Source organism: Mixophyes fleayi, chromosome 10, assembly GCF_038048845.1.
Source record: "Mixophyes fleayi isolate aMixFle1 chromosome 10, aMixFle1.hap1, whole genome shotgun sequence".
NCBI classification, from domain to species: Eukaryota; Metazoa; Chordata; class Amphibia; order Anura; family Limnodynastidae; genus Mixophyes; species Mixophyes fleayi.
Window position 1 is genome coordinate 41,758,218 of NC_134411.1, and position 72,089 is coordinate 41,830,306.

General features: G+C 41.3%; 3 protein-coding genes, 1 long non-coding RNA gene and 2 other non-coding genes across 11 annotated transcripts; 3 read left to right on the forward strand and 3 right to left on the reverse strand.

Moving 5' to 3' along the window:
- Window positions 1–3,077: 3,077 nt before the first annotated feature.
- C10H11orf98 (chromosome 10 C11orf98 homolog) lies at window positions 3,078–10,584 on the reverse strand. Its single transcript, XM_075188588.1, has 4 exons — window positions 10,481–10,584; window positions 8,296–8,420; window positions 4,178–4,275; window positions 3,078–3,827 (listed from the first exon to the last, which is right to left on the reverse strand). Exons 1-4 carry the CDS (start codon window positions 10,514–10,516, stop codon window positions 3,667–3,669), a joined length of 420 nt encoding a protein of 139 aa, XP_075044689.1. The 5' UTR covers window positions 10,517–10,584; the 3' UTR covers window positions 3,078–3,666.
- Window positions 10,585–10,677: 93 nt separating this feature from the next.
- On the forward strand, window positions 10,678–19,100 carry CSKMT (citrate synthase lysine methyltransferase). 3 transcript variants are annotated; one of them, XM_075188586.1, is made up of 4 exons: window positions 10,678–10,960; window positions 11,182–11,304; window positions 16,127–16,241; window positions 18,056–19,100. In XM_075188586.1, the coding sequence occupies exons 3-4, from the start codon at window positions 16,151–16,153 to the stop codon at window positions 18,706–18,708; spliced, it is 744 nt and encodes a 247-aa protein (XP_075044687.1). In that variant the 5' UTR covers window positions 10,678–10,960; window positions 11,182–11,304; window positions 16,127–16,150; the 3' UTR covers window positions 18,709–19,100. The 3 variants fall into 3 exon arrangements, with proteins under 3 accessions (XP_075044687.1, XP_075044686.1, XP_075044688.1); XM_075188585.1 differs by having other exon boundaries at window positions 10,678–11,304; XM_075188587.1 differs by having other exon boundaries at window positions 10,678–11,261.
- On the forward strand, window positions 10,819–10,951 carry LOC142104704 (small nucleolar RNA SNORA57). The gene has a single exon (XR_012679647.1). It is a non-coding gene; the product is annotated as a small nucleolar RNA SNORA57 (small nucleolar RNA).
- On the reverse strand, window positions 18,394–32,443 carry LOC142104101 (uncharacterized). Of its 3 annotated transcripts, XR_012679512.1 has the most exons (6): window positions 32,025–32,443; window positions 31,430–31,568; window positions 23,492–23,549; window positions 21,745–22,889; window positions 20,773–20,814; window positions 18,394–18,879 (listed from the first exon to the last, which is right to left on the reverse strand). It is a non-coding gene; the product is annotated as an uncharacterized LOC142104101 (long non-coding RNA). The 3 variants fall into 3 exon arrangements; XR_012679510.1 differs by lacking the exons at window positions 18,394–18,879; window positions 20,773–20,814 and having other exon boundaries at window positions 21,271–22,889; XR_012679511.1 differs by lacking the exons at window positions 18,394–18,879; window positions 20,773–20,814; window positions 23,492–23,549 and having other exon boundaries at window positions 21,271–22,889; window positions 32,025–32,438.
- LOC142104705 (small nucleolar RNA SNORA57) lies at window positions 32,325–32,457 on the forward strand. Its single transcript, XR_012679648.1, has one exon. It is a non-coding gene; the product is annotated as a small nucleolar RNA SNORA57 (small nucleolar RNA).
- Window positions 32,458–65,853: 33,396 nt separating this feature from the next.
- LOC142103465 (speedy protein 1-B-like) lies at window positions 65,854–71,817 on the reverse strand. Of its 2 annotated transcripts, none has more exons than XM_075187512.1 (7): window positions 71,686–71,817; window positions 70,640–70,767; window positions 70,213–70,271; window positions 69,713–69,798; window positions 68,238–68,409; window positions 67,975–68,155; window positions 65,854–66,257 (listed from the first exon to the last, which is right to left on the reverse strand). In XM_075187512.1, exons 1-7 carry the CDS (start codon window positions 71,694–71,696, stop codon window positions 66,208–66,210), a joined length of 687 nt encoding a protein of 228 aa, XP_075043613.1. In that variant the 5' UTR covers window positions 71,697–71,817; the 3' UTR covers window positions 65,854–66,207. The 2 variants fall into 2 exon arrangements, with proteins under 2 accessions (XP_075043613.1, XP_075043612.1); XM_075187511.1 differs by having other exon boundaries at window positions 67,882–68,155.
- Between the last annotated feature and the right edge of the window lie 272 nt (window positions 71,818–72,089).

Sequence of the window (72,089 nt, forward strand, 5' to 3'; positions counted from 1 at the left end):
TTAGCGTTAATACTGTAATTACTCGCGGAATTTCAGCTCGTGAGCGGCGAGCTGAAATTCCGCGAGTAAACTACCGTATTAACGCTTTTCGAGCGCAATATTACCGTATAAACAGTAATATTTTTTGAGCGCTCGTTTTTTAGCGTTAACGCCAACAATTGAATACCCCCCTAAGAGTACAAAAACACAGTGTATGTAGAGTACACATTAAGAACATTCTGATTTATATTTACAATAAAAAAAAAGAAATTTTATTTTTTACAAATATTTTTATTAAGGATTATAGTGTTAGAGTTGTTTATATATATATATATATATATATATATATATATATATATAAAAAAATGTGCATGTGTTCTGATAGGACTTTAGATTGCACATATGCATATCTGTAGAGCGTACTTCTACCCAGATTCAAATGGAAACGTATATTGAGATTTATTTGCATTGAACACGGTTGGAACTACACTCAGATTTCGTTCTTATATTTTAAACACATGTCGATTGCAGGTTGTGTCCAAGAATGAATGAGGTCCTTTGTGTTTAACTGTAGGTTATTTAAAGTAATCATCTTCACGCTAAGTACCAATCCCATCCCAAACTTAAATTAGCCATTTAAAGCATAAATCAATAATTTATTTAATGGTTAACTATGGAAAATTTTTGACACAATCCACTAACTTAATACAAGTAAATCTAATAACGCTTATAGGTGTCCAGAAATTTAAATGGAGAGTTTGTATTACACATAATCAGCCTAAGTTGATGAGTATTTAGGCCCAAAACAAACAGCAATCCTCACCAATATCTGATCAGCACCCTGGAAAGAATTTGAAGACAGCTCCATTATTAATGACGGTGCAGCCTGTAGTGATCAATAGATACTAATTTAAAGTCTGCCAGTGCTACCTTCACTGTCTGGTAAATGCAGTATATGGAAGGGCAGCACGGTGGCTAAGTGGTTAGTACTTCTGCCTTACAGCACTAGGGTCATGAGTTCAATTCCCGACTATGACCTTATCTGTGAGGAGTTTGTATGTTCTCCCCGTGTGTGTTTCCTCCGGGTACTCCGGTTTCCTCCCACACTCCAAAAACATACTAGTAGGTTAATCTGCTGTTAAAAAAATTGACCCGTGTGTGTGTGTGTGTATATATATATATATATATATATATATATATATATATATATATATATATATATATATATATATATATATATATATATTAGGGAATTTAGACTGTAAGCTAAAATGGGGCAAGGACTGATGTGAATGAGTTCTCTGTATAGCGCTGCGGAATTAGTAGCGCTATATAAATACCTGATGATGATGATGGATAGCACTAGCAGCTCAAAAAACATCTGTGAATGTACACACCTTAAATTAGTATTAGTGAAATGTTGCCAAAGGCCTGAAACACCCATTTATTGCCGAAATTAGAAAAGAAAAACTATAAATAAGCACATTTATTTTTCTTGTGGCAAAGAGATAATAAACAATAGTCCCCTGAAAAATGATCAAAAGTCCTGTATGGTTAGGTCGTGTTCAATGAGATAAATATTTATGTGCATTACACACCAAAAGCTTTGTGTTAGCATTTAAAATGTTTATCACAAAAGAGAATATTTTTATATTACTCTTTATTTTAGAGTATTTTGTATAATTTTCTGGAGTTTTCACAGTTCCTTTCTAATTTTAGTTTTTTTTTTATTGATCTTTCAACTTATGCAATTCTGCTGCCTTTCTTCTAGAAGTAGATTCACGGAGGAGACGTCTATGAGTCTATAGGGTATATTTACTAAACGGTGGGTTTGAAAAAGTGAAGATGTTGCTGATTCTAGTTATTCTTTACTTAGTACCTTCTACAAAATGACAGCTAGAATCTAATTGGTTGATATAGGCAACATCCCCACTTTTTCAAACCCGCAGCTTAGTAAATCTAGCCCAAAGTTTCCATTTCATGGACAGTAGGCTAAAACTCCCCTAAAAAAATATTCCTTTCCACAACTTAAAATATTTGATAAAGTCTGCTTTGAAAATAGGTGCATGGATCTGTTCACAGATATTTCATTCAGCGGAGAAGCACAATTCTAGGTGCACTCCAAGCAGCATTATAAAAAGCTTCACCCACACAAAATGGTTAATTTAAACCAGAAATTAGGCTTTTATCCTATTATCAGTGTATTAGGAGAGAAACTACAATGTTCCATTTAATGAAAGTGGTTTGAATTTGACAAGAGGTTGAACTTTGTGGTTATGTTTACACTTTTGTGTATTGTGCCTCTTTACATTTTCCCATCTCTCTGCACCCATCTAATTTGCAGGTGTCTCCCGAGACTAGAGAGTAGACATGCACCTAATAAGGCGCTGGAAGGATCATCCAGAATCTATTTGGCACCAGCACCCGATTCATCAAGGCACGCATACTGAGCGCAATGTGCATTTGTTTTAAAAGACATGTAAATCGGTACACCCAAATTCAACAAGGAGCGGTTGTAAAGATAAGTGCCGTGATGAATACGGGGGTAGATTTGCTTTGCTCTACTAGAGCAGACACTGCAGGATACGTCCAATATATATGTCCAATATCAAATCACAAAAGAATGCACAGAAAAAACAACTATTCAATTCATGTCACCTGTTAATAATATATGCATTAATGATAAAAGACTTAAGTATTCTTTTTTTTCTCCATGAGATACATTAGTATGTTTTGAATGTCTACTATACATAAAATATTACATATTAAAGATTGTACGTCGTTTACATTCCTTGATGAATCAGGCCAAAGTTGTTTTGTAAATGGCACCCGGAGTTTAACACCCAAACCACAGTGATCAGTTTATGGTTGAGGTTAATGCAAAATACAAACACAGTACACAAAAATAGTGTCACACGTGTACTAGTAACCCATTTACATTTCCACAAGACTCCTGTGCCTAAACAAATACAAGGCAGTGTCATGGCAGGATCAGTATAGTGTAATGACCTGCAGTATCGTCAAAGAAGGTGATCTAAATACATCTGGCTGAATTTGTTTTAGCTCGTTGGAACATTCATGTCACAGAGTCTCCGTCATACAGGATCACAAATCTTTTAATACAATCCATACATACTGTTAACTGGGAGGATGTTTCTTTACAAAGGAATAATAAGCAGACAAAATAAAACATTATATGGACATGTAATAAACACGTCACAGCATGTAAAATAGAGCTCATTGTGCACAAAATTTCACGTGTTTTAAAACACACATTTGGCATTAAACACAATATTAACAGTCCATTTATATGACAAGTAAGAGCATACTGAGATATTCGGTACCGACATGGCACCTCTTGGTGCGCTGACTATGCAATATTTCAATTAGCCAGATCAAATGAACCTTCTATGCAACTAGTAGGTATCTACAAGTATCCTGTAGCTAGTTCATGGGTGGTGTAAAGGAAACACAAAATCACATTCTTGTACATACAGACTTGTATGGCCAAAGTCATATATGGAAGAGGCGGCTTGTGAAAAGCATATACAGGAGAGTGAGTAAGACACTTTCAGTAATAGGAGACTTGACCGCATCAGATTCATACCAATAATCTGCTCCTTGCTTTCATTTGTACTACTACAATTCTCCAAAAGATGGGGGAGAACAGAGATCACTCTTCCAGCATCAATTCGATTCCTTGACCAGAGAGTCACCCTTGTTGCTGGTCTCTGGTGTCACCTCTTCCATTTCAACGTCCCTTTGAGTCTTCTTGGATTTTATTTTTTTGGTGCTGCTCTCAACTTCCATAGCAGCAAAAGATTTTTGAGGTCGTGATGTAGATGCCACTAAGAAAGAAAGAAATATTTTAAGAGATGGCTCAAGCAACCAATAGCACCACAACTGTTTATCTACGTATCCTTTGTTGGGGCATGCAAGTCAACCACTGCTGGAGAGAAGCCAGTTGCCCATCTGTGAGATAACAACTGGACAACATTAGGATGCGGAAAAAGTTAAACTAACTTGACTTAACAATGGTTTGTTACTTATGTGATGAACATAAAGAGTAGAGTGCCAAAGAGTTATAGATAAATAAGACAATGGAAAGCTGCACTCTTCCTAGCAGAGAAGATTAAACACCTGTCAGACAGAATGGATTATAAAGGTTCTCAAACATCATGTTATAACACAACAGTACCATCCATTTTCTCCTTTTCTTTTTGGAGATGCTGAAGCTGCTTCACCAGTTTTCTCTTCTTTTTCCCGGAAAGTGTAATATTTGCTCGTGCACTGGAGCTAAAAATAAAGACAGAAAAATGAGAAGGTTTAGCTACAAAAGGGGCATTACATTAAAGAACAAAAAGCAACCACAAAGGAGAGGGAAAAAATACCAAAACATATTTTGAAAATGTGTTTTGTACAACTTATTATGGAGTAAAACAAAGCCAATTGAGTTTCTTAGGTAAATGTTTTTCAATAGTTATAATACTTCTGGGACCTGAGTCATTAAGGAGAGTAAAGTATAAAAAGGAAGTAACTTTGCACCTTGGCACGTTCAATACTTTTCCCCTGTGTCATTTCACATTATTACACAAAACTTAATTTATGGACATCTATGGTTTTATTTCTTTGCATATGTGGATTGCAAGGGTTGTTGCTGATATTTGGTGTAAATTGTGTGTGTGTGTGTGTGTGTGTGTATGTGTACTTGCATTCATATGCTTCTGGGGACATTGACCAGTTTACACACCAACACTGCAGGGACCTGAGTCGTAGTGGGGACAAAGTTTGAGGTCCCCAAAAAGCTTTTTTAAAGGCTAATCAATGCAGAGGATCTTGCTGATATGCTTAGCATAAAAATGTCCCTGTGAGTCATCTTTGTCAGAACAAAAGTGTGCGTGTGTCCGATGGGGACTGGAGAAAGTGTGTGTGCGCATTCCAGAGCTATAGGCCAGTATTCCGCTTCCTGCTCCTGCTCTGCAGTTGGACGGAAGTGACTGCATCCTTCCTGCGCTTTCTACACCAAGCTCGTGAAGACACCGTCAAAGCCGTCTGCTGCTGAAGGCAAAGGGGGGACATTGAGGACTGATAGAGCCCACCGTTAGCTATGACTCTTGCCCAGAGAGCAGTGGAGTAGAGTATGCCCCGACACTTCGGAGGAGAATGGTACAGACACCAGCAGAGATGCCCCGTTGCCCACCAGCGCAGCAGAGTGCAAGTACCCAGAGATGAGTTCTATGGACGACCATTCTCAATGACGCAGTGCCTGTCAAAGCACTATCCAGAAACAGTGATGGCTCCAGGGCATATAACAAAAAGACTGTGAGATGCCACTCTTAAAAATTAACCGGCACATGGAGCATGTTCACTGCAATGAAACTGAAGTAACCTGGGCCCTGAAATTCCCCAAGCACTCGAAAGAAAGGTGCATGCAATTGGCACAGCTTCGCAATAGGGGCAACTTTGTACACAATGCTGAGGCAATGAGGGCAGGCCATGACGTTCTGGTCGGGGGCAAACTTCCAGACAAAGAGATGGATGCTGAAGGCTTCATGCACTGTGTAGCCTGCCAGGGCTTGTTTGCAAGGAAATCCTGTGGCGACACATGAAGAGATGTAAGCTAAACCGAAGTGGCAAGAAGCGCACACCTGGCAAGAACATAGTCCAGTCACTGTGTGCCTTTGCTCAGCCTGTTCCACCTGACATCAGTGATGGCTTTTGGAAGCTCTTGAGTGACATGAACCAAGATAAAGTCTTACTCGAAGTCAAAAATGATCGATGCATCATTCAGATGAGACAGGATCTGTTCAACCGGGTCGGATCAGATGTTGGCAGGCACGAGTACATCCGTCAGAAGCTTAGAGAAATGGGCAGGCTACTGCTACAGGCTAGAAGAGCTACTCCTTTGGAGAGGAGGGAAGACTTTACCGCCCCATCAAACTTTCTGCACGCAGTGGACGCTTTGAAGTTGGTAGCTGGCTATGACGAGGAGAAAGGTACATTTAAGACACCCTCGCTGGCACTGGTCGGGCACGGCATGCAAAAGATAGCGAGCATTGTGGAGTGCCGAGCCATGATGGAGGGCTGCACTGCTACAGTTGAACACACACGAAATTTCAGGAAGGTATATGAGGCGAGATGGAACAAGTTGATCTCATCGGCTGTCTTAAAAACTCTTAAGGAGTCCAAGTGGAACATGCCTCAGCTCTTACCTTTCACGGAAGATGTGAAAAAGATACACTTGCACCTCGATGAGAAGCAGCAAGCTTACTGAAGTGGGCTATCCACCGAGCCTACGGTTAACCACTGGGCACTACTTGCAAAAGTCACCCTGACACAGGTGATCTTGTTCAATCGAAGAAGGGAAGGGGAAGTTTCAAATAAGCTGCCGACTACCTTCTCCTTAAGATATACCTCGGATTCCCACGAAGATGTGTCCCTAGCGCTTTCCAAGGTTGAGAGGAAGCTCTGCCGGCACTTCACTCGCATTGAAATTCCGGGAAAACGATGGAGAAAAGTCCAAATTCTGCTGACACCAGCCATGCAAGCTGCAATGGAACTTCTAGCAGAAAAGCGTGACACATGTGGAGTGGATTGCCAAAATGTCTACATGTTCGCCAGACCAGCTGCCTTGTCGCACTTTAGAGGCTCCAATTGGATATGACTGTTTGCCCAAGAGTGTGGGGCCAAGCATCCCCATACGCTGTCTCCCACGAAGCTTTGAAAGCACATTGCCACTCTCTCGAAGGTCCTCAACCTAAATGACACAGAACTGGATCAGTTGGCAGACTTCCATGGGCCCAACATCATGGTGCACCGGCAGTATTACCGCCTCCCAGAAGGTACCCTCTAACTCACCAAGATCAGCAAACTGTTAATGGCTCTTGAGAGTGGCAGACTGTCCGAATTCAAAGGCAAGAATTTGGACGAGATGCACATTGGTCTGGACGGCAAGTGGAAAATCTGGTGTCCGATTTATGATTTTGACTTTTATCTCGGTCATTTACATATGTTTATTTTCAGTAAGGTCCAGCTACAGAGCGCCATGTCAGATGATGAGCAATCCCTCGTGGCAGAGGGCACACAGTTCTGCTAAGCAGAAGAACTTTGCCTTCTCTGTATTTTGCGGAGCCATAATGGACCACTCTACTTCCTTTCAGGTTGCAAAGAAGTGCGGAGGAAATCCTGGGACAGAGAGGAGGTCCAGGATGTGGAGGTTTATACAGACATGCCGGATGCCCGGAAAGCGAGACTGTGTTGCGTGGCTCATGGCTGCACCATCCATACTCAAAGATCGGAACTGGTCGGGGGTGAAATTCTACATGAAGAACTGTATAACAGCTTTAAAGAGGGATCAAACTTGTTGAAATTATGCAAAGTGGTTGAACAGGGCTGTAGCCTCCATGGCGAATTGTCGGTATAAGCTGGCATGCGATGTCCTCAGACGGCCAGAATACACAAAACTTTCCTCACCATTCTTATTATTTATTCATTTATGTATGCGGGAATGCGGAAGTCCTCAGTCAGTCAAAATACATGACACTTTCCCCATCTTGCAGTCCGTGTCAGTACTTTATGCAAAGTCAAAGTGCAAATCTCATGTGGTAACTCTGGTGACAAACTGCTCCTACACATACCCCTATGATTGTTCTGTCGACAGGGGTGTCCCTATACACCATGTTCCAGACATGGGTCCTCCCGATGCAATAAAAACAAGCGTGGGTGTATATTTATAAAATATATATATATATATATATATATATATATATATATATATATATATATTACACACACACACACACACACACACACACACGTACATACACACATATGTACATATACACACACACAAAGCAGTTATGCAAATTGTTTCAACATGCAGCATGGTGGCACAGTGGTTAGCATAGCTGTCACACATCGCTGGGACCATGGGCTCGATTCCAACTATAGTGTCATCTATGTAGAGTATGTATTTTCTCCCCGTGTTTACATGCGTTTTAGATTATCTAGCTGATGAAAATAATCCAGGTGTGTGTGATCTCTGTTTGATAGGATACAATATAGATTGTAAACTCTACCGGATTTATTTCTGACCTCATAGTGATCTATAATGGTCAAATGTATAAGATACAGTTCAGTAGTAACTTCAAAAGATCCGCCTCGAATAGGACATTCACACGTGGTAATGGTGTATTTACTCATGCAGAAAGCTCAACATACCCATCTCCCCTTCCATGCAAGCAATATTAACTTTCCCTGTGCAAGATATTGGGAGAAAACCAGATCGCTGTACTTCAAACTGATTATCAAACTTACGTTCTCTTCTTCAAGTGATGAATAGTTATTAATTCTTTGTCCACAACGGCGCCAATAATTTTGTGTTTCTTCCGTTTCTCTCGACTAATCACACGGCGGCGTTTAAAGAGATTTTTTTTCAAGTCCTGTGAAAAAAACATATTTAATATTACAACAATGAGAAATGAATAACATTAATAATCCAATGCAAACAAAACAAGGGGTCTGTAACTATAAATTTTTTTGACTCAGCTTTGTGAAACATACTTGTTTTTAATACATAATATGCTTATTTTTAAATACTTTATCAGTTTCTTCTTAGGTAATAATAAATTGGATATTTGGGGCTTGCACAAAATAATATTAAAACAGAACAATTAGTTTAAGATTCAATAGTGAAAGATATACATATTTCTCTCTCACACACAGATTATATAAATTCTATTTGCAATCTAAATTGAAAAAGGCATCTTATAATCTTATAAAAATATTACATTTTTCTAAGATTCTGTCTGTGGTTACACTAATGCCATCAATGAGTCCAACCACAAAAAAATAAAAGCTATCCACCAATCATTACAGGAAGCTTTCAAATGTCCTCTACAGCATGCAGACAGAAAGTGAGGGACTGCAGAAGGGTTAAGTAGGTGAATGCGTCACCACTAGAGATCTGGCCTCTGATTTTTATTACCAACATATTAGAGTAGGAGGAATATGTACATTATAAATCCAGCAGAGATCTGGGTCTGCTTTCTGCCGTAACCTGTTTCATCTCTATGAGATAATCCATATTAACCGAGTGTGTAGTCATAGACTAAACTATTAGATTCTGTGTATACAGACTGAATAAAAGAAGTGATACGCATCCAATGATCACGCTGAATCACAGCCAAGTCGAATACCAACCTCATCATTTTTTTAGGCCAATTACTAGCATATAACACGAGAATACTCTTTGTATTGTAAATCAGTCACCGGTGCTCTGTCCTCCAAAATCCCATTCACATTACTTACCTTTACCTACAAAGTCCTCAACACCACCACCCCTTCACACATCTCAAATTTCATATCAAAATACTCTCCCTCCCACCCTCTAACATCTACCTCCGCAATGCAACTTGTCTTGTCTATGGTAACCACCTCTCAAGCCTACAAAACTTCTCCCGTGCTGATCCCCATTTACGGAATTCACTACCACGCCCAATCAGTCTTTCTCACAGCCTTCAAATCTTTAGACACTCTCTGACAATCCAGCTCTTTGTTAGAGCTTACCTTACCCCGATCCGATGATACTACTCACACTAATGCACTTTCACAACTGTCCTAATCTCCACGCTGAGCCACATTTCCTCATCTTGTTTTAGCTGTGCATCTTCCACTTACAATGTAAGCTGTCTAATGACCAGGGTCCTCCTTACCCTTGGCTTTCATGTCTGCATTTATTTTGTCTACCTTGTTTGTCCCTGTTTTATGTATGTCCTGTTTTCCCTACTGTACAGCACTGCGGCACCTTACAAATCTATGATAAAAATTGTATAAAGGTCATTAGAATGATCTCTCTGTATTGTATAGAAGTCACTAGAATGATCTTTCTCTATTGCTAACGAGAACAGACTCATTTTTCCATTGCACCGTGCTGGTAGAAAAGTTTGGGCCACATGCCTGTGTTTGACCCCCAGGTGAAATGTTATCAGTCAGCCCCTGAAGATGGTGTGTAGTACAACATTTTTCAGGGCTATATATCACAAAAAAAATGCATCTTTGCCAATTGGTAAACCAATTAGCAATTGTGTATTGTAGCTTTATTTAGGACTCATCGAAAATGGAAAATTCCTACAACTCCTTTGCAGAGACTGAGAGGCCTCTAAAGTGTATAATTGTGTTTATTTATTTACTACTTCGCATAACTTCCACCTGGAACCTTTTCATCAGTGGATAATATGATCACTTGCTCCCACTTCTAACTTGATTCTGTCTGGTATGATAACTTACTGAATAAATCAACAGCAATTGATTCATTCGGCCTATATTATGTAAGCCAGGAGCAGCATATAATCACACTATGGTGTGACTCAAAGCGTAGATGTTATATTGTAATGTACAACTTTCCTCAATTTATTCTAATATAGGTATTAATAACCGGTTAACGATACATGACCCGAACTGAACCCTCGCCATTACCGCCTAATCTCCTTCTCCCAGTTACCGTTTTCGGTCGGTTGATCTTTCCTCCGGGAGCCATGCTGCAATCACATGCGTCGTATAAGGGACGACTTCCGCCTATTCTTGTGTTACAAGCCTCGTTTCCAAGTGTCTTAATGTGACCAATCATTTGCTGGGGGTGTGCCCTTAAAGGAGTATTTAAGGGTTGACTCGCCTCTCCTCGTTCTCTGTGCACGTTGGAAGGTTAGTAGGATAGGGGGAAAGGGATTCTTGTGGTGGGCAGGGAAGGTACTGGGTGTCCGGGCATCGTGTTAGTGCTTATATGGGTTCTGCATGTTTTTGACCAGCAAGACTGGTGGCGGTGGTGGTTTATATATTGTTCCTCCATTTCTTGGCATGCCGGGGTGTGCCCGTACCCCAGCGTGTAATGTACGGAGGTAGATAATACCCGGCGCTATGTCTTCGGTGCCAGCTCCCACCTGGGCTGGTTCTATCCTCAATCGCTGGGACAAGTTGAGTGCATGTAAATCCGCTTGTAGCCGTGTCTTGTGCTCTACACGTTTCTCATTGTATGTCTGGCACTATGTAGGTCATTGTGTATGTAATACTGCATGGTTACTCTAGCAATAGATACATCAGAGGGGCTGGTGAGACTCATGTGGGAAGTATAGTGTGACCGCGCTTGTAATGAATGAAATCATGCGTTCTCCCCAAGTCTAATATAATTCGTGTTCTCCTTTTCAGGTGATCTGTGAGTTGCGGTCTAAACTATCTGGATGTGTTAATGCCTCTATAAATGTACTGTATCTATGTGAAGAACCAAGGTTCGGCTGCTGTTCAAAGAACCTTATTAAACCGTTTATTCTGGTTTGTATAACAATGTAACTGCTGATTTTAACGACTTGCTTGATTATGAATGTAATTACTTGGCAAGACAGTACTACCTTAAGACATGCACTTCAATTTTTTTTAGAAGTGTGTGGGATAACTCCTAAAATATAGCTGGTGACAGATACTTGAATGCAGCATGTACATAAATGGTCTTATTGTATAGCCTGTAAGGCCAGATACTTGTGTTTAGATATCTAAATACCAATGTCTCCACAAACTAAAGAAATTGTGGTAGGTAAGGAGCTTGTGTGTTTGGGGAGGTATGGTGGCAGTCATGCCATTTAAAATCAATTCTTTCAACATGAGTTGACAGCAAAAAAATGTAGCGGGTTGCATGTGAAACTATGCTGTAATGAGGTGGATAAGGGGATGTTGGAAATGGGTTCCATTGTCAGCTCAATTTAATGTATGTACTTTGATACAGATGGGTGCAAGGCCTAAAGCACATGACTGGTTAGTCTAGATTCTGTATGTCTAGTTACTATCCAGTATCCTAAAATATTTAGAATTGTCTTCACCACAGTGAGCTAATTTTGTGTTGTAAGCCTGAATGTTTCTTATATTCTGGAAATGTATTATGTATGTTATAAATAAAATTATGATTATCAAAACAGTGTGTTTATATATTTTCTAGAAGGCCACACTTCTCTGCAGTAGGTATGCTCTAGATTATTATGCTGAAGTCTGCCTTATGACTAAAGCTAGATGCACACTAAAGAGTTGCTGCAGATGTGATTCATGTAACTATTTTACACACAACAAAGTCCAGATAATGCAGATTTGTGTACACACCTACAAATTTACCTTCAGCTCTGTGCTCTTTATCTCAACCATCTGCTGAAAAAGATTGTCTACAATCTAGAGATCTGCCTACAGTGCTGGTTATGAGTGTTATACACATTTTCATGTTTGCCTGACACTGCTTGTAATTTTTAGGAAGTTCATAAAACCAGATTAACAGATGCCGTGTGCTGTGGTACAATAACATGATTGTGAGTGTACACACTAATGTGATATTTGACAGCTGTTGTGTGTTCTGCACAGTAACTGCATACACTTTCTGTGGTGTCTGCCCAGCTCCACTTTAAGCAGCTTCTGACTAACTGCGTTCTGATACAATCACTCTTGCCTGTGAAAAGGTTAATGGGGGCTGGTCAGATTTCTGTAGAAAAAGCAGGGCTGGGGTTTCAAATTGAGCCCTATTCTACATTTCTCACTCAGACTCCTCCATGATTGACAAATGTGTATTGGCAACAAACGTAAAATGGTAGCACAAGGCTTCACCACAAATCCAGCTACTTGGAATGATGAAACATAAAATTTCTTACCAAAACTTTACTAAATCATTCATATGAAGGTAAACTGCACTTAATATATAAAATTTTAACAAATGTAATGTATACTGCCAGCAGTAACTAATCCCCTCACCTTTCCAATAAGAGCAGCAGCATGTCCCTGCATAAGTGTTCTACTTTCAGCTGATACTCTTGTGATCAGGTTATTGGGCTACTTGTATCTTGTACATGTTAGTGTGTGTATATAGAACATATCCTATGGTCAAATTTCTTAGCCTTGCCAAATGTGTATATATATTTATAGGAAAGCATTTGGTAATAAAGTTTGTAGAGGAAAGATTTTTAAATGTGTACTTTGTTGCATATTCAACTTCATTAGAATTAATATTTTTTTAATATCAAATGTAGTCAAAGTAGCCTGAGTTACATTGTGGTAAAAGACCTTGTGCTACCATATTACTACAGTAAATTTTAATATACATTTGCCATCTATGAAGGAGTTTGAGCCAGTTGGACAGTAAAAACAGTCTAAATTGTAGTTGAAGATTTGGGTTACTGACTGCAGTCCTGGGATGTTTGTGCTGCTTGTATTTAAATTTGGGTACTTTGAGTTGCCCTGCAATAAGCCTAATACTTTTGCGTGCTACCTACCTATATTACAGCTCTCCTGGGAGGTAGAGGAGTTGAAGGAAGGCCGTTCTCAAAGTTGAAATTTGGTGCATAATGTGGGTTGGCTCAGAATTCCCACTTTGGCATAATGCGGAAAATTATATATATATTTATTTTTATTTTTTTTTCTGCTCAAGGGTTAGGAGAATGGGGGTGGAAAGGCTTATCTTTCTGTAGGGTGTGTTCACTAGGCATGAGCTGTCTTTAATCTGCATGGGCTTATTAGCTGCACAGCCTGCTTTAAAAGATGCTTTGTAGGTACAGATATCCTTTTAAATTGGGAACTGTCTTCATAAATGTTGCCCTACACTTCCAAATTCTACTAGTCATCTTTAACACAGAGATGACCCCCTACAGCAGAGGTGCTCAAGTACTGCCAACAGGTCATGTTTTCAGGATTTCTTTAATCATGTACAAGTAAGTTAATCTAACTTGCAGGGTCCGTAACGATCCCACCTGTTTCTACAAACAGATTTGAAAAAAACCGGTTGAGGGGTGGAGTAGAGCACCACTGCCCTACAGCCTTGTCTCCCTAAGAGAAGCAACAGTGGGCACATCAGAACACAGCTAATGTTATAGTGGAGAAAAATGACTTTGGATATATCTCTACAATTTGTATGGGTGAGATTACCTAAAATTGGGTAATACAATTTATAGTATACTCCAATTGTACCCAAGTGCTGAAAATTCATTTTCAGATTCTACAAATTGCAGTTAAATATTCCAGCATCATCCCTAATGCATATAGTATTCCTATGCATGTTAGATCACCCACCTGCTCTGCTGGCATCCATCCCCAATGTCATGATAATGCAGTAACTTATCTCTCAATCTGTTTTATTTTTTTTTCTCCCACTTATTTCTATCACTCTGGTGTCCTTATTATAGGCTGCTCATTAGTGGCAAAGTACCTCTAGTACTATTAAACTACCTGCGATCTGCCAGGTGTGGACATCTCTGGACTTTTCTCAAGCACCAGCCTCTTGCCCTGACCACGCTGTCTCCCTTTACAGTCACTACTGTACCTCTGCCCTAACTGTCTCTGCTTATGGTGATCCCCATGTGCACCATGGCATTCTAAACCGAGCCACTACGGTCCTACTTGAATCTTCTAATTTCCTTCAACCACTGCTGCTTCATCGCAACCTTCAACTTCCTCTCTGTACTTTGCTATTTGCTTTATTTCAAATTATTTCCATTCACAGTGACATCTCCCCTTAAGTGCCTCTCCCACCTTCCCATTTGGCTTGCATTTTACACCAATAACCACCCTTGCCCCTTGGACCCAATGACACTGTGCACTCCTGGTTAAGTAGATATCTTACAAAACGCCTCTGTCTTTACTCCTGCCCACACCACCTTCCTGTCCTCTGTTCTGTACACTTCTTCCCTCTGACATTATCAGCTCCTTTGGCCTCCAATAACACCTGTATGCCCACATCCCCCAAATTTACCTCTCCCCTTTCACCCTTTCCTTGTCTGTTGTCTGGCGGCTATCTCTTCTTCAATGTTTCGGCGCCGCCTTAAACTATATGTTGAAAACCAAAATCACTCATCTCTGCTTCCAAGGTCCACTCTACATAATCCAATTCAATCACCACTCACAAAGCTCTCAACTCCTCCAACCTCATTTCTACGCACTACCGCCTGCCCACTTCATTCTGCCAACGACTCGTGCGTCACCTCCCCACTGACTACCTCTTCCTACTTGTGCCTTCAGGATTTTGCCCAGCCTTTGGAACAGGCCTACCTGCCATCCTACCACTGCTCCCTCTGTGTCTGCCTCTCCCCTATAGAATGTAACCTCACTCTAGAAGGGCCCTCTTTCCTCCTGCTTTCTTTGCACAATTATGTAACTTGATGTTTAGGTCAGCACAGTGCTTAGTATTTCTTCCTCAACCTGGGGATATGAGTTTGATTCATGACCAGGGCCTTAGCTGGGTGGAGTTTATGTTCTGGAGTTGGCAGGGGTTTCCTACAAAAACACTGGTATGTTAATTAGCTGCTCACAAAATTAGTCCTAGTGTGTTCTGTTCTGATATGTCATCAAATGGGCAGTTTTCACAATGGAGTAGATTTGCTAAAACTTCTAAAAAGGAAAAATGGAGGTGTTGCTCATAGCAACAATCCAAGTCCAGCTATTTTCTAGACTGTACTAGGTGAAGAGATCAGTGCACCCCCTCTGCCGGGCATACCACAGGAGGTCACGTGCTGCGAAAGTTAACTGCACCCGTTCTGGTAAAATCGTGAGCACCCGACTGGAGGGGATGCAGGTGAAGGCTTGGTCATCCTTCACCCACCACTGTACTAGATAAATAACTGGAATCTCATTTGTTGCTATGTTCTTGCTATAACATAATCCCAGAGTAGCAAGATTTATTGTGGGGAAGCAGAAAAGTGCGCTGGTTGGGTTTACGGTTTTAGATGGCTCCAATCATGTCCCCTGCTCCAATATGCTGTGCTTATAACATGCTACAATGTATTAGATTTGTTACAGGTACAATGTGTAGAACTTGGCATCTGTCTCAAAAGATTAAATAATGTAGGAACCACTGTAATTTTTATTGTATGCATTACAAATGATATACTGAATGATGATATACACAAAGTTGTTGCCTTTGGAGGACACCATTTTGTGTGCTGAGCCAATATTGCTAAGAATATAGCTAATTGGTTCACTATGACTCAATCTCATTATTGAGAGAAGTAATATACTAAATATGTTAATACACAATGTTAAATATGGGGATGACATAAATTTTAGCATTTGTGTGATTGATGGTTTCAGATCTGAATAGGATTAAAAATGAATATATCTTATATTTCCCTCACAGCCAAGTCTCGCTCCATTATTCCTGATGTTCAGGCCTCACCGCTTCCTGTGTTCATCTCTACGTCAATGTCTAGTACACACATTTGGGACAAATGCCAGCACTTCAAGGAACGGAGGTTGGTATTACAGACTTGCTTCAGTAATACCAATTTAGAAAAAAAGATCCTGTGCCAGATATTTGCCTATTTATTTACTTTGTTACACTTTGGGGCTGATTCAATTAGCTATAAGGTTCCAACGGAACCTCATGCAACAAAACTGGTATTATGGTACAGAAAACATTGAACAAAAATTTGGGAAGATTATTACTAGAAACATCCTGCTAGTTCCAACTGAACCTCGTGCCTAATTGACTTGCCCCTTTGTGTCTTTACCAACTTCTGCAACTATTGATAAGGGTGCATCCAAAAACTGCAACATTTCAGGACTTACTGGAAAATGCAGTCAATTGGATGTTGGATGCTTCTATCCATGAAAGTGGGCACATGTGGTGTTGCATTAATACAGCATATTTGTCTATTAATGGAGAGAACAGAATAACTTATCTCAGCCCTGCAGTTTCTATTCCACAAGTCACATGACAAAGGTGATCCTAAGATCTCCTAGGCTAAATAAAGAGGTAAGTATAACTAATCTCAACCTTAATATAATTAAAAAGTGGAAAAAAAAAATCACCCATATTGTGGTGAAGTATGTTGACTATAGTTTACCACCTGTTTTCAATATATAAATGTACAAAATAATACTTACCCTTGGGACACTGTCGATACCATTTTTAGTATCATCATCAGCTATTTATATAGAGCCAGTAATGTGTAGAAAATCACTAATATTTATAGGCCTTTACACATGCATGCTAATGTCAACATACATATATCGGCACTTTCTTTCCACTCTTAACAGAGCAAAAACCTGAATAGCAACAACTTATGGCCAGCTCTTCTAAAGGAGGAAAACACTATTTTAGTACGTACCACACCCACTCTATATTGTCTTTATACATTTTATATAGTATTTGAATGACATCTCATACACTGATTATGGGTTTGTTTTTTATGGAAGATTTTGTGTATAATGTATAACATCTCTTTACTGTTTTTGGTATATTGTAATTAATCCTGACCCCTACATACCCTAACCCTAAATCTGAACCTACCACAAGATTTAACCCTAGAGCAAATAATAAGTATCATAATCCAGGCATGATGTTAATGCCTTTATAAAACTCTGGCACTCCTCTAGCTTGCTCGTTGTATCTATGAGACTGTACTAGACCAGTAATGAGCAACAAGTGAGCCTTCACCAGCGGCCCTCGTCTCTGCTTTAGTTCAACCTGATCTGAAGCTGATTAAAATTGTGTTAATTTGGACACAATATAGTCCTGCATTAAGGGGATGTTTTGGCTGCATAATTCTACATACTTTGGGAAGCAAACCTTTAACCTTGCTGTAGTGTGGTCAACTTAACAAAAAATTTTAGCGGCACATTCATACTATGCAATCTCTTGCCTGGCTGGTCATTGGTCCTCCGCTCACACCCCCAAATACCCCTGGTTTCTGGCCACGGCTGAGAGAGACACACGTAAGAACGACTGCATGGAGCAGCCTCTGGGTCTTGTACCGGAGTAAGGGGGTCATGTATGAAAAACATTTTCTAGGTTGTTGGGCAGCTTTAATGACTGCAGCAAACTTTACATCCATACTAATTACCAGACAATAAGAGAATCTTTTTTACACCATTCTGTTTCCAGTAGTCTATCTCAAGGCGTCTAAACTCTATTTTTATGTAATATGTTTAATTATGCACCAATTATTTAATGTATTTAATTGGGTCAGTAATGATCCCACAGAGCACTGCCAGATAGAGGTGTTTATTAATTTAGAACAATTAAATTCAAATCATTCTTCTGTCTCATGTAATTATTTTTCAGAGAGTCTGCGGCACAATATGGGTGACAGTGTAACTTGGGATAACATCTATACAAGTAAATCCAGCAGCGGCTTTTCACATTTTGACTGGTTCTGTGGTTATGAAGATCTAAAAAGCTTTCTGCTGTCACTTATCCATGAAATGGCACCTGAGAAATACACAGGACCACCCCTGCATGTGCTGGACGTGGGTTGTGGCACGTCAGATGTCGGGCTCGGTCTGTTTCAGGACTCGCACATCCCCTTGCTGATAACCTGCATAGATCGGTCAACACCGGCCGTTCTCTCTATGCAAAATAGCCTCATAAAAGGAGATCCTGCTGCACCCAAACATCACGAGTCCCGTCTGGAATATGTTGAAGGTGATGTCACCGATCTGTATGACATTCCCTCAGGTAGTGTGTCACTAGTACTGGATAAAGGTACCACTGATGCTCTTTTGCGGTCAGGAAGAGAGGCGGCAGGATTACTGCTGCAGGAAGCCCTGCGAGTCCTGCAGGCAGGGGGTAAATTAGTTCAACTGACAGATGAAGATCCGGATGCTAGACTGCCTTTTTTGGAAGGAGTTGGAGCAGGTCCAACGGTGACATTTCATGATCTGGGAGATAAAAAAGGCATTGCATACTATGCCTATATTGTGACACGTTCCTCGTGAAAAAAACAGCTGGATCTTCTAATTAAGCATCTATAAATTCCTCATTGAATGGACGTGAATCATTAAAGTGTCATATTTCTCGTCTTTCTCCATATGGTTGTAAACCTGATTTCCAGTCTGTTTCAGAAGTAGAGCCCTCAGTTCATGTAGGCTCTCCATAAATATACATTTCTATGGAAAAAACAAAACATACCTAGATCATGGTATCCATTTGTGCCTTACAAACGATTGCTAATCTTCTATATTTTTTATTATGTCTGTTTTTTGTTTGTTGGTCTAACCTACCTGATGCCCATGGCCACATTAATGCATTAGGAGTCAAATGTGTTACTGTGATTTATGTGAAGACTAAAGACTATATATTGCCATATAAATAAATGCATAATAATTTATTTACCACCTGGAGCCTATTATTTCCAGAAAAAATGTTTGTGCACCACTTCACCTGCCACCTATGTGTCACACTTGTTTCATCAAAAGTACACGTGCATATGCGGGAACGCTTGTTTGTGTAAATTACCCATAATATCCTGAGCTTGGAAATACTGAGTTACAGCTGGGTGGTCGACCTAAGGGCATCACCAGGTAGGTGTTATGGAAGGCACTTTACCACCATACATTCAGCCAAGCTAAGCTTGCACTTGTAGATGCAGGTGTAAATAGAAAGATGGCCACTGCCAATGTAACTGGTTAAACAAATAAAAATGTAATTTGAACAATTCCTTAATGTATAATGGCATTACTTGATTTGAAAAACCACAAACACCCAAACCTGCATATATGAGGAAGGACAGTAAAATACATTGTTCCAATGCAACTGTTAATATAATATTTATACATCCCTGCACCACTAGAGACAGCTGAATCAACACCTCACATCTGTCTAATAGGATTTTGTGCAGGATAAAAAGCCATGATTTGAAATAAGAGCATGTCAGGTAAGTTGCTGTGATATCACAGGCCACACCTCTAGGTATAATTCCACCCATCATCATCATATTTCTATAGCACCAGCATATTCTGTAACGCTTTACACTTGGGAACAAACACTACTAATACAATACTGGGTAATACAGACACACAGTGAGCTAAGAGGGTCCTGCTTGCAAGCTTACAGTCTATCAACACAGTACATTCCTGCTGAGCAAGTTAGTAATTAACATTGTGCTAATTCAGGAGTTGAAAGATATTTACACATGACACAGTCTTGTTAGATGCAAGAAAAAATTAGTCAATAGGATCCATTTTACCAGTTTGCACAGGTGAAAAATGTATACATGACCTTACGAGGGATAAAATGTAAGAGCCTCCAGTCTGCTGATTGATTAGAAAATACAACAAGGATCCTATGTTGCTTTTTAATTCACTTTTAGTTCTTCTCCAGATGAGTGATTTTTGCATCATGTCCCAAACAAATGCAAGACAGCAGTGGCTGACCCGATGCAGGCTAGAGAGCCATTGATCTCTATGGTGTGCCACGTGTGCTGCCCACTCAGAGGGCAGTAAAACACGACACAGGAAGGCAAGAAAATGATGCCGGCAACATTGTTTCACATTTCTGTCTATACCTCATGAATTATTGCTGTCTTAGAGAACAGTACATGTGGCATGATGTACAGATTGTGAGTGCCCTGGAGGATTTTGAGCAGTAGCCAAATTAAAAATGTTCAGCAGCCTTGTTACTGGAATAAGAAATGTGAATGAGCCAAGATGGTCTCTATTCCATTGCACTGGGTTTAAAATGGACTTCTTTACCATAGTTTTTTTTTTTTTTTTTCACCAGCTATCACCATAAGAAAAACATTTTATAAAATTCTTCAAGAAAAAAATAAATATGTTTTATTAGTTTTTCCAACAGGACATAACAGGATGTCTACATGCACAATAGGTGGGGGGTTGATACTTCTTTAGATTTTTCACTTTGAAATGACCGGATGGGAAGTCTTAATAATAATAATAATGGAAAAGACAGACTGGATCCATTGCTGAGCACTGACATACAGTATGTGGCTTCGTACGAGAATTAAAATGTATCTAGATAGATAAAAACATCCCCAGTCTTACCATTCCAAAAAAGGAGCTTCATCTCTTTTCTAGGTAATCAGGCTGGAAAGGGAGAAAATGGAAAGAGATAATTTAATTTCTTGAACTTTATATTAATTACTGGATTGAAGGGGTTATATTATAAAGAACAACTAGACAATTTGGAATAGTTTACATTAAAATAAAAGGCGCTTTAGCGATTACCTAGTTAGTATTTATAAATATATCCAAGTTCAATACAAAGATTAGTTAAATGAGCATTGTGTATTTAGTACTGTGAAGGTGATAAGGCAACATCCACTTCTACTGCAAGAAAGATGTTTTCACCATCAGCACAGAAAGGATTCTTCACTGTAAGAGCAGTCAGGTTATGGAGATGGCAAATTCATTATAGGGATTTTAATGCAGATTAGTTTTCTTTCATGTAAGATACAGTGTGGACATCCATAATTATTGGGGTGACAATTCATCTGATTGCCATTGAAGGGGTCAAGAAGGAGCCCCTCCACACTTCTTAACAACAAGGATAAAATGGCAGCTGCCTTGTTGGGGTTTTATTTGGTCTTCCTATGGATCGATCTAGCCAGTTCATATTAGAATAGGCAGATGTTCAAGGACATTTGTCTTTTTTTTTTAACTACAGAATCTTCCACATGACCATTTAAACAATGGGACTTTTGTTTCTACATGGAAGGTTGGCAGTGCAGTTCTTAATAACTAACTTATAGTGGGTACTGTAGGAGAGCACTGCACATACCTTTCGGTGTATTAAACTGATATGATACCCTCACAAACTATGTTTAAGGAAATGATTTAATAATAATCTTTTAGCTAAGTTATCACATTATGGATAACTAAAATCAACATTACATTGAGTTAGTATATAATTGTGGTCTGTCGGAGTAAAGCTAAAGTTGCAGGGACAAGGGAGAACACTGCAGGGGTCTACACAAACTCTAGTTACTATAGAAGGATGCGTGGTCATCCTCATACCTCATCAACCGCTCCTTCTCTGTATCCACTTCTGGTTCTTCCTCACCCCCCTTCCTTCTGCAGTGTCTGTAGGAATCCCTCAGGGCTCAGTTCTTGGCACTCTACTCTTTTCGCTGTACACCGCCTTCCAGGGTGGACTCATCACTTCCTTTGCTCCCCAGTATCACTTTTATGCCAATGACAGTCAACTCTACCTCTCTTCTCCTGATTATTCCCCTTCTCTCCGCTCTTGTGTATCCGACTGCCTTTCCACCACCTCCTCTTGGATGTCTTCACGTTTTCTCACAATTAATATTGCCAAAAATGAACTCATTGTTTTCCCTTCTTCTGGATCTTCAGCTCACCTTGACCACACTAGCACTGTTGAAAATACCACCATCTATTCTGTTCCCCAACTCCACTGCCTGGGCGTCACCCTCGACTCCTCTCTCTCCTTTGACCCCACATTCAATTTCTTGCCCAATCCTGTCACTTTCAACTACACAACATCGCCCGCATCCGGCCCTTCCTATCCCAGGATGCCACCAAAACCATTATCCATGCACTTATCATTTCCCATCTTGATTACTGTAACCTTCTCCTCACCAGCCTCCCCTGCTTTTGTTCTATACTTAACGCGGCTGCTAGACTTATCCTTACTATGTAAATCATTCAGAAGTTGGTTTATATACTCTACCATATTACTGTGAAAGTCTGTCCTACAGTTCTAGCTGCTGACCTGAATCACTTAATAAACTGCTGTGTTAGTAGCAATGGATGGTATAGCAGACCTTTTAACATATCAGGGTTTAAAAATCAAAACAAAAAAATGACAAATGGCAGAAAACATTTTAGTTGTCGCATAATTTTCTTCACACCCGTCACATATGACTCTGTATTGACCACATGCAGAAATTTATTCATGGCTTTCTCAGTCATCAAGGTGGCAAAACTGCTGTACAGTCATCGCCAAAAGTTTTGAGAATTGACACAAATATTATTTTTCACATCAGGTCAGTGATTCTCTTGTTAACACAGGTGAGTGTTGATGAGGACAAGGCTGTAGATCACTCTGTCATGCTGATTGAGTTAGAATAATAGACTGGAAGCTTTAAATGGAGGGTGGTGCTTGAAATCATTGTTTTTTCTCTGTTAACCATGGTTACCTGCAAAGAAACACGTGCAGCCATCATTGTTTTGCACAAAAAAGGGCTTCACAGGAAAGGATATTGCTGCTAGTAAGATTGCACCTAAATCAACCATTTATCGAATCATCAAGAACTTCAATGTGAGAGGTTAAATATTCATGAAGGAGGCTTCAGGGACAGACTGATATTCTGCAAAAGGTACAAGGATTGGACTGCTGAGGACTGGGGTAAAGTCATTTTCTCTGATTTTCGCTACCTATCAGTCCTGTGTCATGCTAACAAAGCATCCTGAGACCATTCATGCGTGGGGTTGCTTCTCAGCCAAGGGAGTGGGCTCACTCACAATTTTGGATAATGTTCTATACATTGTGCTCGACCAGACTAGGCTACATAAGCTAATTTACAGCAGCAGTAAGACCAAGGTATCCCTCCTTGACTAATCAATTATATAGAAAACATAGAATGTCTCTTTGCGCTTGTATTAGCCTTCAGATGATAAATAAATGCCAAGGATATATATACAAACCAGTGATAATACAATATTATGCTAGAATAAATACAAAATGGATGCAAATGGACTATAAACCTTTCAAACAATGATGACAAGATAAAAGGCACACCAAAGAGGAAGATTGAATCTCGATGTTGATAGTTCTGTTGATCAAAGTTCAAATAAATCTGTTGAGTGGAAATGAGAGATTGTCACATCAGAATTAACTAATATTGCTAGTTGTAATTGCCCAAACTGTAGGTAATGTTTCATGAGTATCTTGAGAGGTATATGTATGCGGTAATAAATGTAATTGTCATTAAAAGTCTTTGCATAAACTTAATGTAATTGTCAATAGAAGCCTTTGACACTTATGAAATGTTTGTAATTTTACTTCAGTGTACCATAGCAACATTTGGCAAAAAGGTCTCAAAACTCTGAAGCAGCAAACTTTGTGAAAACCAATATTTGCGTCATTCTAAAAACTTTTGGTCATGACTGTACACCACTGTACTAATTTATCACTTTCATATGTATATAATTGTTGAGTTGCAATGTTTCCGTCTGAGTACCCAGCACTTCCTTTGGCATATATAAAGTAATACTTCATGTTGTAACCTGCCTTGTGCTAAGATGCAGGTAAAACGGGTGGAAATCACACAAGGGGCTTGTTTTTTACCTTATATTTACAAAAGTAAAAATGTTCATTTGTGAACAGAAACAAAATATGTATTTTCTTTCTCTAACACAGAACTGTTGTAGTTTGGTTTATAGGGCAAATGAAGTAGCCAGCACGGTGGTTAAGTGGTTAGCACTTCTGCCTTACAGCACTGGGGTCATGAGTTTAATTCCTGACCATGGCCTTATCTGTGAGGAGTCTGTATGTTTCCTCCGGGTGCTCTGGATAATAATAGCACTCCTGTTATTAGATTTCCTCATAACACCACAGGCAGATGCAAAGTATTATTCAAAAATAGATAAGCACCCCATATTAGACCATCTGACACAATAGTTACCTAACATTTAACCACTGAAAGTTGAAAGCGTCAATAATGGTGTCAATGCAGCAAATTAGTTTAAATGTTAATTAGTACTGATCAGTATGTCAATGCTTGATGTTTCAACAGTGCTCGAATTGAAAATAGGTGATTGACAGGCAGAGCCGGACTGGGACTAAAAATAAGCCCTGGCATTTAAAGTACACAGGCCCATCTCAGTTCCAGTAGGAAAGAAACTATGTGGCGGCGCTGAAAAGGGCGTGACCACATTGTGTTGTGGGTGTGGCCAACATGGGGGATTGATACATACATTATAATAAAACATTACATTTATCACACCCTCCCAGCCACATCACGCCATCCCCCCAGGCACATTACGACACCCCCAGCCCACTGTACTTATCTATGTTTCTGGTGCTACTGACATCCATAAGGGTGGGAACTTCCTGTAGAGTGAGCAGGGAAGCTCTTTGTCTCACGAGATTACCAAATCTTGTGATACTTAGAGCTCCTCGGCTTGCTCTGCAATCTGTGTCCTGTCCGGGAACTGGGAGCAACTATTAGTTCCCTTCCCCTAACCAGAGGTGGATTAAGGCTCAAGGTATTTAAGACAGCAGGACCCCTATTATGTAACATGGTTATCATTTTAGACAAATACACAGGCACTACTGTTAGAAGCACACAGCTCTGCCTTCACAAGCAGTACGTTGTGAAGCGGGACATACCTCTCAACTGTCCTTGCAGTCGGACCAAATCCTGACTAAGTGAGACAGTCACTCAAATTCAGGACTGCCCCACGAGATTCAGGACAGTTGGCAGACTGTCCTGCTCTCTCCTACCTGTCTTGGTCACTTTCAACACTTGTAGCAACTGGTTTCTTTAGCTTAGTTAATTCTTGTCTTGATCCTGGAATATTGGATGCCCTATTTTGAAAAAGAAATGGGTACATGGGATTTAGAAGACTCCAACCAGCCCCGGTGTTAAAACAATAGCACTCACATTTTATAATTAGGCCTCCCTCCAGTCCCCACAATAACAATATTCACATTTAATAAGTAGACCTATTTCCCTTCAACCAGCCCCAACATTAAATTAACAGTATACCCATTTACTCAAAATATATTTCCCTCCATCCAAACAGTCCCAGTAATAAATTAAATAGCATTAAAGTTTAATAACTATAGCCATTTTCCACAACCATCCCCGGCAATAATTCATATTCACATTTAATAAATAGCCCTCCTCCCCAAAATCAGTCCCATATTCAATTGATAGCCCTAAACCACCCCAGCATTAAATTAAAGGTTCCTTCACCTCACCTTAAATATTTAGCCCCCACCTACACTCCACAGTTAAATAGCCTACCTCCCACACTATATTAAGATCCTCCCTTCCCTCACATATTATATTAAAATACTGCGCGCACACAAACATGCACACTATATGAACATGGGGCCACACACGCACACTATAGCAACATGGGGCCACACACACACTATAGCAACATGGGGCCACACATACACACTATAGCAACACAGACACAAACACACTATAGCCACACGGACAAACACTATAGCCACATAGACACACACTATAGCCACACACACACACTATAGCCACACAGACACACACTATAGCCACACACACACTATAGCCACACAGACATACACTATAGACACCGACACTAACTTGTTACATCCAGTGTCGGACTGGGGCATTAAGGGCCCACCGGGGAATGCAACACTAGGGGCCCAGCAAAGGGGGTGTGATCAGCCATCATAGAGGCGGGACCAGACACTAGAGGGGGAGTGGTCAGTCCACGAAGGACAGCTAGCACCTTAGTGCAGTATATAAGGAATGCAGTGTGTGTATAAAAAATACAGTCTTGACCTGCCCCTTAGATTGGGCAGAACAGTCACCAAAAATCACGATTGTCCCATTAGACCAGGATTGGCTAACCTGTGGTACTCCAGGTGTTGTGAAACTACAAGCCCCAGCATGCTTTGCCAATATATAGCAGCTTATTGCTGGAAGGGTATGCTGGGACTTACAGTTTCACAACACCTGGAGTACCACAGGTTAGCCAAGCCTACACTAGACTCAGGTCATTTAACAGACTGTCCTACCTGTTGTTGTCACTTTTACCACCTGTGGCTGCTGGTTTCTCTAGTTGCGGCTTGTCTAGATTCTGGAATGTTGAGGGCCCTATTTGGAAAAAATAATGGGTACATTTAGAAACGTCAAACATCCCTGCCATTAAATAAACAGCACCTACATTTAATAATTAGGCCTCTCTCCAGCCTCAATATTAAAGTAATAGTGCTCACATTTGATGAATAGATCTATTTCCCTCCAATCAACCCCAACATTAAATTAATAGTATTCCCATTTAATAAATAAACCTATTACCCTCCCTCCAAACAGTCCCAGCAATAAATTATTAGCATTTATGTTTAATACATCCATTTCCCACGACCATTCCTAGCATTAAATAATTAATATTCACATTTAATAGATAGCCCCCACACTCAGCCCCACATTTAATTATAGACCCAAACCAACTCAGCATTAAAGGTCCCATCACTCCCTCCCTATAGTGTTCTCTGTGCAGCCCCCCCACACTATAGTTTAGCATAGGCAGCCCCCCTATAGTTTAGTATAGATAGGCAGCCCCCCTATGCCACACGGTAGTGCCCCCAAAACAATGCTATGCCACGATAGTGCCCCCAATGTTATGCCACGCAAGTGTCCCCGATTCATATTATGCCTGCAATAGTCCTCTCAATTCACACACATTATATATATATATATATATATATATATATATATATATATATATCCTGTCATGAAATCTGCTAATTTCCCTTAGTAATGAGGGCAGAAGGCTCATTTATGTACCTAAAACAAGGTTGGGTGCTTCCTCTACATTCTCAGAGAATGTTAAATATATATGATTCAGTACCAGGGTTCAGGCCAGGACTACTCATGCCAACTCCCTGGTCTTTCTGAAGAATATTACCTTCCTCATACAAACACAAACCTTAGGCAGCAGTCAGTTAGACAAAGACTGAAAAACACAGAATGCAGAATTAAAGACAATCTGCATATATTCTTCATTCAGCATCCTGAAGTGTTGTATATATTATAGCTGGTGATTTTGAACAACTCACTTCCCAGGCAGTGAAGAAAGGAAGCTCAATGTTCTCATATATTTAAAGGAGATGTGCAGATTAATATAATTTCATTTATATGCAGAGACATAGATTAACTCAAAATTAAAGAATTATGGAATCCTCTATAGGCAGCCAAACCTTTTGTATTAGCACTATAAACATATATTCATTAGACATAAGTAACATTTCAAAATTGTTCTGCAACATATTCACCTTATTCTGCATTTGGCTGCGGACGTTTCCCACATATCTCACATTATGCGTTCAGTGCAAAATTCCCCATATAATTTTTGCTCTGCCTGGTCTTCTGACTTATTATACCCCCAACTACAACACAGAGCAGAGTCAATTGCCACTGTTGTTGTCAGAACTATATATATATATATATATATATATATATATATATATATATGTATATATTGTATTGATTTGCAGAAATTCATAAGTTCAGTGAGGAATGTAGTTCAACAGAATAGAGAAACAAAAGAGTGACTCAAGCATTATATCACTAGAAGATTACACTTCAGGGAAAAGACCTTTTATAGTGTGAAATTCAAGTTACTATTGATTATTTCTGCATCTTCTTGTCATATGTAATGTTCACCCAGCACTACAAGTTATGGATGCTCCTCAGTAAACAATATATATTATATATATATATATATATATATATATATATATATATATATATAAATATATAGAGCACAAACAATATAAACAACTGGAACATGTATTTAGAAGAGGAGCATGCTTAACAAGGGCACTCAGTAATAATCATTTTCCACATTAAAATATACCTTTCATTAATTACATTTAAAATATAATATTCCCATCATAAACCTAAATGTTGTAGGCAGCGAAATAATAAAAAAAGAGAACAAGTTATGAAAATACAGATTTAAAATAAAGATCTTAATGAAATGGCATTTGATGCCAAGCCTCGCTATGTTATGTTATTATTGTGTATAGAAGTGAATATCGTTTATTAATAGTTCTCATGTAGTATAAATCCAGAATTTACCAGAGTATCAGTAAATAAATTCAGATTGCTGGATGACAAGGTTAGTATCCATGCTGTTGACCATTGATGGAACTCATTTCTCCATTCTTATCATAGTCAATAACACTTTTAGTATACCTATATTGAGGAATTAGTTAATAGAACTTATATTATTTATTCTATAACAAGTTCTCCTTAGAGGGTAATGTAGGTTATTTCCATTTATTCATTATGAGTTGTTACTAAGTAACTAAGACATTTAGTCTAGAGAGAACTAGATTTCTCTTTGCCACTTGTATAGTGCTGGTTATCACTGGGTAAATATCAGGCCCAATTAACACTCTAACTTTGGATAATATAAATTTCTATTATAGTTATCTCTTAATTCATAAGGTTTGCAATTCAGAGTGTCTCTATACAATAGGAATGGTATTCCTCTAATAATAGGATTATAATTTATTTCTCCATTCTTAACATCAGTGGTGATATTAATCAGTCATTAAAAGTTGTGTCGAATCAATTGATACAATAACTGATTATCCTCTTAAATTAGTATAGGTTGAGTGCTATTGATTAGGTATAAGCTGTTACTATTTACACAGCAAACTCGAAGTTATTGTAGCCTAGGGAGATAAATTTCCTATTGTGTCACTAATCCGATGCCAGATTTAGTTATATGAACGCCATGGCTTAATCAACATTCTAGCATCAGGTGATCAAATTCTTATTTCTAGTTATCCCTTGGTTGATAGGGTTGTAATTCAATGCATCTCTATAGATCCGATTAACATTGTAACTTAAGGAGGGTTAGATATCTTCTATCATCATTGGTCCGGTGCTAGCAGTAAGCATGTAAATATCATAGCTGGTAAACACTCAGACATCGGGTAGTCTATATCCCGCTACCCCCCCTGCTAATATGATTCACATTTATTACGTCCCTATAGAGCGGTATCAATGTCCCTCTGCATCCCTATAGAGCAGTATCATGCCTCTCTGGTAATAGGATTATAATGTATCACAACAGATCATAAATGTAGCATGAGATCTTATTCTAACATAGCGAGGCGAACGCCGAAGCGCGTTTCGCTACTCGCTTTAACTTAGGCAAACTTCGAGTTTGCTGTGTAAATAGTAACAGCTTATACCTAATCAATAGCACTCAACCTATACTAATTTTAGAGGATAATCAGTTATTGTATCAATTGATTCGACACAACTTTTAATGACTGATTAATATCACCACTGATGTTAAGAATGGAGAAATAAATTATAATCCTATTATTAGAGGAATACCATTCCTATTGTATAGAGACACTCTGAATTGCAAAATTTATGAATTAAGAGATAACTATAATAGAAATTTATATTATCCAAAGTTAGAGTGTTAATTGGGCCTGATATTTACCCAGTGATAACCAGCACGATACAAGTGGCAAAGAGAAATCTAGTTCTCTCTAGACTAAATGTCTTAGTTACTTAGTAACAAATCATAATGAATAAATGGAAATAACCCACATTACCCTCTAAGGAGAACTTGTTATAGAATAAATAATATAAGTTCTATTAACTAATTCCTCAATATAGGTATACTAAAAGTGTTATTGACTATGATAAGAATGGAGAAATGAGTTCCATCAATGGTCAACAGCATGGATACTAACCTTGTCATCCAGCAATCTGAATTTATTTACTGATACTCTGGTAAATTCTGGATTTATACTACATGAGAACTATTAATAAACGATATTCACTTCTATACACAATAATAATATAACATAGCGAGGCTTGGCATCAAATGCCATTTCATTAAGATCTTTATTTTAAATCTGTATTTTCATAACTTGTTCTCTTTTTTTATTATTTCGCTGCCTACGACATTTAGGTTTATGATGGGAATATTATATTTTAAATGTAATTAATAAAAGGTATATTTTAATGTGGAAAATGATTATTACTGAGTGCCCTTGTTAAGCATGCTCCTCTTCTAAATACATGTTCCAAACTCTATATTTTACATGTAGAGGTGCACCAATCCAGCTATATGATATCATTATAATATGTGACTAAAATATCAGTCTGGATAAGTAATAAACAACAAATAACTAGGAAATAAAAAAGAATACTTAGTGCGGTGGTATATAACCCCTTTTCACTGGAATATAAACAACTGGTTAATACTTACCCAAAAGTTGATTGCTGCAGCCTCTCTGCTCTTCTCCCTTCAGCGGTGCGGGAACATCAGCTGACAGGGTGAGGGGGCGTGTCACATGATCTCAGCTGCGATCGCATGTGAAAGATGACTGGCTGTCAGTGACAGCCAGTCATCTTTCAATTGCGATCGCAATTGAGCAGCGGGACGACGTGAGGGGCCTCCAGGTAAGCTCCGTCCACTGGTGAAAGGGGGTGTGGCCGTACGGTAGCCGGGCCTATCAGTGGTTTAACCGGTAGCCCGCTGGGCCAGTCCAACCCTGGTTACATCTGATCCCAAGCAGCAGCACTCTGCGCACTGGTCAGCAAACGGAGTCGCCTATGCAGGTAATCACCTGTCACGTGGTGCCATCCCAGGTGATTACTTGCATAGGCGGCAGTCACTGACTCTCCGTCTGCCGAGCAGCGCGCAGAGTGCTTCTGCTTGAAGAGCATGCGGACCGGCTCATCTGACCATCGGCCCTTCTGGCATTTGCCAGATGGCCAGTCCGGCCCTGTTGACAGGAAAGAAAACAAGAGCAGTCTACAATCACCAGCAGATCTGACATTTGACTGCCAATGGGACACTACATGCATTAGAAGCCTATCTTACATCTTGCCAACCTCTCCCCTTTCAACGGCATAAAAGAGAGAAAATTAATTCACAACTATAAAGGTTAGTTCATCATATGTCCTGCACACGTTACCTGGTGCAATTACTGGATCTTTCATGAATTTGCAGATGATCAGGAAGATAAATGTGTCTGGGATATTGGAGCATGCTGCCTTCATCTTGCTTTTTACATCTTCCATTTTTCTCAAAATCTTATTGCTCAGTTCTAGTATCTGCCAAAGGAAACAATTAATATGTGTGAGCCGAGAATGATATCAACAGAGAATCTGGATATATCCTCACTATAGCGTACCTATCTTCAAGTCATTATATTAAGCATGGGGTCTTTTCCAACACAAGCATTTTTATTGACATTTCTGCATGCAGATGGCATATAAAACAGTTATCATTCCCTATTATGTCACTAGTGCCACTGTACAGGGATATGAAAGGATTTAGTGCGCGGAATTAGGAGTTTGGAAAGAATAGAATCTTTTCCATGCAACACACGTATTTTAATTAACATGTCTGCATTCAGACGGCATAGAAAACAACTGCTACTCCACATGTAAAACATGACAAAGCATCTTATCTATAAGTGCATGAAAGATGTAATTCAAACATTTAAGATTTTTTTAACGATACATAAAAGTTTTATTTGCAATTATTATATCCATTTATTTTAGTACCTCCACAAGTTTATTCAATCTGTACAGCTAAAAGGCAATCTTAATGATTATGTCATGGTACATGACAAAGACATGCTGCAGTCACATCCGTCCGTACAGGAAACAACTACCGCCTCCTCTTGCGTTCCAAGCCTCGTTTCTAAGTGTCCATTAACCTAACTATCCGGTGGGAGGGGTCTGCTGGGGGCGTGTCTGTAGGAGGTTATTTAAGGGTTGTCCCGCGGTTAATCCTCCTCTGTGCAGGCTGGAAGGTCAGTGTGATTGTGTGATTGGGGGGTGGGTCTAGGTCTGCAGGTTGATCCTCCATTTCTTGGCATGCCGGGGTGTGCCCGTACCCCAGCGTGTAATGTACGGAGGTAGATAATACCCGGCGCTATGTCTTCGGTGCCAGCTCCCACCTGGGCTGGTTCTATCCTCAATCGCTGGGACAGACTGTGTCCTGTTCAGCACGATGTCTGCCGCTATGTCGGGTATAGCGCAGTGTGTGTAGTGCTGCTCGTTATCAGCATATACATGAGGGGTGAATGTGTTTTAAAGTGTAGAAACAGTTGTGTGTATCTATATCTATAGATCTAGATATATATATAGATATATTCTCATCAGTCATGTTCTCACTTTCAGGTGCTGCGAGGTGACCTAATCGCTGCTTGGTACAATCCGGACGTGTCAGGTGTTGGTGACATTACCAATGTAGGTCTGTAGAGACCGGAGTGTAAGCTGCTGTTCCAGGGACATTAACGACTTGGTGATTTTGTATAATTGATTTCGGTTACATTGTGCTACTGGTTCAAAAACAGTTTATTTAGAGAATTTAACTCCTTAACTTTATTTTAGCTGAGATCTGAAATGCAATTTATATTGGAACTATAGAATACTGACTGGTCAACAGTGTACAAGACTTGGACCAGTGATGGGCATAGTGATGTAGTACAAGGACTGCATAGGCAGCCATACAATCCTACACAGATGTACTACCACATATACATGCATCTTTGTCCAGTTATTTTAGCTTTCATATATAAAGTTACATATTGTCTAAGTGACAATTAGGGATGTTTAATCCCAAAGATTGAGTATCATTTAGCTTATGAGTCACCTTACCTTTGCAGTCTGGCTGGGCCAAGATGCAAAATGTATACTTAACCTCACCACAATCTCCCATTGTCCCATAGATTGCAAGCTTGCGAGCAGGGCCTTCTCACCTCTTTGTCTGTTTTACCCAGTTTGTTTATTAGTTTATTATGTTTGTCCCCAATTGTAAAGCGCCACGGAATATGTTGGCGCTATATAAATAGATGATGATGATAAGTGAGGGCTAATGTGTATTGTACAAAATGTTGAGGGGGGGGGGTTTGTGTTATTTTTGGAATGTTTTGTTTATTTTGCTATAAATAAACGTATTGCACAAAACTGTTTATAGTGTTTTTCCTATATATGCTTATATTACAATGCAGTGGACTTGCTCTGGGTTATATTTTTATTGTGCTGAATTTGGCCCAGTGATGGTGTCCTGTGACCAACTTGACTAGTGCTTGGCCTGCTGCTGTCTGACAAAACTGTAAATGTTTGACACTTACAATGTTAGGGGTTGGACACAAGATTTTCTAGAACGTAAAGCAAACTGTCCATGCTAATCTTGATAGCCTTTTGCTTTTCAACTATATGAGCATATACACAAAACCAGAGTGGTACAAATCTGATGTGGCAGCTGATAATTAGATATGTTGTGCCATTATTGCCTACCAGAAAACACTGGGTTTTTGGCTGTTCAGCCTGCCTACAAAGTGATCTGTTAAATGTGGTGTACAATACATGACCAAAATGTCCCTATAGCAAAACTAGCAATGGGAAAAATGTATGGATGGCCATTAAAAGCAGACTTAAAATGAAGAGCCTAGACCAGGACTTCTCAGTCCACATGGCTACCGAACTGCAGTTTTTACAGGTCACATGTAAAAAAAAATCGTATCACCTATGGTCCAGCAAGGAGATATAGCAACATGCACTATTACAGGGACATGGGGATTAGGTTTGGGAAATCCTGCCTAGGTCATAACTGATGACTTTTTTTTTTTTTTTTTTTTAAACGCCTGCTTGAATGTCCTGGAGGGAAGTTCATGTGGCAAGTGCAGTATGGGGCATAATGAGAGGCAGGGCCTGTTGTGAAATGCTACATTAAGCCCTGGAACGGCCTACACTTTCAGGAGGACTTGGGACAGTAGGCAATCCTGGCCTAGATTTATGTTTATGACCTTTCAGAACAAAGGTACACATCTGAATTGGAGTTTCTGATCTTGCCATGAGAGGTGAAAGTTATGAATCGGCAACACACTAGTACTGTACAACAGATCTGGGCATATACATGCTGGTACTGATGATGGGTTTTGCTCAATGCAGCATACATAATGTTTCTCAGATCTTTGGGTATCTTGAGTGATCTACCAACATTTAAGAGTACTAGAAACTAAAAACAAAACATCTTTTAGGAGAGTAGCTGGGTTAAAGCTTGAAAGGTACTTGCTTGGCTGATGGGGCATTCATCACTTAACTAAAGTGTTTAGCCTGTAGAACAAATGCAATTTCCTATCCCATTCAAGTATAAGTAAAGTGCAGGTGTTTGTGTGTAAATCTTGGCGTATATTTGAGATTGCATGTCTGCAGAAAGATCTTGCACATTTTTGTTGTCGCAAAGAGAATCTCACATTTGGCCTAACCCCTGTGTTATATAGTGTACTGCACAAAATGGGGTTATGGAGGGGGAAAAAGCATTCTGCTTGTATGTAGACAAAACAACTTGGGTGACATACAGCATTGTGTGCTGGGTATTGCTTTCCAACCCCAATGTCAGGGCAGAGTTATACAACTTACTGCTGTTGTGATAATATATACTTATCTCTATCATCGTAATTTCTATACAAAGTATTATACATGTTATGTACACAAACTGCTCATGAGCTTGTATCCCTTTGAATACTTCTGGCATCCATCTCAGCCCTTTATAAACGTACCCTCTTGTTTCTGTCACTGTTGTAAGCTGCAATGGAGGAAGGCACAGCCCTCTTGGTTTTCATGGGTTGTGACTGATGCACTCCTGTAGCTTGAAGGCACTCTAACATTAATTCCATACTGGCAAAAATGTCTCCACCACTATCGAATTAACATCACTGCCCTAGGTGTGGACAAGCAATGTCTGACCTAGGTTCTCCACCAAATAAGTTAATTGTGATAAAGAATCATGATGAACCTTTCAAATTAAACATTTTCACAATGTCAGAAACATACAATGAAGTCGGTTGAAATATTTTAGTAGTGAAATCGGTCAATTCTTCATTTATATGCAGCACGCATTCAGGATTTTGTTTTTCTGTCACTACACCAAACAACTATTGTCAGATTGGAAATACTTTGTCATAGTAGACTGTTTTAATGTATTATAAGCATAGTGTAATAAAATCACTAAATATTTTTTTAACAGGTGTCAATGTAGAGTAAACTTATTGCTACAGCTGCATATTAATCAAGTGTGGCCAAAAGCAGATGCTGTCTGAAACAAACTTTTGTAGCAATGTTGGGAAACATAATTTTGTATACATAGCATATGCTTCTTAACACAAGGAGGAAATGGATCATTTAGGGAAAAGGTTTCTGAGGGGTTAGCCTGAAACTCTGACAGTACAGTTGTACCAGGAAGGTGAGAATTATTAAATTGATGCCAAAATGGCCATATCCTATGACAGATTCTAGCAATTATTTTATAGAATGCCCGACATAAATGATGACAAGAATCTGATTGGTTTCTATAAGCAACAGCTCCACTTCTATTTTTTTTTTTTTTTTTATATAGCTTTTACTAAATCTATCCCTATGAGCCAGATATGATTAAGCAATACGCTTGTAGCTGATGAAGTTTGCATATTCCATTCCTTAGCAATTTAAAACTTGGCAGCAATAAAGGAGTGAAGAACTTATCTAATGACTTGTTTAGAGGTTTAATGGGTTTGCCCAACACCATTGTTAAAGGGCTTGTTGAGAGTTAAACACTGGAAATCTGTCCAATTAATTGCAATATAGTTAAAAACTGGGTGATCATTCCCTCCAAATGTGTAGGAATGGACCAATGCTTCAGACAATGATGAGACGATTTGAAAAAAAAGTTTGTGTGCCCTGGTAGGTACCAAACATCTAGTGTGTATTTTCAAAATTCTCATGGATAGCCACATTAATAAAGTATTTCTTGCTTTTATAATTGATCATGGCTCAAGGAAACACACAGGTCTAGTTCGCTGCAAGCTCTGTGTGGTTCAAAATGTTTGTCTATCCAATGCTAGTACTGTTTTATAATCTGGAGTTTGCGCCTCCTTCCCACCAAACAGGTACATGATGTGCAAAGAGTTAATTGGGTTAAAGTGTGTGCCTTCAAGTGTGAATATATAATATATATATCTATATCTTATAGCTGATATCTGTCACAAAAGCCATAAAAAAAAGAGTTGGTGCATGCTGTCCTAAAATGTGACGGAAGTACTTATTAACCATTTTAAGCCATTGCGGAGAAAATATAGATGAATTCCCTGTAGGCGATAGAGTGTCTCCATATTAGGAGAAGAGGAGAGGGATATTCAAAAAGTTTCAATTAAATTTTTTCCCATGCTAGTGATTTGGATTTAGTTGTTGGCACTGAATATGCTGAGGCTGGCCTACAGATCATTGGTACCCATGGGTGGAAGATGCAGTAGTCTTCCTGTATAAAGGCATCTTTGATGTTTACTCATTTCTTAATGTCTTAGTGTGCCATGACATGTTGTGGCCGAATAAGAGAAGAAATAAGTGTGCTCTGTTTGTCCCATATTATGTATGGTAAAAGCTACTTGGAAATACAAATGATCTATATGTAGAAAACAAAAAGACAGTTGTTGTCAGTCCTTGTCCTTAGATATTGGTTCATATTTTGTATCCCAGCATCTAGGGTACTGCAATATATGCCAGTCCTACATTGACCTATATGCTTCAAACACCAATAAAATGCAATTAAAATCAGATGCACTAAATGGCAACTATAAAGGCTGTTTGTTTTGATTAACCGAGTGCAGGACTATTCTATGATTTTGTTTATAAATATTACCTTGTGTTGTCTTAGCAGCTGTCTATCAAGGTCTTGTTAGGTGTGACTAACAAGCCAGCCCTTACTAGATGTAAGCTTTTATGATGGTGCTGAGTTGGACCACCTGCTAAAATGTAATAAAAATGAGAAGGGAAGATATTCCGCCATGATTTTTGCACGGTGGCTAAGTGGTTAGCACTTCTGCCTCACAGCACTGAGGTCATGAGTTCGATTCCCGACCATGGCCTTATCTGTGTGAAGTTTGTATGTTCTCCCCGTGTTTGCGTGGGTTTCCTCCCACACTCCAAAAACATACTAGTAGGTTAATTGGCTGCCATCAAATTGACCCTAATCTGTGTGTATGTTGGGGAATTCAGACTGTAAGCTCCAATGGGGCAGGGACTGATGTGAGTGAGTTCTCTGTACAGCGCTGCGGAATTAGTGGCGCTGTATAAGTAAATGGTGATGATGATGAACAGATCTGGGTAATTCTCCTGGTACAGGGACTCATAAGTGTTAGTAAAAAAAACACCAAGATATTTACATTTTCTTTTTTTGCTATTGAAAGTTAAATTGGGAGGTGAGGGTTTGGCTGGCTTGGCTGGGGCGATGAAGAAGCATGGCTTCTGACTTGGCAATTTTGTAGCCTGAGTGACCACTGTACTGTTGCAGAATTTGGAAGAGGTTGGGGAGAGACGTTATCGGTTGTTGGAGGATCAAGAGGATGTCCTCAGTGAAAAAAAAAGACTTGCTTTCGAGATCCCCCATCTGCACATCCCTCATATCGGGGCAGGCTCTAATGGTTGCAGCTGTGGGCACTATGATGAGGGTGAAGATGAGAGGGGAAAGGGGACAGCTTTGGTGTGTACCGCTAGTGATGCAAACAGGATCAGAAGGAGGCCTATTGAACATGACTCTCGCTGAGGGTTGGGAGTAGAGCGCTTTAACACCAGTAAGAAAGCTGCCAGATAAGTTTAGGGCATAAAATTCCAAGAGATCTTATCGAAAGCTTTCTCTGCTTCTAAAGAGAGAATAATGGCTGGGATTTTCCTTGTATTGAGGATACAGATCAGATAAATGATCCCACTTATTTTATCCAACGCCTTGAGGCCCTGGATAAATTCTACCTGATCATAATGAATAAGGGGTGAGAGTACCGAATTAAGTCTATTTGCCAGAATCTTAACATATAACATGACATTATTATTGAGTAGAGAATTGGGTTGGAACTAGTGCAATCATAGATGTCCTTACCCTCTTTTTGGATTACAGAAATATCAAGCCTCTAAATATTCCTTGGACGAAGACTGCCCAGCAAGAAAGGAAATGGAAAGAGTGTGCAGACGGAAGACCAAGATTTTAGCAGATTTTTTATAATAAACAGCCGTAAGACCCCGGGGTCTTCTCCAATTTCTGGGACTTTATAATCTGCTCAACTTCCTCCAGAGAGACTCAGCACAGAGTTGAGTTCTAGTTTGGGGGAGATTAGTGGAAGCAAGAAATGTATCAATCTTCTGAGAGTGCCTTTGCTTGGCGGAAGGACCATAAGGATGAGGGAGGTTACAAAGTTTTGAATAACAGGAATGGAAAGCGGAGCAGATCTGTTGGGGATTATAATGTAGAACACCAGTTGAGTCCCTAATGGGCAGGAGATTCCAGGCAGCTATTTTAGCTCGGCGTTTAGTAGGCAGGAGTCAGTCAGCTCTATCGCCTTTTTCATAATGTCACAGATTCATCCATTTGAGCTTATTAGCGGCTTGGTGGGAGAGGAGAAGGTTAAGTTCTCCCCTAACAGAGATAACCTCTTGGAGGACATTGGGGTATGGGCAGCAGGGGTGGGGGCGATCTACAGTAGTGGCTAGGACGGCATTAACGCCACTGCCGACAATCAGCTCTCCCCGCCTCACATGAGCTAGTAGGAAAGCAAGTTTCTTGAATAATCTGTATTGATCTACATTTGGAACATACAAATTCACAAGGGTGCGGGGAAGGTTTTTCAAGGAATCTATCTGGATCAAGAATCTACCCTCCTTGTCCTTATGGCACTCCAGGAGGTCGAAAGTGAGGTGGTGTGCAAACAGAATTGCAATACCGTGATTCTTCTGCCTAAGATTACACGCACGGTAGGTCATGGGAAATTATTTGGTTCCAAAATCAGGGTGGAGGTGATTAATGAAGTGCGTCTCCTGAATGGAGACCAGATTACCTTTGAGAGTTTGGAGAGAAGAGTGTAGTTTGGAGCATTTTTGGGGGAAGTTGAGGCCCCTCTCCCTATATAAGATTAAAAGTCGTCAGAAGGTCATAGGGTAGAGAGCAGGAGACCAGAGTTAGTAAAAGATGAGTGGAGCAGGGGAGTCGAAGAAGAGTGATGGTGGGGGGGGAGAGCAGGGGTGACCAGATAAAAAGGGGTAAGAGGACAGTGAAACAGAAGGCACCTGTCTATAGTACTGGTTAAGAGGTAATTGTGGGAGATGGTGAACAAGGCATCACGGGGACCAGCATAAAGCCTCAGGCTGCAAACAAGGGCAGTGAGTGGCATAACCATGTCAAACGTAAGAAAAAACACAGAGAGAACAACAAAACTGTGGAAAAAGAACACATTATGACAATTGTAAACAAATGACCCAGGGAGAAATACCATGAGAAAAAAGTAAACTGTGGTGAACGGGCATATGTCGTCTAGGCGGCTTAGTTCCTGTACTTGGGGTCCAAGGGAGAGACCAGAGCTGGAGGCTGCAAAGAAACAACAAAACAAAAAACCAGGCATAGAGGACAACAATACAAACAGGTGGCATACAGATATCACAGACAGTTCCTCTCAAGGACTAGTTTCCAATCAAAGTAGTCCAGAAAGAAGAGAGAAATGGGCATCTCGAGCCGTGACTTGAGGACAATGCATAAAACTAAACTACAGAAGTCAATAGGAGTAACCATAGTTTCAGGGGAAATAGGACATATAGACATAAGTGAAGAGACCAAAGGTGTGAGTAGCAGGTGACACCCAGACAATCACCATAAGTGCATGACATTACTGACCTAAAGTCCAAGTAACAGTTCAAGAGGTCAGTGGTAAAATAACGAAGGCCCCAGGTGGTGTGTCCCATTTAAGGGGACAGGTCGGTGACAGAAAATATTGTACATGGATACTAGAATGAATGGTACAGTGTGGGAAAGTACTCAGGGGTCTGAGGGCTGCAACTTTGAGGATTGAGGGACAGTAGACCATTCTTGTTGTGGCGGTCACTGGGCCTTTGGTGTAGAAGGTCCTGAGGAAACATGTTATTTTTAATAGGAAAATGAAACTCACTTAGAACATGGTATCCATTTGTGTCTTGCATACAAATTTTAATGTTTACCTTTTTTGGCTGCTCAGCTCCCTTTTGTTTGCTGGCCTTTCCTACCTGATGCTAGATAAATAAAAAATTAATTGAAAGAACCCCTTAAATAATAATGTAATTATTTGATTTTAAAAACTACAAAACACCAAAGCATAAAAATCATTGTTGGTTACTAAATTATATCTCCATCCAAAAAGTAAACATTATTGATGTGTCTTGCACTACCCAGTGGGTGTGTCTTGCAACTGATCAATGATTAAGAGGAGAAATGTGGTATTTACCCAGCAAGCCTTTTTTTTTATAGACCCAGCAGTTTACATGAAGGTTTTCTCTTAACCCTCCTACAGTCTACCTTACAATCCTTTAGAACTTGTTGACATACAGAATTACAATATCAGCTCCCCCCCTGTTATCTGTGGGTGACTGATGTTGTGTGCTAATGTCTATCCCGCTATCTAGGATCTTCACAGTAGTTACAAAACTGTGTATACAACCTTATTATTGTTTATTAATGTTTCACCCATATCTTGTACTTCTCCTTTTTAAGTTTTCCCAAAGTCAGGAAGCACCTTCCACGTTCTCTTTGTTCATCTATCTGTAAGTACTCAAACAGAATTTGCCCACTCCCAACATACCTAGTCTGTCTGTACATAGAGAATAATACAATCTATACCCACATTTGTGATATCCGTGAATGGTGGAATGCAGACTCAAATATACTGTCAAATATGTATGTATATACAAATATGTAAAGAAAACCAGGACACCTACATAATCATATTAATAATCTGTTAATCACTTTTGATCAAATCACAGAGATGTACCAAACACCTTCATGTCTATGCACCAAACCTACATCGCTTGCAAGGTACTGTTAGGCTAACGGCTCTTGTCATAAACTTGCAGAACTAAGGGTAGAGACCTTTGCCTTTAGCAGCCGCCTTTCCCATAGAGCTTGATGCGCTCACAGGTACTCAGATGCCCCCAGGTCTTAACTCTAATGTAGTGCAAGTTTATGAACAATACTGCTCGGAAAAGTAGGAGGAAGGAATCTGGATGGTAGCAGGTAGTCAGTAACAAAACACATTCAGGGGGGCGTAGCAGACAGGATGGTCAGGGACAGGCGATAAGGTCAGGGCTGGCGGCAAACAGGAATATCCAAGTAACAAATCAACGGTCAGGGCAATCAGCAAACGAGCAGGGTCCAAATAACAAGCCAAAGGTCACAACAAAAGATCAATCCAGTGTACTGCAGAATCCACAGAACAAATACACAGAACAGATAACCAATTCCTCAGAGAGAGACGCTATATCCGGCAGGAAGGCTAAGCCCTTCCTGCCTTAAATACACAGAGAGAAGCGTTACAATAAGCCCCATAGGGCTGCTTGATTAATTAGCCCACAGGCTTAGAAGTATCTAACGCACACACACCCGGCTGCCCAGCGTTACGGGAACACGGCGCTGATTAGAAAGGCGTCCCGGCCGTTGCCATGGTGACAGCAGGGACTGAACAGAGGGAAGTGATGTCCCGACTGTTGCCATGACAGCCAGAGTACATATCATATGACTCTCCTGATCTGTACTCTTCAACTTGCTTTACTGATGCAGTTTTGATGCTGTTAGTTTTCTACAATGTCATCCCATTCCAGAGTACATCTGATTCTGGTAAAAATTAAACCTGAGTAAATTCAGACACAAGTACTTTCTGCAATTTTACAATACTAGATGAATACCACACACTAGCACTGAATATCGCAGAACACACATTTCTCTCTGGTCTATTTTCTTTGAAGCTAAGGGATCTATTTACTAAGCTGCGATGAACCAATAATGGCCATTGCAGGTCTTCTTTTAATTTATACTTGCCAACTCTCACGGAATGTCTGGATGACTCCCGAAATCCGCATCGGACTCCCGGGAAAGCAGGCAATTCTTCCGCATCCCGCAATTCCCCGTCCAAAATAATGTGATTTGCGGTCAATCACATCATTTTGGCCCCACCCCTCCCACCCTCTAGTTACGCCCCTCTCCCGGACTGCATTGACTGAAAGTAGGCAAGTATGTTCTTTCCTCCTTTTGAAGATATGCTCATGAGTTGTGTTTCTCCATGTACATGACATTAGTGCCGTATTGCTATATCTGTTTTTTAGGGACACATTTATCAAAACTCGCAGAATATGAAAAATAGTTTTCAATCCTTATCGCATTGATAAGGATTGAACTATTTCTCATATTTATTAAAAAAGCAACACAGGAACAGCAGTTCCGAAAAACTGTTGTTCCTGTGAAGTGGAAAACATACCACTGCCTCTTCTGACTCCAGTGTGCATGCACCGAGTGAAACCTTCGGGCATGCGCACAGACATCTCTGCTCTCACTCTGCAACTATAGTTGCAGAGCGCGAGCGGTGAGTGACAGAGAGGGATCATGTGATCCCTCCACATATGCGCTGTCCAGCTCTGCTCTTCAGAGCAGAGCTGACAGCACGGACATCTTTCAAAAATGATAATGCTGGCGTACATTATCATGACAAGTTACCGTAAAAAACTTTTTTTCGCAACTTGTTAGATTGCGGTTGGGAGCAGTCACCATACTGTAGAATGGTGACTGCTCCCAGAAACAAAAATGAATGCAAAGCAGCAGATATCCACGATATCTGCTGCGATACACCCTTCTTAAATATGCGGGACACAAAGAGGGACATGTATTTTATGGTAAGTGCACGATAGTGCACTATCACAATTTGATAAATATGCCCCTTAGACCTCTTAAAATGTTGATATCTACTTGGAGAGATTTGATGAAACCTCTGTTCTCCAGACATCTCCTAAAGGCATAGCTGCTATCTGCTAACCCTTTCAGTACTGAAGCAGAAGGCTGTGTGTCAGAGTAAATAAAGATAATAACAGTGCTGTGCACTGCTCACTGTCTGTGAAGACAGCTTTCTGTGTATACCAGAAGGCAGATAATCACCATGTGTACGTCGCTAATGTAGGAAATCAATCAGGTCAGAAACACAACAAGTATTCCTCATCTATAGATGACATATCTCTTAACTCCACCTTGCAACCTTTTAGAATTTGCGGACAAATAGATAGACGACCCCGGGATCGCGGCGATTGTGAGGTGTTCTTATCCCGTGCCGGTACCTGCAGGTGGTATGGTAGGAGGTGGCAGGTGGTGTCTAGTGTTCTGTAAGAGTTGATAGTAATAATGAATATTGAATAGACGTGTATTCAAACACTAAAAATATTGTCAGATACGAGATTATTATTATATTTAAAATCCGATATAAATAAGAGCGCCTTTCCCTTTAAGCTTCCAGCCATGTGCGAGAGGTCGCTGTACGGCGCACACTGTACATCCGGCATCCAGGCTGCTCCACCTCCAGGTCCTCAGACATGTCCTCTACGGGAACCAGCGCTCCTGCTAAGACCGAGGGCTGCTGGGGCTGCAGGATGCTCTCCGGCAGCGGCCTGGTAGCAGCCAGTGGTTATATTTATTTCCATGCCCGAAAGTCTCTGAGAGGAGGCAGCCCTTCCATAGGGACTGTGGCTCAGGTCATGTTCGCTATGGGTAAGAATGGAGACACCGGGCTCTGTGCAGGAGAGGGTATGTCATGTGCAGTGTAATCAGAGGTAGGGAGCGGCACACTGTGCAGGAGAGGGTATGAGGTGTCGGGGGACTTGTCATATGTAATCAGAGGTAGGGAGCGGCACACTGTGCAGGAGAGGGAATGAGATGTCAGGGGACTTGTCATATGTAATGTAATCAGAGGTAGGGAGCGGCACACTGTGCAGGAGAGGGTATGAGGTGTCGGGGGACTTGTCATATGTAATGTAATCAGAGGTAGGGAGCGGCACACTGTGCAGGGGAGGGTATGAGGTGTCGGGGGACTTGTCATATGTAATGTAATCAGAGGTAGGGAGCGGCACACTGTGCAGGAGAGGGTATGAGGTGTCGGGGGACTTGTCATATGTAATGTAATCAGAGGTAGGGAGCGGCACACTGTGCAGGAGAGGGTATGAGATGTCGGGGGACTTGTCATATGTAATCAGAGGTAGGGAGCGGCACACTGTGCAGGAGAGGGTATGAGATGTCGGGGGACTTGTCATATGTAATCAGAGGTAGGGAGCGGCACACTGCAGGAGAGGGTATGAGATGTCGGGGGACTTGTCATATGTAATCAGAGGTAGGGAGCGGCACACTGTGCAGGAGAGGGTATGAGGTGTCGGGGGACTTGTCATATGTAATCAGAGGTAGGGAGCGGCACACTGTGCAGGAGAGGGTATGAGGTGTCGGGGGACTTGTCATATGTAATCAGAGGTAGGGAGCGGCACACTGTGCAGGAGAGGGTATGAGGTGTCGGGGGACTTGTCATATGTAATCAGAGGTAGGGAGCGGCACACTGTGCAGGAGAGGGTATGAGATGTCGGGGGACTTGTCATATGTAATGTAATCAGAGGTAGGGAGCGGCACACTGTGCAGGAGAGGGTATGAGATGTCGGGGGACTTGTCATATGTAATCAGAGGTAGGGAGCGGCACACTGTGCAGGAGAGGGTATGAGATGTCGGGGGACTTGTCATATGTAATCAGAGGTAGGGAGCGGCACACTGTGCAGGAGAGGGTATGAGGTGTCGGGGGACTTGTCATGTGTAATGTAATCAGAGGTAGGGAGCGGCACACTGTGCAGGAGAGGGTATGAGGTGTCGGGGGACTTGTCATGTGTAATGTAATCAGAGGTAGGGAGCTGCACACTGTGCAGGAGAGGGTATGAGGTGTCGGGGGACTTGTCATATGTAATGTAATCAGAGGTAGGGAGCGACACACTGTGCAGGAGAGGGAATGAGATGTCGGGGGACTTGTCATATGTAATGTAATCAGAGGTAGGGAGCGGCACACTGTGCAGGAGAGGGTATGAGGTGTCGGGGGACTTGTCATATGTAATGTAATCAGAGGTAGGGAGCGACACACTGTGCAGGAGAGGGAATGAGATGTCGGGGGACTTGTCATATGTAATGTAATCAGAGGTAGGGAGCGGCACACTGTGCAGGAGAGGGTATGAGGTGTCGGGGGACTTGTCATGTGTAATGTAATCAGAGGTAGGGAGCGACACACTGTGCAGGAGAGGGTATGAGGTGTCGGGGGACTTGTCATGTGTAATGTAATCAGAGGTAGGGAGCGACACACTGTGCAGGAGAGGGTATGAGGTGTCGGGGGACTTGTCATGTGTAATGTAATCAGAGGTAGGGAGCGACACACTGTGCAGGAGAGGGTATGAGGTGTCGGGGGACTTGTCATATGTAATGTAATCAGAGGTAGGGAGCGGCACACTGTGCAGGAGAGGGAATGAGATGTCGGGGGACTTGTCATATGTAATGTAATCAGAGGTAGGGAGCGGCACACTGTGCAGGAGAGGGTATGAGGTGTCGGGGGACTTGTCATATGTAATGTAATCAGAGGTAGGGAGCGGCACACTGTGCAGGAGAGGGTATGAGGTGTCGGGGGACTTGTCATATGTAATGTAATCAGAGGTAGAGAGCGGCACACTGTGCAGGAGAGGGTATGAGGTGTCGGGGGACTTGTCATATGTAATCAGAGGTAGGGAGCGGCACACTGTGCAGGAGAGGGTATGAGGTGTCGGGGGACTTGTCATATGTAATGTAATCAGAGGTAGGGAGCGGCACACTGTGCAGGAGAGGGTATGAGGTGTCGGGGGACTTGTCATATGTAATCAGAGGTAGGGAGCGGCACACTGTGCAGGAGAGGGTATGAGGTGTCGGGGGACTTGTCATGTGCAGTGTAATCAGAGGTAGGGAGCGGCACACTGTGCAGGAGAGGGTATGAGGTGTCGGGGGACTTGTCATATGTAATGTAATCAGAGGTAGGGAGCGACACACTGTGCAGGAGAGGGAATGAGATGTCAGGGGACTTGTCATATGTAATGTAATCAGAGGTAGGGAGCGGCACACTGTGCAGGAGAGGGAATGAGATGTCAGGGGACTTGTCATATGTAATGTAATCAGAGGTAGGGAGCGACACACTGTGCAGGAGAGGGTATGAGGTGTCGGGGGACTTGTCATATGTAATGTAATCAGAGGTAGGGAGCGGCACACTGTGCAGGAGAGGGTATGAGGTGTCGGGGGACTTGTCATATGTAATGTAATCAGAGGTAGGGAGCGGCACACTGTGCAGGAGAGGGAATGAGATGTCAGGGGACTTGTCATATGTAATGTAATCAGAGGTAGGGAGCGACACACTGTGCAGGAGAGGGTATGAGGTGTCGGGGGACTTGTCATATGTAATGTAATCAGAGGTAGGGAGCGGCACACTGTGCAGGAGAGGGAATGAGATATCAGGGGACTTGTCATATGTAATGTAATCAGAGGTAGGGAGCGACACACTGTGCAGGAGAGGGTATGAGGTGTCGGGGGACTTGTCATATGTAATGTAATCAGAGGTAGGGAGCGGCACACTGTGCAGGAGAGGGAATGAGGTGTCGGGGGACTTGTCATATGTAATGTAATCAGAGGTAGGGAGCGGCACACTGTGCAGGAGAGGGTATGAGGTGTCGGGGGACTTGTCATATGTCATCAGAGGTAGGGAGCGGCACACTGTGCAGGAGAGGGTATGAGGTGTCGGGGGACTTGTCATATGTAATCAGAGGTAGGGAGCGGCACACTGTGCAGGAGAGGGAATGAGATGTCAGGGGACTTGTCATATGTAATGTAATCAGAGGTAGGGAGCGGCACACTGTGCAGGAGAGGGTATGAGGTGTCGGGGGACTTGTCATATGTAATCAGAGGTAGGGAGCGGCACACTGTGCAGGAGAGGGTATGAGGTGTCGGGGGACTTGTCATATGTAATCAGAGGTAGGGAGCGGCACACTGTGCAGGAGAGGGTATGAGATGTCGGGGGACTTGTCATATGTAATGTAATCAGAGGTAGGGAGCGGCACACTGTGCAGGAGAGGGTATGAGGTGTCGGGGGACTTGTCATATGTAATGTAATCAGAGGTAGGGAGCGGCACACTGTGCAGGAGAGGGAATGAGGTGTCGGGGGACTTGTCATATGTAATGTAATCAGAGGTAGGGAGCGGCACACTGTGCAGGAGAGGGTATGAGGTGTCGGGGGACTTGTCATATGTAATCAGAGGTAGGGAGCGGCACACTGTGCAGGAGAGGGTATGAGATGTCGGGGGACTTGTCATATGTAATCAGAGGTAGGGAGCGGCACACTGTGCAGGAGAGGGTATGAGATGTCGGGGGACTTGTCATATGTAATGTAATCAGAGGTAGGGAGCGGCACACTGTGCAGGAGAGGGTATGAGGTGTCGGGGGACTTGTCATATGTAATGTAATCAGAGGTAGGGAGCGGCACACTGTGCAGGAGAGGGTATGAGGTGTCGGGGGACTTGTCATATGTAATGTAATCAGAGGTAGGGAGCGGCACACTGTGCAGGAGAGGGTATGAGGTGTCGGGGGACTTGTCATATGTAATGTAATCAGAGGTAGGGAGCGGCACACTGTGCAGGAGAGGGAATGAGGTGTCGGGGGACTTGTCATATGTAATGTAATCAGAGGTAGGGAGCGGCACACTGTGCAGGAGAGGGTATGAGGTGTCGGGGGACTTGTCATATGTCATCAGAGGTAGGGAGCGGCACACTGTGCAGGAGAGGGTATGAGGTGTCGGGGGACTTGTCATATGTAATGTAATCAGAGGTAGGGAGCGGCACACTGTGCAGGAGAGGGTATGAGGTGTCGGGGGACTTGTCATATGTAATGTAATCAGAGGTAGGGAGCGGCACACTGTGCAGGAGAGGGTATGAGGTGTCGGGAGACTTGTCATATGTAATGTAATCAGAGGTAGGGAGCGGCACACTGTGCAGGAGAGGGAATGAGATGTCGGGGGACTTGTCATATGTAATGTAATCAGAGGTAGGGAGCGGCACACTGTGCAGGAGAGGGTATGAGGTGTCGGGGGACTTGTCATATGTAATGTAATCAGAGGTAGAGAGCGGCACACTGTGCAGGAGAGGGTATGAGGTGTCGGGGGACTTGTCATATGTAATGTAATCAGAGGTAGGGAGCGGCACACTGTGCAGGAGAGGGTATGAGGTGTCGGGGGACTTGTCATATGTAATGTAATCAGAGGTAGGGAGCGGCACACTGTGCAGGAGAGGGTATGAGGTGTCGGGGGACTTGTCATATGTAATCAGAGGTAGGGAGTGGCACACTGTGCAGGAGAGGGTATGAGATGTCGGGGGACTTGTCATATGTAATGTAATCAGAGGTAGGGAGCGGCACACTGTGCAGGAGAGGGTATGAGGTGTCGGGGGACTTGTCATATGTAATGTAATCAGAGGTAGGGAGCGGCACACTGTGCAGGAGAGGGTATGAGATGTCGGGGGACTTGTCATATGTAATGTAATCAGAGGTAGGGAGCGGCACACTGTGCAGGAGAGGGTATGAGATGTCGGGGGACTTGTCATATGTAATGTAATCAGAGGTAGGGAGCGGCACACTGTGCAGGAGAGGGTATGAGATGTTGGGGGACTTGTCATATGTAATCAGAGGTAGGGAGCGGCACACTGTGCAGGAGAGGGTATGAGATGTCGGGGGACTTGTCATATGTAATGTAATCAGAGGTAGGGAGCGGCACACTGTGCAGGAGAGGGTATGAGGTGTCGGGGGACTTGTCATATGTAATCAGAGGTAGGGAGTGGCACACTGTGCAGGAGAGGGTATGAGGTGTCGGGGGACTTGTCATATGTAATGTAATCAGAGGTAGGGAGCGGCACACTGTGCAGGAGAGGGTATGAGGTGTCGGGGGACTTGTCATATGTAATGTAATCAGAGGTAGGGAGCGGCACACTGTGCAGGAGAGGGTATGAGGTGTCGGGGGACTTGTCATATGTAATGTAATCAGAGGTAGGGAGCGGCACACTGTGCAGGAGAGGGTATGAGGTGTCGGGGGACTTGTCATATGTAATGTAATCAGAGGTAGGGAGCGACACACTGTGCAGGAGAGGGTATGAGGTGTCGGGGGACTTGTCATATGTAATGTAATCAGAGGTAGGGAGCGGCACACTGTGCAGGAGAGGGTATGAGGTGTCGGGGGACTTGTCATATGTAATGTAATCAGAGGTAGGGAGCGGCACACTGTGCAGGAGAGGGTATGAGGTGTCGGGGGACTTGTCATATGTAATCAGAGGTAGGGAGCGGCACACTGTGCAGGAGAGGGTATGAGGTGTCGGGGGACTTGTCATATGTAATCAGAGGTAGGGAGCGGCACACTGTGCAGGAGAGGGTATGAGGTGTCGGGGGACTTGTCATATGTAATGTAATCAGAGGTAGGGAGCGGCACACTGTGCAGGAGAGGGTATGAGGTGTCGGGGGACTTGTCATATGTAATGTAATCAGAGGTAGGGAGCGGCACACTGTGCAGGAGAGGGTATGAGGTGTCGGGGGACTTGTCATATGTAATCAGAGGTAGGGAGCGGCACACTGTGCAGGAGAGGGTATGAGGTGTCGGGGGACTTGTCATATGTAATCAGAGGTAGGGAGCGGCACACTGTGCAGGAGAGGGTATGAGGTGTTGGGGGACTTGTCATATGTAATGTAATCAGAGGTAGGGAGCGGCACACTGTGCAGGAGAGGGTATGAGGTGTCGGGGGACTTGTCATGTGCAGTGTAATCAGAGGTAGGGAGCGGCACACTGTGCAGGAGAGGGTATGAGGTGTCGGGGGACTTGTCATATGTAATCAGAGGTAGGGAGTGGCACACTGTGTATCAGATGTAGACGGGTACACTACGTGGGAACAAACTACAGGTGAAAGGGGTACACCAGAGAGCAGTGCTAATCAGGGGTGAAGAGATGGAGTATATAATGTATGAGAGCCTGTCAGAGGGAGAGCAGTTGTCTGTATGTTACAGTGATGATGGAGGGAGTTACTTGGTGTATGAGAACCTAAGAGGGGATGATAGGTTTATTTAATTCTAAAAATAATCAAGTGGAAGTAAGCATCCATTAGTGATATTTTTGAAAGGAAAATAGAGCTCCAATGAGGTCCATTTTATTTTTCTGAAAATATAATAACCGTATTTGCATAACATTAATTCTGCATTAAGTATATTAGTTTTGTATAGTTTATTACCTAGTACCCCTCCCACTGACTTCATAGAACTGGGAGGGTGTGATCCTGATTTTCTCCTGCCAATTTGTAGATCCTTTTCACTGGCATTTAGTCTAGTACCCAGGTCAGGATGGGGATTATTAAATAGAGCTCTTTATTTTATCATGGTACTTAGCTTCATTTAGTTTGGTTTGAGTTATTTTAAGTTGCTGCAACCTACGTAATAGACCAGTGTGGCTAACCAGGTGTTGTGAAACTACAAGTCCCAGCATACTCTGCCAATATATAGTAGCTTATTGCTGGAAGTGTATGCTGGGACTTGTAGTTTCGTAAACACCTGGAGTGTCGCAGGTTAGCCAACACTAATAGACCGAACAGTGTCTAAGGGTGAGAATCCATGGTACAATTGGGGTCCTGCACTTCCACTTGGAGGGCAGGGGGCTTAAGTGAAAAGTTATAGGCTAATTGAGTTTTCCTTTAATGAGAAGAAGTTTACACATTTACAAGTTGCTTGGGAGTTCCAATAGAGCTTTCTATATTTGATGTTTTGGCCAAGAGGCAGTACTTGTATGTGCTCTAGCCCTAACCATTCATTGTCCCAACAAGTGCAAAAAATGCTAATACAATTCTTAAGACCACCTCGATTTCTTACTGGCAGGTAGATACTTTAAAATATATTCCGTCACATCATCCTGATTACTGTAAACATGATTAAGCACAAAATAGGCCACTATGTACTACTGAACATTTATAGAATAGCATTTTTTCCGACCTCTCAGAATTTTTGAGTATCCCATAGAAACCAATAGCCTTATGTAGGTCTGCATTTCCCACATTCACATTGCAAACACATATGAAAACCACTTCAGCAGTGTAAGTATTTAAAGTGCAATAAATTTAAATATCTTTATCATGATGTTCTTCTCCCTCAGGTATGGCATCATGGGGAATAATGATTCTAACTAATCCAGTTGGAAGACTACAATCAAATAAGTAGAGTCATTTGTGACCAGTGAGAGAAATGCCAGCTGGAACTGCATGATCCTGGGAAGCTGCCAGAAGAAACATATGTCAGGAAATAAAAATCAAAAAACCCCAGAATATTCAAGTGTCTTAGGACTTGAACATTCGTAATAAAGTGGCGAAGCACTTGTTAGTAAAACTCTTAATTACTTAAATCTGCTAACACACTCACTTCTCTTGGAAACTATTTTCAATGTTTTATACAGGACAGATTAATGTTGCTATTACAGCACAAGTTTATTACTAAATAAATGTTAATTGGCTTGTGCAGATGAGCAGTTTCTGCTCTAGAGAAGACTGGGGAACAATTAAAGGGCAGGAATCACTTGCTTTCCATAGACTGCCTCTATGTGGACAATAAAATATGAAAAAAATTGGTGTACTATTTCCTAAAGTTCTGAATGGAACAATAGAAACCTTAAGGGCTCATACACGGATATGGTATTCTTGTGGACATGCATAGGTTTTTAAGTTCCTTTATACATGCAGTTTATGGATATTTTGCTGCTAATTCGGTTGGATTTATTGTTCCTGAACACACGTGCCAGACAGAGCTGGAATATGCAGCTTCTGTACAAAATAAAAAGTTAATGCTTGTGAGTATTAGCCCAGTGATGTGATTCATTTATTTTTGGGAAAGAGAAAATGCTCTGAAAATACTGCTGTCACTGATAAAATTGATCTGGGCCTGCAATGCAACTGCTGTTCACATGGTAATAGCCGGTCAGATCAATATGCGGGACGATAACATGATTTTCTAGCCTTTTGATCTGAATTGCGGTAAATGGCAAATACAGGTATCATTTGTACAAATGCTCTCTAAAAATACAGACATAATCTTGCAAAAATCTGAAAATATATGAGCCGTTAACTTTAATAGGTGTTCCAGATTTTTAAAGATGTATTGAATTCCCAGAAAAATGCCCATGTTTATGAGCCCTTAATAACAGCTGTGCTGTCAAGTAATCAAATGTGTTGATCACTAGTGCAAACTAATGTCTTGTGGCTCTGGGTTACAGCACAATGTGATACTTGCAACATGTTTAATAAATGCCTTTTTTCTAAATAAATTTCAGTGTCCCATCATATTCCATTTTTAGGCAGTATTAACATGTATGCTTTTTATTTAGTCCCTTTCCTGCTGCAGTATTTTTGTTTGATAGAACAATGTTTCCCTGAGCATAAGTTGAACTGGAGCTGTCAGGAGTGTGACAATGTTTACATCTTTGTCAAGCTCCCTGCATGCTTGCAAAAAAAGAAGCTTCGGAGATGCAGTCGCTGGGGCTGATGCAAAGTGTGACGTACGACAGCTTGCCTAGTGTATCTTGTGTGAAATTGCTCTGGCACTTGCACCCGCCTATGCCTGGAGGGAAGGTGCGTGCAAATACAGACAGAGTACAGTGGTGTAAATACAAATGCAGATCTGCAGAAACCTGCATATACGCCTGTTAGGAAGCGTAGCTTTCGCACCAGCTACAGGCCAGATGCAAATAAACACTGGTGATGACTTGTCGTAAACCAGGCGCATATACTGCTGTTGTGAAGCTGGACGCTATGCTCCTGCGTGCTTTTTTTTAAACAGTAATTTACTCTCGGTTCATGACCAACTCTGCATCTGCCCCGTAGTGTAATTGTTACATTTTGGATGTGATTTAATCTATGCTCGGGATGAAGAGGCCTGACTGGAGCTCACTGGGAAATGCTGCTTTTTGCTTTGGTTGGGGGGGTGGGGGGTACTGCACAACTGCCAAAAAATGAGCAAGATAATTCATACTATCCTTTTGAACGTTCTGGAAAACACTTTTGCATATCCACACGTCAATACCAGTCTAAGTCTATTGAAGGACAAAGCAGCTTGTTATTTTCTAGTGTAGTTAGTCGTTTTAAATGCCAAGTATGAAAGGGTAGGACTGCATTTATCTAATTGTTTTTTTTTTTTCAACCAATCTGGGGGACACTGCTACCATGGAGTTAGGGGGGAGCGTGGTAGTTGGCACTTAACTAGTTAACTTGTTAATTCATACTGACAGACCCCTCCCCTCTGCAACCCCCATGTAGCTCCTCAGGGTAGATTAAGTGCCCAGGAAGTTGGACTTACTTTCTTCTGACTAGTGAAAATTAGTAAGGTTTTTTTCTTTTATTTAACATTTTACTTGTTTTTATTTAGAATAGTATCACAGCGTGCCTCAGTGTGCAATTAGAATCAGCACACTATACAAAAAGCTAGACTGTGTAGGAGCTGTCTTCCGGTGAGAGTCGATCGGAAGAGTGACAAGCGGCTTCATAAGCCGTTGTGACACTAGGTGGTTCCGGAGGTACCTCCGGGCATAGAGTGCCGTGATTAAGCGTGATGGTGGCCACTACCACATTACCCCCTCAGATGGGAGGGGGTGAAGGTGTGTGTGTGTGTGTGTATATATATATATATATATATATATATATATATATATATATATATATATATATATATATATATATACACATACATACACACACACATTCGTAAAAGGACCTGTATTTATGCCATAATTGCGCATGCTATCGTCTTATTCTATTTCTGGATACGCTTGTTACATTACCATACACATTTTCACTTTCTTATGCAGCGCCTACTTCAGTCCTTTAAACCTAATTTTCTGTATCACACAGATTTCTATATATATCTCCTGTATAGAGACATTATACATTCATAACCACAGCGCAGATATATGTATGAAATAGAATTGTTACTTGTACAATAATGTAATAATATAATTTCGCTAACAATCTTACACACGGTACATATAGTAGATGACATTCTGTGTTGGTACAATATCTTATTATGTATGTGTGTGTGTGTACTTGCATGTGATTGTGTGTATGTTTCTCAGACCATTCCCATGTTAGCTGCATTATCTCCATCTTAATCCTAATTGTGCTATAGATCTATATATCACTATTCCAGTATATATACTTATAATGAAACTTCTTCTTACAATGCAAAGTCACCATCCTAAATAACTGACTTACAATGCTTTATTACAAGCATATGTTGGCTCAAAGGCTTAATTTACCAACAATGCAAAGTCAGCAACAGGCCCTTAACTCATTACAAGCAGTATTAGCCAGTCCACCACAAATAGCTCCCTATTCAGCAGTTATCACACAATGTCCACTAATATTTCTTTAGTCTAACAGGGGAGGGGATATTTACAAACTCCCCAGCAACATTCACTAATTTCAATTCAAACTATATCATACTTGCCAACTCGAGAGACTCCCGCATCTTGGGAGAGTCTCCCGGACTCCTGGGAGAGTATGACAATCTCCTGAATTATGTCTACTTCCTTGTGAAGTGGGCAGAATTTGGTCCAAAATGCCGCGATTCTCCGTGAATTTGTCCCCGCCCCTGGTGTAAAATGACGCGTTTGCGTCATTACGTCAAAGGTGGCGGGTCCAAAATGACGCGATTTTTGGCGCCCCATCCCCCTCACGCCCAACTCCACCCGGCAGGCTCCCGGAAGACAGCTCAATCAAGTTGGTAAGTATGAACTATGTGCATCCAAAGAAGTCTTTCCATCTTGTCACACATCTGTTTAACTATATTTACAAGCTATATTATACAGTGTCACACAATGTAGACAAATACAATGCAACTATATTTTCCAAGTAAGTATTCCCGAACTTATATTTTCCTAAATAACAATATCTGTTACTATTCACTTACACACGTACACTTCTTAAAAGCTATACTCCAGCCCATCTCCAGGATGGACCGCCTATGCCACCCTGTCTTTTGTTGCGGGAAACCGTCTGGGCTTACTTTTTTATTATTATTATTAATTTTTATAAGGCGCCACTAGGTGTCCGCGGTGCCGTACAGAGACAAACGAAATAACAATACGAGGAGAGATGGCACAGAACAGTAAACAATAATCACAGTAACTCTGAGCTCAAGGCACAGCTAGAGGGGCAGGGGAAGGTCAGCCAACAACGGCACCAAGGAGGGAGGGCACGGATTAGAGGGAGACCCCCAGGGGAAGAGGAGGAAGCGAGAGGGGATGGGGGAAGAGGGTCCTCAAGGAGTAAGGCTAGGTAGCTGGCGAGCAGAGTTAAAAGTGGTGAAGACAGGAGGAGAGAAGACCCTGCTCGAAGGAGCGTACAATCTAAGGGGAGGGGAAGACTGACAGAGAGACACAGGGGAGAGAGGGAGAAAAGGAGGAACGGAGGATAAGGATAGGGGAAGGGGAATGAGAGGGAAGAGTCAGAAGAAAAGGTAGGAAGTTAAGTGGGAGACTGGAAAGCTTTAAGAAAAAGGTGGGTTTTTAAACACCGTTTGAAACTGGACAGATTAGGGGAAGTTCTGATGGAGCGGGGGAGCTGGTTCCAGTGGAGAGGGGCAGCGCGGGAGAAGTCTTGGATATGCGTGTGGGAGGAGGTGATCAGGGGGGAAGAGAGGCGACGGTCATTGGCCGTTCGGAGAGGGCGGGATGGAGCATGAATAGAGAGGAGGGAGGAGATGTTGGGTGCTGTGGAGTTGGCGAGGGCCTTGTATGTAAGAGTGAGGAGCTTGAACAGGATTCTGTAGGGTAAGGGGAGCCAGTGAAGGGATTGGTAGAGGGGGGAGACAGAAGTGGAGCGGCGAGAAAGGAAGATGAGCCTAGCGGCAGCATTAAATACAGATCGGAGGTGAGAGTGGGGGAGGCCAGTAAGAAGGAGGTTACAGTAGTCTATGCGGGAGATGATCAGAGAGTGAATAAGACATTTAGTGGCATCTTGGGAAAGGAAGGGCCGGATGCGTGCGATGTTACGCAGCTGGAAGCGGCAGGATTTAGCAAGAGAGAGAATGTGGGGGCCAAAGGAAAGAGAGGAGTCGAGGATGACCCAGAGGCAGCGAAGTTGGGGGACAGGGGAGATAGAGGTGTTGTCGACAGTGATAGGTCAGAAGGGGGCAAGGTGCGAGGGGGAGGGGAACTTTGTCACCGTTCCCTTTCGTTATCCAAAAAGCGCCCTTTTGCCGCAGTAGGAGGGGCTTATAATGCTGCCACCACTGAGCTCCTTCTATGGCACTCAGAACCACGTTCCTTGTGGGTCACTGACGCTGCTAGTGTACCTCGTTGCTGATGTACCTGGCCCGGTAACTCCGGACCTCTTACTATGTATCCAGGTTGCTGTGATAGGATCCCCCTGGCCTATCAGATGGACTCGGGCTGCTGGGTAGCGGCAGAGCTTTGGTACTGGGAAAGCTTAGAGTCAGCCGTAGAACTGATTAGATTTTAGGGTCTAATCTATAGATCACAGGAATACAACGATATTGAAGATGGTTCCAAGCAGGTCTTTGAAGCAAGATGGTTTATTTGCTCACACACACTGGTGGAAGATACCAGTGTGATCAGGTCAGATGAAGTCAGAAGAATGATTACATGCTCACAGAGCTCCTCTTTTATACAGTTCAGAAAAAGTCTATTTTTAGAATCCGGATATACTCTATTCACACAAACATTGATTTACATGCATTGCAAAACCACTATTATTTCTACTAAGCTATGAAATTCTTAAAAACCTTGCTGTGATTTCCTGCATCTTTGAGATGCAGGAAATGTGGCAGCACGTTTTAAATTAAACCTTCCTGTCTCCAAGTTAAACCTCACACATCAAAGATCTAATTAACACGTAGCCTTTCATCAGACAGTTCGGAATTCATATTCACACAGAACAACAAAAGGTCCCACAACAAGCCAGTTTCCCAAACCACAATACACCAAAGGTTTGGTAAACACAGGATCATTGTATCAGATATATGCATCAGAAATAGGCATATCCTATAGCAAGGTTAGACAAGAGACAAATTTCTTTCCTGGTCTCAGAAATAACGATTACCTATCCCACAATATAAAAAAAATAAGTGCAAATGCAATTACATAAATAAGTGCCCTGCACTATTTGCTTTAAATAAATTTTTACCAAAAGTTATTTAATAGTGATCCAGTCACAACCACCAACATGACTCCACCGGAGTATGCCACTTCTTTATTATTTTTGGCAGACACTCTGTGTTACCCACCTTCTCTGAGGGTCCTACTGTTTTGGTACCTGCTGTTTATGACATGCTCCATGATTTCTACAAAATTTGGTCCCAAGTACATACCAAACTTCTACAGTCTTCTGAGCGGCACAAACACTTTGCTGATCACCACCGTGGGCACCTTCTGGTCCTTCATGTAGGGGATAAGGTGTCCACCCGTAACTTCAGACTGAAGGTACCATCGATGAAGTTAGCTCCTTGATATATCACCCCGTTCCGCATCTCCCATATTATTAATGCGGTGTTAACTACATGCTTCGTTTACCACCCTCTCTCCGTGTACACAATTCCTTCCATGTCTCTATAGTAAAACCTTTGGTTCTTAATGAATATTCCAAGAATCATCCTCCACCTATTCCTATCCAGTCAGTTCTAGGTGACGAATACGAGGTGGAACACATATTAGGGTCACGAGCTGTCCGTGGCAAAATCCACTTCAAAGGATATGGCCCTAAAGAGAGATCCTGGGTGGATAAAAAGGATCTTCATGCTCCTCACCTACTGTCTAACTTTTTGAAAAATCAGTCTCTTCTTCGGAGAGAGAGGGGAGGGGAGTACAGTCAGGCGCCGTCTTTGCACTTACACTAAGTCTTAGTACCTCTAACTAAGTACTAAGTACCTCTTAGTCCAACACCATCGGTACTGACAGAGTATGGTTTTTATAGACTTTTGCGTGGTACTTTTTAAACATCTCTATTTGTCTCTTTAAATTCTCTGAAATAAGATCATCTCTTTTCTTTAACCATGGCTCGCACACTGCATTCACTAAGAGAGTGTCTGCCCCTCTCTCCTGCACAAGAGATACAAGTTCTGTAACACACGTGTGGTTGACCCTAAAGATTATGAGGCTTCTGTACATCTGTATCAGAGACTGGTTAAGCAGGAATAAGGCATGGTGAAGCCAGTATTTGGAGGTTGTGACCAGTCTCCTTCCTCAGGCTACACAGAAAAAACTGGAATGACAGGTGCTCCAAGCTCCAGGTCAGCAATTAATGTCGGGTTATCCTAAAGTCTTAGGCTTCTCCTAACTCAAACCACTACTAGTGTCATTGATACAGCACTCCTCGACACACAGGAGTCTTTCTTTCTTTGGCTCCTTCTACTCCTTTTTGTCATGTTTGGCTTTGTAACTGGGGACTTTATGTGGTAAATATCTCCATCATCACAGTCTAGATCACAATCCTCTTCCTCAGGCTGACCACTATATGGGTTTTGTACATCAGTTCTCTCTACACTGGCCATACCAGCATCTAGGTGGAAGTTGTTACTGATAGATGGGGACTTATTGTCATTTTTCTGGTTCTGAAAAGTTGATCTTTTAACAGCATAAGCAAAGGAGATCTCAGGATCAATATAATACAATTTTGAATTTTACAACTCTTGTCAACAAGAAGATGGTCCATACAATCAGAGTATTCTTGAAGAGATAATGCAATTGCAATCTCCAATTCTTCATCATAAGCCTCAGAATCAGAAGGTCCCTATAGAGAATGAATGGAGAATGGTTAACAATCCATAGTGATACATAATCAGATTAAATTTAGAATACACCAGCCAATGTATGGTTTCTAGAGAGGACTGAAACTATTAATGTCAGATTTTGGGAAGCCAAACTCTGTTGATCCATGACACCCCTCTCTTATGTACACCAATTGTTATGGCCACCAATGCGGCATAAACTTGTAGAACTATGCGGTAGAGGTCTTCACCTTCTATAGCAGCCGCCTTTCCCGTAGAGACTAAATGTGCTCACAGGTACTTGGATGTCCCCAGGACTTACACTCAGTGTAGTACAAGTTTATGTCCACACGGCGGTGCAGAGGTACAGGAGATAATACACGGAGTAGGGTCCGGTCAGAGACCTGCGGAGTGGCCAAGCACAGGTGGAGATGACAGGTACTAGCTAGATAAGGGTCACAGGCAAATGTTCAGAATCCAAGTACAGGCAAAAGATCAGGGTCACAGGCAAATGTTCAGAATCCAGGTGCAGGCAAAAGATCAGGATCACAGGCAAATATTCAGAATCCAGGAACAGGCAGAGGTCATAAACGAGGGAACAATCAGAGGTTAAACACCAACAGGCCTCAGAAGCAGGCAGCAGTACTGTGAACAGAACGCTATAACCGGCAGTGATGCTCAGACCTCACTGCCTTAAATAGTACTAAGAGCCAATCAGGACAGAGGAGGACAGGGCTGACAATCAGCCTCAGGAGGCTGCTAATAACTACTAGCTAGAACTGGCATAGGTAATAACATAAACCAGGAAGCATGTATAAAAATATACATGAACCAGTTTAAATCATATGAGAGCTCCCCCTGGAGTTGTAGGATGTCCCTACACCCTCCTACATCTATGTCACAAGGATAATCCCAAAGAATAATAACAGAGCATAGAAACTAAAGCACGTGCCCGGCTGCTAGATCACGGCAGGATGCGGCGTACCGCCGCGGCTCGTGACACCAATCAGCCACAACATTAAATTCACTGACAAGTGAAGTGAAAAACATTGATTATCTTCTTACAGTGGCACCTGTCAATGATATATTAAGCAGCAAGTGAACAGTCAATTCCTGAAGTTGATGTATTGGAAGCAGAAAAAATGGGCAAGCATAACGATCGGAGTGACTTTGACAAGGGCCATATTGTGATGGCTAGACGACTGGGTCAGAGCATCTCCAAAATGGCAGGTCTTGTAGAGTATTCTTGGTATGCAGTGGATAATATCTACCAAAAGTGGACCAAGTAAGGGCAACCAGTGAACTAGCGACAGGGTCATGGGCGCTCAAGGCTCAATGATGGGGAGCGAAGGCTAGTCTGTCTGGTGTAATCCCACAGAAGAGTTATTATAGCACAAATTGCTGAAAAGTTAATGCTAGCTATGATAGAAAGGTGTCAGAACACCCACTGCATCACAGCTTGCTGTGTATGGGATTGCTCATAGTGCCCATGATGACCCTTGTCCACCACCAAAAGCACTAATAATGGGCATGTGAATACAAAATCTGAACCATGGAGCAATGGAAGAAGGTGTCCTGGTCTGATGAATAACTTTTCCTTTTGCATTATGTGGACGGCCGGGCACTAGTATGTACTATGGGAAGAAGGCAAGCTGGTGGAGGCAATGTTCTGCAGGGAAACCTTGGGTCCTGGCACTCATGTGGATGTTACTCTGATATGTACCAAAAGAAAACCTGACTTGAAAGGTGTTTGAACATAGGTCATAGACAACTAATTTGCATTTACACAGACTTTCTAGTTCTGACATCATAAGAATGGGGGGCTGTGGACACCTGAAGCATGTTAAAACGTCCTGTAAAATCTAACAGAGTTGTTTCTTTTTAGAGTCAATTTCATATTGAGAAATGTCCTTCAATTTATGTTTCTCCCAGCAAACTGGAACATAAACATTGTTGCAGACCAAGTATTCCCTGATGCCAGTGGCCTCTTTCAGCAAGCTTCTTTCTGCCTCACTGCAAAAATTGTTGACGAATAGTTTGAGGAACATCACACAGTTCAAGATGTTGACTTGGCCTCTAAATTCCTCAGATCTCAATCTGATTGAGCATCTGTGGGATGTGCTGGAAAAAGATGTCTGAGCCATGGAGTCCCCACCTCGCAACTTGCAGGACTTAAAGCAGGGGTGTCCAACCTTTTAGCTTCCCTGGGCCACATTGGAAGACGACGAGTTGGTTTGGGCCGCACATAAGATACACTAACAATAACGATAGCTGATCATCCAAAAAACCATTGAAAACATAGTTAACATATATATATGAGAAAAAAAGTGATATATATATATATATATATATATATATATATATATATATATAGATCACATTTTTTCAAATCCCCCTATACTTACCTTTCAATCGCCCTGTTCAAAAAATCCTCTCTAGTTATTATACTATAATCACTTTTTGTATTGTTTCGATGCAATATCAATAAAGTGCATTTAAGCCAGGCATTGTATATCAGGGTGCCCTGACCAGGCCTGCGGTCCCTGACATATACACTACTGTGACCCCAAATTGTCACCTGTTTTGATAATTACACCACTATGTTAGTTAAGGGATAACAACTTATAATGGGCCAAAGAGAATAATATATAATGCCCCATTAGTAATACAAGTATAAGTATGTAGCAGGGAGATAAGGTCCATGATGCTCCAGGACCAGGTGACTTTTATTCACTGGTCAGCGTCTCTTGAAATAATAAAAAAAAATCCCCCTTAACTTACCTTTTAATCGGCTTGTTCTCCTGTCCTCTTCTTTTCTTTTCTCCAATTCTGTGCTGCTGATTGTTCTTCTCGAGCGGGTGACTCCTCTGTGCTGCGCTCTGCAACGGATGTTGGGCGTGATGACATTACGCCCGACATTCACTGCGAGCACCACACGGAGGAGGAGACAAGGGAGGGAGCCGAAGTACCAGCTGATGGTACCGCGTGACCGCAAGGTAAGTATTTTCTTTTACTTTTTTTTGCAGGATTTTTTTCCCATTAACAGCACTGCCCCCTTGCCACAACCAAAACTCCTTATGGGCCACATTTACAGGCGTGCCGGGCCGCATGCGGGCCGCGGGTTGGACAACCCTGACTTAAAGGATCTGCTGCTATCTTCCATCAGAGGTCTTGTGGCGTCCATGCCTAGACAGGTCAGAGCTGTTCTGGCGGCACGATAAACAATATTAGGCAGGTGGTTTTAATGTTGTGGCTGATCAGTTTATATCCACAGCCTAGATTCAAGTCAACCAGCAGGTTTGTAGGCTGAATCAGCTCATGTTAATGCAGCATATTAAGTCAAGGAGAACCAATGAGGCACAAAAGCAGACTTGGAAACCTGTGGTTTTCCTGCTGTTACAGAACTACATGTAGTAACCACTAGTGACTATAGCCTATCGCTGGAGTTTTTTGTTTTATTAGGCATTAATAGCCAGAATTACATCATAACCAAAATCAAGTGCTGACAACTTCACCTACTGGTTCTACACTACTCCGGAGTCCTGGCTGTAAGCAGTTATAATTACTACAGTTGATGGCATCCCCAGGTTCCAGCTAGTGTAGCATTTTATTATATCATAACACATATTATAATGTACTGTTACAGTATAGCACATACTAATAAGCAGGAATATATTGTGTGTCTTGGGTAGCTGGAACCCCAGAACTCAATTAACCACAGTTTTGAAAATACTACATCCTATTGCATTTGTCACTGAATTCTAGAGCAGAGAAGATAAACAAACCATCCCACTTGATTGGGGATGGATGGATGGCCCAGACAGATAAACATCTAACCATTGTATAACTTCAGGACAATAATACTGAAGAACGTTTTGTACATTTTGTTTTAGTAACAACTTTATTTAGGATTTTTGACTTTGTTACGCTATTGGCCATATAGAGTGCGTTTTTTTTTATAGATGGATCCAATGCTATGATAAATACAAGCAGGAATGACCCCCTACCACCACCACAAGTGCTCTTTACCAATGCATTTTGATTGCAGGCAAGTTTGCAATGCAGCACCATTGGCATTCAACACTACGCCAGTGGGTAATTAGCATTAGATTTCTACACGTGGTCTATTTTACACCCGTGCATTTAAATAAATTGGACTAACCTTTCAATCCATCTCTGTAGTAGTGACAGCACCCCTGGGAGCCGCGGCGCACAGTTTGGGAACCGCCGATCTAAGGTATCAAGTGGAATATTCCTAATATCGGACATTGCTTACTTCATGAACTGCGACATTCCTACATGAAATTATTCAAAATATTGGACATATTTTTTAACTGTTGGTGCACATGCACTTTCTACACATATCAACCATTGTGTATTATTGTGTTATCTACAGCCTTTGTATATTTTATAAACTGGCATTGCTCACCTTTTCAAGAGAATATAATACCATTTGCTTTTATGTTTTTTTCTGGTATTTTTTGTCTGTAATAGAAAATTTGACAGCAAGAGAATACCTTTGACATGTTGTATTCAGGTTGCAACGTGGATTGTATTTTCATATATTCATTCATTTATTTTCATGCATGTTTTTTGGTTTTGTTTTATTAAACTGTCTCATATTTATTGGTGCAAAGGGATTATTTTTTCTACATTATTGTACTGGAAGGTTTGGGACTCCCCTTCTATATATTCCAACCCTACGCCAAAATTAGCTTCTCTTCACTTTATAGGGAGCTCAGATCCCCATACCCCCCTCTTCTATCATCATGAGGACTGGACTTATAGAGACCACATATATTCCTTATCCTGTAATAGTGATTTAATCTCTGATCCAGGGACATCATGTCTCTTTGGTATACACACTCCACTATGGACCAAGAGGTAATGGCTGACTATGGCAAATGGTAAGTTTATATGTCAGTAGAGCTAATTTATCCCCTGTGTCACTTGCCCACTGCAAACCATCTTTAATATTTTAACCTATGAGTGTGTGATAACCTCAACATCAAGAAGTTGTGTAGAAACTCACTAACATAATATGTATACATAGAAATAAAATGACAGCAGAGACTATATCTATAATATAAATGTCTAGTGGCGTGTGTTAGTCTGTCTGTGTGGAAAAAATAAAACCAAGCTGCAGCGCCACCTGCTGGGCGGAGTTATACACTGACCTACTAAATTCTTAGTGTGTGTGGGAAAAAAAATTCAGAAAGGGCTGAAATTTGGTATACTAAGATGTTTTTAATTTGTTAATTTAATTTGTTAATTGTTAAAAGTGTTTATAAAGATTTAAAAAAAATATATATATATTTCTTGAAGGAGAAGTGACAGTGGGGAGTGGTTGGTGGTTGAGGCCTGTGCTATGGCCCAAATGCATGACAAGAACCTTTTTAACACCTTAAGTAGCTTGATTTGACTAGAATGCATGAGTATCATGCACGGGTTAATTTGTATACATATATATTTATACACACACACACACACACACACACACATATTAGATATATAGTCAGAACTCCCAATATGAAGACCACTGAGAGAATGTAAGTGGAACGGAGTATTTTATTTATTACACTGATCACACAGGTTTGGAAATGCAATATATGGTAAGGCAACTAATAAAAGTCAGCAGGGTATAGCAGTGCTGAGAAGGCAATGTTACAATCCAAAATTGAAATATAGGATCCTTAGGTCTGTCTATCTTGGTACTACACTACCCAGAGGCGCGGAGTCTAACGGGACAGGTTGTCTTCACCAGGAACCCCCGCAAGGAGGTATGGGCTTTGCAGCCACTGCCCCGCAGATCGCGGCCCTCAAGGAGACTGCTAGACGAGACCCATATGGAGAACATAGGAGTAGAAGAAACTCTGCAGCGAGGAAATCACATAGAGGTTAACACACTTGAGCAGGAGATAGCTGTAGTTGAGTGGTACCAAACAGCAACTGAGAAATCACTGGAACAGTCAACTGAAAACGAGGAAGTGATGTCTGTGGATGAGTATCACTGAACAGCAACTGAGGAATCACTGAAACATGCGGATTAACTTGGTACTACTCTTCCCAGAGGCGCGGAGTCTAACGGGACAGGTTGTCTTCACCAGGAACCCCCGCAAGGAGGTATGGGCTTTGCAGCCACTGCCCCGCAGGTCGCGATCCTCAAGGAGACTGTTAGACAAGACCCGTTTGAAGAACATAGGAGTAGAAGAATCTCTGCAGCGAGAAAATCACAGAGAGGTTAACACACTTGAGCAAGAGATAGCTGTAGTTGAGCGGTACTAAACAGCAACTGAGAATTAACTGGAACAGTGAACTGAACACAAGGAAGTGATGTCTGTGGATGAGTATCACTGAACAGCAACTGAGGAATCACTGGAACAACGAGGAAGTGATGTCTGTGGGTGAGTAACACTGAACAGCAACTGAGGAATAACGGGAACACAAACTGAACAGGAGGAAATTATGTCTGTTGATGAGTAGCACTGAACAGCAACGGAGAAATCATTGGAACAGCAAACTGAACATGAGGAAGGGTTATCTGAGGATGACTAGCACTAATCAGCATCTGAGGAATCAGTGGAACAGCTGACTTACTTTGTACTTCTCTTCCCAGAGGCGCGGAGTCTAACGGCACAGGTTGTCTTCACCAGGAACCCCCGCAAGGAGGTATGGGCTTTGCTGCCCTGCCCCGCAGGTCGCGGCCCTCTAAGAGAGTGTTAGATGAGACCCGTATGGAGAACATAGGAGTAGAAGAAACTCTGCTGCGAGGAAACCGCAGAGAGGTGAACACACTTGAGCAAGATATAGATGTAGTTGAGTATTACTGAACAGCAACTGAGAAATCACTGGAACAGTGAACTGAACACGAGGAAGTGATGTCTGTGGATGAGTATCACTGAACAGCAACTGAGGAATCAATTGAACAGCAAGTTGAACATGAGGAGATAATGGTTGTGGATGAGAGGCACTGAACACCAACCAGGAAGTCACTGGAACAGGTAGTTGAAGCAGCAGGAACAAATAGAACACTTGAGTTGTTATAGAGTGATAATTGTCTGGTTATAATTGCCACTCAAAGCTTCTTCCATGCTTCAGAGTTTGTTGTTGAACTACAATAGAAGAAAAATGTTATTTATTTAATAGTAATTATAAACCTGATTATATTTAGGATCAAAAGCAGCAGTATCTTCATTGCCTTTATTTCTTATTAGTTAGATTTTAACCATAAACCACATTATCAAATTGAGAGGGGGAAGAGGTGGATACAATGTACATGTACACAGGGATTGTTTCACTAGTGCACTGCTGTTTAACTGATTGGCGCCTTTCAGTGGCTCACCACCACAGCACTATCCTAACAATGTATAATGTCCAGCGTGTAGCAGGTAATTAGTGGCTGCTTTTGCCTCAAGAGGGTCATAATTAAACCTAACAGTTTGCCAATGCATTAAATAAATTCAATAGGGGCAACAGTTTGCTATGATACCCCTTGTGATGCTTTGTGCATTTCTAAGTTTGTAGTAATTTTAGAGTTGTCTTTCAATGAAATTGATTACTTCATGTACCTATCCTTTAGAGTTGTGCTATTCATTTTAGCATTATTAAGAGTTCAGAGATATAGATTTTTCCGTCATACTTGGTGCCACATTTAGGAACAAATCTAAAGTGTGCAAATGTACATACCATGCTGTAATGCAAGAGCAGCAAATGCAATTTTATTTTGTATGCGTGGAAAATACTTCCTGGTTCTGCATTCAGCACACAAACACTGTGCAGCTTTCTTTTTACAAAGCAATGTAGAATTTAGCTAGGATGAGCTCCCACCTAAACTCTAAGTCTGTCCGCACATTTTAAATTTGTCCCTATTCGCAGTGCAACATGGGTTTGACAACATTGCACCTTTAAGCTAGATTTACTCCTAACTGGATCAGCCCCATAATTAAGTTTTACCGCAGTATGGGAGGTTTCACTTGTATGCAATTAATTGTGCCACCAGTGACCAGTATTTGGAGGAAGAGGTTATGAGATATTTAGCCACAGTTTTGCACCTTGTAATCCATACTTACCAACTTTCTGTTGGTGAAACCTGGGAGCCTGCAGAGAAGGTGGGCGTAATGGGGGGGGGGCTCCAAAATGGCGTCATTTTGTACCCGCCCCCATGACATGATGACGCAAAACGCGTCATTTGACAGCGGGGGCGGGGCCAAACGCCGCGATTCACCGGGAATCGCGGCGTTTGGGACTTAATTCTGCCCACTTCACTAGGAAGTGGGCAGAATTATCCAGATGCGGGGGATTGCCACACTCGCCTGGGAGCCCGGGAGACTCCCGCAAAATGCGGGAGTCTCCCGGATATTTCGGGAGAGTTGGCAAGTATGTTGTAATCACAGTGCACTATAGAAAGTTCTGTGAAGCATAATTAAAGACATAGCACAGGAGTGTGGAAGAACTAAAGATAACTGGAAGGTGTTACACCAATGTATGCTTTGCTTTATATAAACAGTACTCATCACCATATATTAAAGCACAAGAAATAATAATGAAATAACATGAAATAATAATGTGAACAAAATAAGGAACCAGGAGAGATGAGCATCCCTTCACCTAAAAAGAAATTACTTCCAAACATCAGGTTCCAGTAGTGCTGTCACAGCTGATTAATATAAACAAGCTAAAAACCCAGCTGTGAGAAATATAAGGTAAACAAGCTCAAGTTATACACCTACAACTCACTGTAAATGTCATAAGTGGGCACAGGAAGCAGATCTGGGGGTATGACGAGAAGGTCCTCGGACCACTGTCTATTAGAAATGTTAAACAACTCACCCTGTGGCATGGAGCCAGTGGAGGCTGCACTCTCAGGATCACCCATGCACCGGGAACAGGTGGCCGGGTTGAACCCCGGCCCTAGTGGGTAGAAATTATATTCCAAGTTCTTGTTGGCACCACTATGATGTACTGAGCGGTTTCTAAGCCATACAGAATGGGTTGGGTCTAACGCCATGATCTGTAATAAAACAAAAATCAATATCTCACCCACATGACAGCAGTATACACATTCATTGTGTTGCTTCATTACAGGAACTTACCTCATTGCAATGACGTCTGCTGACGACTGCTCTGTACTTCATTTGAGCAAATAGTTTTGTTTTTAGATTCACAAAGAGACGGAAGTGTTGTATCCATGTCTTTCCCAGTGCCCATGGGAATATTTCATAATGGTAATTGTCCTCTTCTTCTTCCATGTCATTTGCAAGGTACCTATGGAAAACACAAGAGTAGTTCAATGCTGGCATTTCTTGGCAGTTTTTTGCACTCACATTGGTTATGAACTATACCAGGGTGTCTCCTTACATACACAACCAGGTCAGTTCAGTATTTCCTTAACCACTTCATGTCCTGAGCTCTTAGCCCTTCATGACTAAGTCAGTTTCCAAGTTTTGGGAAGAATCAGTTTCTTAGTGATAACCTATTTTATCAAGGCAAATGTTATATTTTCCCTGAGATAAGGCTTTCTATGGTATATTGGATTTTTTTTAAAAAAAATAATTTAAGTCCGGTATACATGTCAAAGTTAGCAAAAAAAAAATCAGCTTCTTGTACCATTCAGTTACACCAAGCCCATTCTATTACAAAATATAATCAGGGAGACATCCCAAGTAGAGTGATACAAAATGTGTACTTTAACACTGAAGTAGTGATAGGGCTATGAGGGTTTTTTTCAGTGTTGAAAAAACCTTTTTTACAGTGTTCAGCATAAACTAAGAGGTATGTTAATAGCTCTGGCAGTGCTCACTGAAGAACAAATAGATTTCTGCAGTGGTGAAGAGCTCTGGTGCATCCACCTCGGTGAGTCAATGACTGACCAATAGCGAGTGATTAATCATGCAGATATATATACTTATTTGACTGGGTTAGTATTTATCCCATGTATATGAAGATTTCCCTCTAAACATGACCAATTAGAAGTATTTGCGGATAGTGCTCTAGTCTAGAAACATTGAAATGAACCAGCCTCTTTAAGCTATATGGCAGTTTACGTTGCTGTTTGTTAGTTTCAGCATCAAAACACATATCATGTTCAGAAAGAATTTGTGATTTTGGTTGAGGAAAGCGGAACTCATGAATAGTAAATTGGGTATGGCAGAATGACTCCATGTGTATTATAAATAGACCAGGCTAATGTGTATAAGAATGACAGCTTTACCTGACTATACCGTAAAACAGTGTGCCAGTAGGACTTACACATGTTATCACAAAGATGATCCCCCTTAAATATCTGTAAGCAGAAACTGCAATATTAGGGGCTTATTTAAATTTCATAGTTATTAATTCATGTAACAAACAGTAATGGACATATGAGGAATCCTATCTCAGACAGCTATACTATCACAATGATACTTTGGTGGCACATAGGAAGCACAGATGGACAATACTGCACCATAGCCTGTTGCAAATCTAAAGTAATAAATGCCCAGAGTATTCTTGTTCTGGTCGGTTTTAAATGTAGTGATTGAATAATATTATTTTACTATGAATACAAAAGTAAAAAAGCAATACTTACAGGGCAATAAAAAAATTCATTGGTGTATATTTGCTGATATAAAAGCCTGCCCTCTTAAAGTATGCAAATACCATAGCGATGAGGTACTGTAGAAGACAAAAAGCAAAACAAATGGTTGTGAATCCTTGCTCCAATAGCACGAGATATACAGTTATACAACTATACAGCTCAATTAAAGTTTACTGGCAGTAAATATACAGACCATCAAAGGATACAAAAATAATTGCAAACATTGGATGAAACACAAGTGCAGGATATTATAGACAGTATTGTGGTATGTACACAGTGGCTTCCATTCCCCTCAATGTGAGTGTAGCTGTGCTCACCGTGTGGTAAACAGCATCTTGGACAGATATAACCATTGATATACATTGATCAGTATAGTAAGCGCAGTATCAGTAAAGAACAGTATGAATACCAGAACACTGCTAGAGCTACAAAACTTGCAGTTTACTGAATATCTAGTGGTGGGCGGTCAGAATTGCATTATCCATACCCACCTTGTCCGAGATCTTCATGCAGGCATCCGCACATAGGAAGTCCTGGATCACTTTATTTTCTGCAAATGAAGAAGTTGTTAAAATCTTATATCAGTGACCACTTAAGACATCAAGGGAAGTAAAACATTCACCTACCACATTACATCTTGTTTTTTGGTTTTTTTTATATGAACACTTTTTACAGCTGTGGAAGGACTAGAATATTAAAGGACAATGACCCTATCCACAACAATTTTATAAAAATAAACACCTAAACGCAGGCAGGGATAACGAACATAAGAATTCACTTCCCTGTCACTGACATCTGGGGTTGTACAGGAATAAGATGCCAAAATCTCTACAATGGTACTTAGAAAAATAATTGTAACAATTTGGTCTTAATAATTGTTTGTGGTCTTAATAAATGTTAATAAATGTCAAGTCCTACCCAGCAGTTTGTAAAATGCAGTGTTCTCCTCTTGTCCTGGGCTAGGAGAATGTTCCGTACTGCAATGTTGTCTTCGGTCTTCCTGTAGTTTTATTTGCTTGGCAGGTTTCTGCTTCTCTTCTGTTGTCCTGTTGTTATAAATTCTTTAATTTTATATATGGATATAATGAATACTTATTTTCAAATGAAAGATAAAGGAAGTGATGTATTATCCATATAATTCATTTTTGATACAAAAATCTCCTGTCTGGTCACCTAGCACATGAGGGACACATACTACTTTTGGGAACTACTGCTGTAAAATGAGGATGCAGCTACTTTGTAGGATGCAGGTCTGGTTGAATTTGCACATTGTGAAAAGAGTATTAAAATTTCTTCAAAATCCTGTTACTATTCCTTTAGATCCTCCGCTTTCTTTAATTTTAACTTTTCAATTTTCTTTACAAAATACTTCTTGTTCCAGTCTTATTTATGTTTTAAATGAATTATGAGAGTGAGAGGGCACCAGACTGTCTGTATTTCATGTGTCATTTTTGTGTGATTGAATATTTATTTTACATGGGTATTGGGAACATATAATGCACATACTAGCGTTAAATGCACCAGGATGTTTATAAAGTCATCCCAGTGACAGTATAACAGCAACTCCCCATTACTGGCACCTCCTGAGTGCCCATAAATATCCTATAGTTTTGCAGGTGGAAAGAAACTCTGCAGCCACCCACAAGTCCGGTCATTCACCCATAAATGTGTATCTTTCTTCTTTCCACTCTTTTATTTAAATATTTTATCCCACTAAATGAAAAGTAATTTATGCATGTGGATGTCTTAAAATATAAAACTACCTATAACAAACTGAATTACACATCTATACACTCAGTAATGCACCATAAAAATATTCCCCAAGCAAATTGTGTATTGTATAATATTTGACATAAATATACCCACAGCTCCCATCACAATGCGTCTAGTTAATTACTGGCGTGACCCCTTTCACTATTCCTCCCATAACCTACTACATGTAGTGACTGGCTCATTGCACTTACCTCTTGTCCATTCTCCACCACTCAGTCACACCCAGCAAAGGATGAAGTGAAAGGAAAATTAAAAAAGAAGGTGTAGGTTAAAACAGAAGAAGAATTATGGGAAAATCAGCAACAAACAATGTACTATACAACACTAAACTTCTTAACTTATCTTAACTTAACTTAGCTTAACCTAATTTATCTTAACTTAACTTAGCTTAACTTAACTAAATAAAACCCAATATATCTTATAAATAAATATTATACTACAGATAACAGATCTAAATACAATATGCTATATAATCAAATATAAATATATATATATATGTATGTATCAATAAAGTATTCAAAATTCTGTTTTCAGCTCGAGAGTAATTGGCTCAGTATCGCAGGGCTCAAGAGTCACAGCGATATGAGGACCATCA

What these genes read in the sequence shown, in the direction of transcription:
- C10H11orf98 (XM_075188588.1), bottom strand. Translation starts at nt 10,516, where the DNA reads ATGGCTCCCGGAGGAAAGATCAACCGACCGAAAACG. An exon ending in CATCACTTGAAGAAGAGAAC is followed by an intron (nt 4,276 to 8,295) that starts GTAAGTTTGATA and finishes CTTTATTTTTAG; the next exon opens with CTCCAGTGCACGAGCAAATA. An exon ending in AGAAAAGGAGAAAATGGATG is followed by an intron (nt 3,828 to 4,177) that starts GTACTGTTGTGT and finishes TTTCTTTCTTAG; the next exon opens with TGGCATCTACATCACGACCT.
- CSKMT (XM_075188585.1), top strand. Translation starts at nt 16,151, where the DNA reads ATGTTCAGGCCTCACCGCTTCCTGTGTTCATCTCTACGTCAATGTCTA. An exon ending in CAGCACTTCAAGGAACGGAG is followed by an intron (nt 16,242 to 18,055) that starts GTTGGTATTACA and finishes ATTATTTTTCAG; the next exon opens with AGAGTCTGCGGCACAATATG.
- LOC142103465 (XM_075187511.1), bottom strand. An exon ending in GCAGACGTCATTGCAATGAG is followed by an intron (nt 68,156 to 68,237) that starts GTAAGTTCCTGT and finishes GTTTTATTACAG; the next exon opens with ATCATGGCGTTAGACCCAAC. An exon ending in GCCCACTTATGACATTTACA is followed by an intron (nt 66,258 to 67,881) that starts GTGAGTTGTAGG and finishes CTTCTATTGTAG; the next exon opens with TTCAACAACAAACTCTGAAG.